The sequence below is a fragment of the Callorhinus ursinus genome, unplaced genomic scaffold (genome assembly GCF_003265705.2).
Source record: "Callorhinus ursinus isolate GAN/ISIS: 27379988/994484 unplaced genomic scaffold, GSC_fseal_2.0 scaffold63, whole genome shotgun sequence".
Lineage (NCBI taxonomy): Eukaryota > Metazoa > Chordata > Mammalia > Carnivora > Otariidae > Callorhinus > Callorhinus ursinus.
Window position 1 is genome coordinate 1556283 of NW_027397125.1, and position 72089 is coordinate 1628371.

At 37.3% G+C, this 72089-nt stretch overlaps 2 protein-coding genes and 1 pseudogene across 8 annotated transcripts; 1 reads left to right on the plus strand and 2 right to left on the minus strand.

The window, feature by feature from the left end:
• Positions 1-13779: 13779 nt before the first annotated feature.
• LOC112839065 (immunoglobulin-binding protein 1 pseudogene) lies at positions 13780-17021 on the minus strand (annotated as a pseudogene).
• A 3256-nt stretch (positions 17022-20277) lies between these two features.
• On the minus strand, positions 20278-35001 carry THNSL1 (threonine synthase like 1). 4 transcript variants are annotated; one of them, XM_073885619.1, is made up of 3 exons: positions 34978-35001; positions 28067-28239; positions 20278-26838 (listed from the first exon to the last, which is right to left on the minus strand). In XM_073885619.1, exon 3 carries the CDS (start codon positions 26788-26790, stop codon positions 24562-24564), a length of 2229 nt encoding a protein of 742 aa, XP_073741720.1. In that variant the 5' UTR covers positions 26791-26838; positions 28067-28239; positions 34978-35001; the 3' UTR covers positions 20278-24561. The 4 variants fall into 4 exon arrangements, with proteins under 4 accessions (XP_073741720.1, XP_025747666.1, XP_025747665.1 ...); XM_025891881.2 differs by lacking the exon at positions 34978-35001 and adding an exon at positions 34188-34293; XM_025891880.2 differs by lacking the exon at positions 34978-35001 and adding an exon at positions 33907-34125.
• ENKUR (enkurin, TRPC channel interacting protein) lies at positions 34372-58691 on the plus strand. 4 transcript variants are annotated; one of them, XM_073885622.1, is made up of 5 exons: positions 34373-34880; positions 42412-42557; positions 46303-46526; positions 50172-50318; positions 58412-58691. In XM_073885622.1, exons 2-5 carry the CDS (start codon positions 42449-42451, stop codon positions 58583-58585), a joined length of 654 nt encoding a protein of 217 aa, XP_073741723.1. In that variant the 5' UTR covers positions 34373-34880; positions 42412-42448; the 3' UTR covers positions 58586-58691. The 4 variants fall into 4 exon arrangements, with proteins under 4 accessions (XP_073741724.1, XP_073741723.1, XP_025747736.1 ...); XM_025891951.2 differs by having other exon boundaries at positions 34373-34872; XM_073885621.1 differs by lacking the exon at positions 34373-34880 and adding an exon at positions 40532-40720.
• Positions 58692-72089: the final 13398 nt, after the last annotated feature.

Here is a 72089-nt window from a genome sequence, read left to right on the forward strand (position 1 = left end):
CTACTCTGGAGTGTTTGCGTTTCAAATTTTATCTCAAACAGTTGAAATGTTTCTTCTCTGTTAATAAACCAGAAGCAAGAGGAGATGTATTTCAGGGGAGGGAAGAACTATGAGACATTTCAATCATTCATACTCCAGGCAAGACTTGCAACTACATTCAGTTTTATTACTTTTGTTTATGTAGACTTTGTATGATATTGTAGTGTGGAAGTTTGTAAATAAGCTTTAATTCAGTTTATAAATAAAATGTCTAGTTTCCGGGGCACCTGGGTGGTTCAGTCAGTTAAGGGTCTGCCTTCGGCTCAGGTCATGATCCCAGGGTCCTGGGATCGAGCCCATATCGGTCGCCCTGCTCGGTGGGGAGCCTGCTTCTCCCTCTGCCTGCTGCTTCCCTTGCTTGTTCTCTCTCTCTCTCTCTGACAAATAAAAAACTTTATTAAAAAAATGTCCAGTTCCCAAAGTCTGTACCTAAAAGGCACATATAGGAATGCAGATCTTCAGTAAAAAGTAAGTATGAAATTTGAGTTGAATTAGAAACGATTTAATTATATACCTTAATTCGCCACTTATCTTGATTTTAATCAAGCAGCCCTGTTTTATCATAAAATGCCCTTCTTCCTTTTTGAAACTTAAGTAAGATACATATATATATAGTTTGATCACTTGACTCAACTCCGCTTATAAGCTTTATTATGCAGTAAGTGTCTGTGTTGTCTTACATGCTGAAAAAAGAAGTAAAGGTTGGAGAGTTCCAAACCTGTACAGCCCCGCTAATCCTTAGCCCTGAGCACCAGGACACAAAGGTAGCCCCTCCCTCCACTGATAGGCCCTCCCCTCCCTCTGGTTTGCATGACATCAGTGCAGCTAATAAGCTCCTAGAACCACCGACAGATCTAATTTCAAAACCAGATGATTGTCACCTCTATCTTACAAAGTTATGAATTTAAGGTTTTAATCTCACATGATTTTTAAAATCCTGACTATAAATTTCATGTTGATTCTTCTACGGTTATAGATGTGGGTGACAGTATAGGTGAAGAGGGTATCGATTAAGGGTAGGTATAATTTTTTCAAAAAAGGAAAGATGATTTGTAAGGGGAAAAAAGTGAGTCAGAGAAAAATGGAGTTACCGATTTAGTTATACAGTCCAGTCAGGTCACCCAGTCCGTTCACGGGAACCGCACGAATGTAGAGTGTGAGGCTGGATCATGAAACAGTGCTCTTCACTAATTACCACCCAGGACTTTAAAAACACTGCTCAGGTGTTTGCTACCTAGGATCCAATGTTGAGACTTCTACTAAAACTCAGCCTCCATATAAAGAAGAAAAGAATTGGTGATTGGAATAACCCATGATGATGACTTGGACAGTTTCTCTATTACTCAAGGATACTGATTATATCGGTACAAATATTATACTCAAGGAAAATATTAAGCAGTTAAGAAGACGATGAGTAATTCAAAATACTTGAGTAAAGATGAGAAAGGAAAAAGGATAATAATGGTAACATATCTCTTCAACCTGGCATCATCAGGGAATGAGACATTCTACGCAAGTGGGTAAAGATTATTTACTAAAAATTTTAGGGCACATTTTGTACATAATGGAGAAAGTACAGATGCTTCCGTTGAAGATCACAAGAGTACCTGCTATCATTGATCCTGCTTAACTTAGTACCAGAGGTCCTTGCCAACATTACAAGAAAAGAAAGAGAAATAGAGACAAAGGATAAACAAGTCATCATTTACAGCCGATATGATCTCCTACCTGGAAAAATCAACAAAATAAGAAAGTTTAGCAAGGTTGCTGGATGCAAAATCAAATGACAATAAGCCATGCTATTTCTCTATGTCAGTCCTATCCAACTATATAACGAGTTATATCCCAGTTACCATTCACAATGACAATAAAAACCATAAAAATCTAGAGATTAATTTATCCAATAATATATAAGGTCCTTAAGGAGAAACTTGTTAAACTCCAGGACATAAAAGATGATCTGAATAAACAGAAACATATCCCATGTTGTATGGAAGGGCAACTTATTATTATAAAGATATTAATTCTTCCCCAAAGTAATCTATTTAATGGAATTCGAATTCTGATAGGACTTTTTTAAGGAACTCAGCAGACTCTGAAGTTTCTATGGAGGAACTAAGGCCCATGAAGAGCTAAACCTACACAGAGTCCCAGTGAAAATTGGGGGTATTTACCAGAGATTCTCCCCTTGCAGCCCTAAACTTTACTCCATGGGTTTGTTTTTTCCCGTCTTTGTTTCCCCACCCCATGAATCCAACAAAAGCTTTGCTCAGCTTTCCAGCCCCTCACTCTTTCTTCCAAAATTGGCAAAGCCAGGAAGGGGGACTATGGCACCTATGGTTTTGGCTCTGTTGGGGCTCCTTCTCTTTTGGATCTTGGTTCAGCAAATGTTCACCGTCATGGTAGCTCTCCGAACAAACGGATTTGTAACACTTAGTTCCGTTCTCAGAGAAAGGGTTGGTTTCAGAGATGAAATTCCTGTGCTCTTTTTGACACCTTTACCTCATTTCAAGAAATTTTCCATGTGTTTCTGTAGTGTAGTGGTTATCACGTTTGCCTCACCAGAAATTTTCCACAAACCCCAAGTATGTAACCCTGGGTTTTCCTGTGCATTCTGCGCATTCTGATCACCACCTGCTCCTTGTCTTACTGCCACAGGGTTCTCATGATGACACGGATTCTCTGATTGCCCTCTGCAAGATACCCATATTCTTTTCTATTTCCACAACTTAATTAGTCAAAAAACAATCTCTTGACATCTCACGTCACTCAAATCAACTTTTTCTCACCTTCTGTAATGTTTTATTTACCGACTTGTACCTAGATTTCCAAATTTTGCTCACTTACTACTTCCTAAGGTCACGAGGATTGTGTGTATTTTGTTTACCATAGTTCTCCCAGCACCTGCCAAGGCGCCTAGATGATCAATTGTGGTTGATCAATAACTCTTTGCTGAGAATATACTTGAGAACAAAACAACAGCTAAAGTATATTGAGAACGATTTTGTGCAAGGTACTCTTCTAAGTCATTTGCAGTTAATCCTCCCCACAACCTTATGAGGAAGGAGACTCGATTGTCCTCACTTTGTAGGTAGGACATAGACATTCAACAGCTTGCCTTGGTTTACTCACTAGTAAATGGCCGAGATAGGATTTCCATGTAGGTATCGTGACTCCAAAGCTGGCCTTCTCTTTTTTTCCCCTGCTTTACTGAGATATAATTGACACTTAACATTGTGTAAGTTTTAAGTGTACAACATAACGATGTGATTTAGTACATAAACACTGCAAAACGATCACCACAGTAAGTTCGGCTAACACATCCATCACCTCGGGAAGCCAGCCTTCTTGGCTGCCTTTCTCTATATACAGCCTCAGAAAGCACTGGATGCCTTCTCTCGCCTCCTCCCTCCCTACACCCATTTCCACTTCCTTCCTTTCTCAGATAACACTGGATATTTCCAAGTCAATATGTGTGTGCCTTTAAGATAAAACCTTGAAGTTTTACCCTTATCCAAGGCATGGGGCAGAGAGACCACAAGCAGTCCAGTGCCTGAGCATGGCTTTGCGAGAATCCCTTGCCTCTCCTAGGTCCCCAGCATGTCGTGCAACCCTGGCCTGCTCGCCCCCTCCCCACCACTGGCCCGTGATGAGTTACACATGCAGGGCGGAGAACAGCAGAACAGCCATCTCAGATCTTTGCTCCTGGATTTCATAGGGTTTTGCTGCTGATCTGGGCCATTGCCTGTGCAGGACTCTGCTTCTTATCAGCATCTCCTGCTTGCTACAAATCCCCTGACTGGGACCTGGGCTTGGTTTTCCTTCTGCTTGATTGTTCCTCCTCATGCAGACCTTAGCCTGTTGACCTGTTGCTTGTCTCTTCATACCACGGAATGCTCGGATTCAGAACTTGGCCTTGCTTTTTATCAGAAGACTAAGTGGCTTGTTGATGTTTGTGGACACTCTGGCCTTGAACCCATGTGTCACCTCCAAGCCAGGTGGAAAAGTTAGACTCCCAGTGGTGGTCATTTCTTATGCCCCTTGGGCTTCCCTACAACCTTGAGGCCAACATGTGTACCCTAGGTTTTTCTCATTCTCCCACTTATCAGTGAAAGGGGAGTATATTCCTTCAACTCTTTCCTTTCTTCCTCTCTTGCTAATATTCCTCAGCTTATCTCTACCCTGTGATCTCTGGTTTCATGAGAGAACCAGGTGCAGATGTGGGAAAACTTCCTAATAGTTCCCGAAGAACTTCTGCAGGGGAGCTGTGGTTAAACCATTTATGCTAACGGTATGATGCACTGTGCTCTGGGGGGTGGAGGGGGGGTTTGGGAGGTCCAGGGTCTGACCTTGAAGAAGACTCCAGAAACTGTATGTAAGGGACCACAGAGATAAAAGGCAGAAACAAACAAACAAACAAACAAACAAATTGTGACCAGAAATTATTCTGTGCGAAATAACATAAATTAAAATAAGATCAAATCGACTCCATTATGTATGCTTCCCTTTTGTACTGTGTGTGTGTGTGTCAGGGAAACCGCTGAGACCATCTGTTAAATGTTTATTTCCATTGTTTCTTCTGAGGTGCCAGAAAAGCCTATAATGGGAAGAAAGAGGAAAATAGCTTTTTAAGTTCATTGGAAAATGATCAAGAAAAGGAAAAGCCAGGAGCCAAATCTAGCCTCGAGGTCTGTCTTTCTTTTTATAACCAGAAAGTTCTAGAATAGGCAAGTCTACATTTTTGGGGAATTATTACCTAGATCTCTGCTTGTTTCCTCGTTGTTGATACTGCTCCTTTGTGGCAGAGGAAATGGGGTACTTAGGAGGGAGACATTTTGTCATTTGTCAATACTTCTCTGAAAGGACAGAGGAAATAGAGCAAAGACAGGAAACAAACCATTTTACTTTACTTGTTAGCTCTTCTGGAAACTAGTTGGAGAATAAGGATGCAGTCTTCAGCCAAAATAAGGTACAAGAGCTTGTCTGTACAATTTAATTATTCATGCTTTCCCTTCCTACAATTAGTCTGGATAATCAAATACTGAGTGACCCAGAAAGACGGAAAGACAATGAAGCATTTTCCAGTGGCCTCACATGCTCCTGAGGTTTAATCCTGCTTGCTGACATCCAAGAATAGCTTCATCATGGAAAAATTGAAGAAGAAAGTAATTAGCATCCCTGAACAAACCTTGAAAGTTTGTGTTTACATTGGATTAAATTCATAAGAGGAAAAATTGTTTTTCTCTGTTCTCTGAACTATAAAAATTTGGTTAGACAATACTTAAAGCACCAGCAGCTTCAGAGTCAGTTACCTTGAATCTTGTTGCCAAAAACCAATTTTATTTGGTTAAAAGGAAAGTGAGAGTATACTGGTTTGGCCCAAACCTCAAACTAGGTTGCAAATGACAAATTCTCATTTTTTCCATCTAAATAAAACAGTGCTGCTTAAGCATTGTGTATTTCTGAGATCAAAACTAACATATAGGACTTACTTTTAAGTACAGTAACCACTTAACAAAGACCTATGGGCAGTTCAGTAAATAAACCTCTTGGCTAGAATACAAGAGAGCAGAGTTTGTCAAAAAGTCAATCTGTTTAAGGAAAGTTATAGTGAGATTTCAGTATTTTATGGAACAAATTACTTTAGGTTCATCCTATAGAAGACTGATGAAGTAAAGGATCGTAGTGCTTTATATGAACTATCTCATTTCATCCTCACAGTCCAGTAAGGCAGGGTATTTTTATCCATATGTCCTAGAAGGTAGACTTAATAACTTTCCCAGCATCTTAAAGCTGGTGTTGGAGCCAGGACCTGCCTGCAGGTGACCTAGCTCCAAAACTGTCTCTACAGAGCAAAGGGGAAGTTTTCCATCTCTAATACATTACAGAGATTGCAAGATTCAAGAAAACATTTAAATTATGGAACTAGAGGGGCACCTGGGTGGCACAGTTGGTTAAGCATCTGACTCTTGGTTTCACCTCAAGTTATGATCTCGGGGTTGTGAGATTGAGCCCCACTTCGGACTCCATATTCAGCGCGGAGTTGGCTTGAGATTCACTCTCCTTCCCTTCTGCACCTCCCACTTGTGTTCTCTTTCTCTCTCTCAAATAAACAAATAAATCTTTTTAAAAATTATGGAACTAGGGCTTACCACCCACACAAGAAAATGAAGGTGATAGTTCTAATGTTTGACATAATGCTCTCGTCAAAAGCTCATAGATACTACTGGTCATGAATTTCTCTTTTTCATTCATTAATCAGAGAGATTAATTCTGGACTTGCTACACTGTACTTAAGCTTTCTGTAGATCATTATGGCTTTGCAAAGACGTAGCTTATAGTATCATTTTGATTGTTTGCCTAGGAGATATTACATTTCCCTGTGAAGAACAGGAAATAGCCAGATTGAATTGTAATAATTAATAAAAACTCCTTCCTTAGCATTTGCTAAGCACTGCTCCACAGCCTCTTGTAGTTTTTTTCTTCTAATCCTTTTGCTGTTCACAAAACAAGGACTGAAAAAATGACCAAGGCTTTAGTCAACACTAAATCAAACCAAAGACTGATTTAAACAAGTTCTGGAAATAACGTTTGAGTTATAAAATCGTGTTCATTGATAAGGATTCTCTTAGTGATATGTTTATACTTTTTATGCTCATATACTATAGTTTAGAAATATTTGAAGCTGTTTGATTACTGAATGAGACTCATATTATTTTCCTCACTACTACAACTTATATTTTAAACATCATTATGTTAATACCATATTCTCATCTTATTTTCCCACAAAGTGGCAAGGAATAGAAACCTGGCCCTCAAAAGAAAAGCTTCAGGGGCGCCTGGCTGGCTCAGTCAGAGGAGCAGCATGCAACTCTTGATTTTGGGGTCATGGGTTCAAGCCCACATTGGGTGTAGAGAATGCCAAAAAATAAACTTTAAAAAAAGAATAGAAAAGAAAAGCTCCAGGGCAGGTTGGGCCATGTAGTGAAAATACACCAGAGGAAACCAATAGGTCCTAGTCTCATCCTGCTCATTCCACCAGCTTCTGATATGGGCAGGTGGCTTATATCAGACCAAGTCACCTAAGAATATGAATTATCAATCTAGACAACATACAAATAAAACAGTCATTTAAAGACAATGGAGAGTGAATAAATGTAGGCGGAAACTCAAAGGGATTAAATTCATGAAATAAGGGAATTATACTAGATATAACCCATATTTATTCAACTTTTCCCTGAGAGCATCCTTCAGACTGTGAGGCATGAGTGGACACAGCTCAATCAAGAAGTAGCCATGTTATTAGCCTAAGAAGTCAGAGATGGAATTAGGAGCTACTAGAGTGGTTGGAAATTGAGAAGGCAAATTCCAGGAAAAACGGGAACCTGTGGTAGAGATAAGCACTCAAATCTGAGCATGAACTACCTTTAAGTACTTGGTTGACCTGGAATGGAGCATGTACAAGACATGACCAAGGGGATGCCTGAGGAAAAACAGCAGCTGGACACTGCAAAGAGCAGAGATTTTAGCAGTTGTCTACTGTATAGAAGACAAAGGGAATTAAAGACCAGAAAATTTAGAGGAGTTTGATAAACACTTAGAACATTTCACTTAAGACCCAGAAGGGCCAAACTTTCAAAGTGAAGTTCAAATCCCTGGTCTAAAGGATTTGCCTTGGAACTCAGAGAAAAACTAAAATAGACCTACACTAATAAAACCTAAAACCAAACTTCTACAAGTTCAAAATGACGGGTGAGCAATTTACCTGCCTGCTACAACAAAACCTGACATTCTTTAAAGGTGGATCATAGAATTCAGGATCTTTACAGTGATCTATCCACCATATCTGGTATATAATAAAAACTAGACATGAGAAAAAACAGGAAAATGTGACCCATAATTAAAAGAAATACCAGCCAATACAAACAGTTCCCACAGATGACTCAGATGTTGAAATTAGCAAAGACTTAAAAATAACTCTGATAAATATGTCTTAAAATTTATTGGAAAATATAACTATAATGCATAAGAAGATGGGGACTTTTAGGAGAAATATGGGAAGTATAAGAAAGGATCAACTGGAAATTCTAGAACCAAAAATTATAACAACTAAAATTAAAAATGTGGGGTACCTGGGTGGCTCAGCAAGTTAAATGTCTGCTTTCGGCTCAGGTCAGGATTCCAGGGTCCTGGGATCCAGCCCCGAGTTGGGCTCCCTGCTCAGGGGGAGCCTGCTTCTCCCTCTCCCTCTGGCCTTCCCCACTGCCCCTGCTACCCCAACTCATGCACTTCTCTCTCATGAATAAATAAAATCTGAGAAGGAAGGAAGGAAGGAAGGAAGGAAGGAAGGAAGGAAGGAAGGAAGGAAAGAAAGAAAGAAAGAAAGAAAGAAAGAAAGAAAAAGAAAGAAGAAAGAAAGAAGAAAGAAAGAAAGAAAGAAAGAGAGAAAGAGAGAAAGAGAGAGAGAAAGAAAGAGAAAGAAAGAAAGAAAGAAAGAAAGAAAGAAAGAAAGAAAGAAAGAAAGAAAGAAAGAAAGAAAGAAAAAGAAAGAAGAAAGAAAGAAAGCAGAAAGCAAGAAAGCAAGAAAGCAAGAAAGAAAGAAAGAAAGAAAGAAAGGAAGAAAGAAAGAAAGAAAAAGAAAGAGGAAGGAAAGGGTGGGGTTATGAGTGATTATTTTTCTCTTCTCAAATTTCTAAATTTTATATTGATAGCCTATTACTCCTTAATATTTCAGTATGTATTTCTGAAAAACAATGACACTCTCATACATAATAATAGCACAACCCTCAAAACCAGGAACTTAATACTGATATACCACTGCCATAGAATCCAAATATTTCTCTCAAATTTTGCTGAGTGTCCTAATAATGTCATTTATAGATCTATGATTAAGTCCAGATCATGCATTGCATTTTTATTTCTTTTGTACTCTTCAATCTTGAACAGATCATTCCTTAATTTTCATGACCTCTATGTTTTTTATACTTTGTATTCTGAACTAATTTTAGACTAACAAAATTTTCAGAGTATATGAATTTCTATATGCTTTTCATTCAGACTCTCCAAATCTTAACCATTTTAACACATTTTTCTTCTTTCTTTTTTCCAAAGCATTTCAGAAAAAAATGCAGCCATGATGCTTCCTTACTTCTAAAACTTCAGTGTGAATTTTCTATTAACAAGGACTTTTTCTTATATTACCACAGCACAATTATCAAACTCAGAAAATTAATGTTAATATAATACTCTTATCTAACCTACAGATATTTTTTCCACTAGTGTTCTTTTTATCAAAAGAAAAAAATAATGTCTGCTCCAGGATCCAATCTAGGATCACAGGCTGCATTTTGTTGTCACATCTGTTTAGTGTCCTTTAATCTGGGACAGTTCTACAGCCTTTTATATCTTTCACGATCTCAGAATTTTTGAACAATACAGGAAAATGATCTTGTAGACTTTCTTCAAAAAATGGGAAATATCAGCAAATAAATGAAAACAGTGAAAAGAACAAATTGGAAGACTTAGAACACTATAACTGATATAAGAAAATCATTGGATGAGCTCATAAAAATAATGGAGATGCAGAGGGAAATGTCAATAAACTTGAAGATAGATCAATCAAAATGATCAAATGTGAAGAACAGAGAAAAATACTGCAGAAAAGAACAGAAAAAGTAGTAATAGAGCTTCAGGAACCTGTCTGACATCATGAAACTGTGTGGAGTCCTAGACAGAGAAAAGGAAGATCAGGACAGAAAAAAATTTGAAGAAATAATGGCCAAATGCTTCCCTTACTTGGTGAAAGATGTAAGTTTACAGATTCAAGAAACCTGACAAACTCTAAACAGGATAAATCCAAAGAAAGCAGTGGGTAGACACACCATAATCTGCTAGAAATAAAAGATACAGAGAAAAGCCCTGAAAAGAGCTAGAGGAAAAAGATAGATTACATTGAGAGAAACAATGATCCAAATTACTACAGTTTCTCATCAAAACCATGGAAGTCATAAGACAGTGGAATAACTTCTTTTCTGAAGAATAGCATCAAATTTTTAAACGTTTATACCCCTTAACTCAAAATTACACTTCTAGGAATTTGGTATAAATAAATGATCAAAAAGCACCTAAAATGCTCATTTTAATTTTGCTTTAAACAGCAAAAACTATAAATACTTATCAGCTGAAAAGAGATTAAATGTATTATTGTACATCTGTATAAATTTCTTTTTTAAAAAAAGATTTATTTGAGAGAGAGAGAGAGAGGAGAGACAGAGCATGTCAGCAGGTGGAGGGGCAGAGGGAGAGGGAGAGAGAGAATCTCAAGCAGACTCCCCACTGAGCATGGGCCTGATGCAGGGCTTGGTCTCAAGACCCTGAGACCATGACTTGAGCAGAAATCAAGAATTGGATGCTTAACCGACTGAGCCACCCAGGTGCCCCTATATAAATTTCTATTCAGTCATTTAGAGGCTATTCATACACTTATTGCCATGAGACAATATCCACAGTCTTATCAAATTTGGAAAGCAAGCTATTTAAAAGGTATGCATGCCATATTTTCTGAACTTATGCACACAAATTCTCACCAAAGCAAGGAAGACAATATCACAGCTTTGTCTAAGGAAGAAAGACCAAATGTTTAAAATACCATTAGTTTCAAATATTATTATTTTCAACATTTTATCTTAGTGTTAACATTCCCAAATCATGACCAAGAAGCTATGTCTTCTTGATTGAAGTGAGCTCCTCTTAAAAAGAGGAACTTCAATTTAATTTTAAGAGGAACATTTAATATTACCATGGTAAACTGTTTAAAATGGTCCCCAATGAACTGTGCCTCTCTGAGTCTATACCCCTTTGCCATGTCACTTTGCTACTCTTCCTGTTGAAAGGTGGGGGTGTATTTCTCCTGAATCTAACTGGCCGTGTGACTTGCTTTGACCAATAGAATGTAGTGGAAGTGGTATTCTGCGATTATTGAGCCCATATCTTAAGTAGCCTGCTAGCTTCTGCTTCTGCTTTTGGAATGCAGCAACTATGTACAGGCTATTCTACTAAGAAGAGAAGTCACATGAGGAGCAAGCCCCAGAAGGTTGAGAGACTGTGGGAAGAGACAGGACACACAGAGGAGAATGGAGGTACCACAGCTCATAGCCAGCACCAAGGCCCAGACTTGGGAGTGAAGCTTATTGGGATCCTCCAAGTCTAGCAATGTTGTCCCAGTTAATACCACATGAAATAAGGATGAGCCATTTCTACTGCTGCCTGAGGTCCTAATCCACAGGGTCGGCAGTAAATGGTGGTTGTTGTAAACTATTTAGTATTTGCAGTAGCTTGTCATGCATAGGTAAGTGAAACATTACCATTCAATTAAAAATCTTGACACCAACTTAAATACTGCTTATAGCTAGAGAACAAGAAAATGTCCAGAACATAACATGGTGACCATTTTGAGTGGGCATGCAAGAGCAAAACAGTCGCTATTAAAAAGATCAAATTTGGGTATTCAAGCAAAACTTGATGAATTTGCTTTCCAAGAAGGCATCACAGTTTTTTAACTTTATGATTCTGGTATTTAGAATTGTTATGTAACATTAAATTCATTTCACCAAGGTATATTTGAAAATTCACAGTAAAAGTAAATAATTTAAAGCAATGTTCTGCTAAAATGACTATCAAAATTCATGGCAGTAAATTTTGAATTCATTGTAGAGACATCTGCTATGCAAACAAATTACCAAAGTGATCTCAATGATTCTCAGTATGCACATCCTTATTTAAATAAGTTATACTACCTTTCACAACTATTGAATCTTCCTCATTCCAAGTCCTAAGCGAGCAATGTAGGTCCAGGTCATTCCACATAGTTGACATTTGAGAAATAGATACTATTCAAAAGCTGTAAAAAACCCACAATTTACAAAACAACAAGTGTGCATTTGAAATCATAGTCATCTATTCTATTCCAGTATCAATAACTGACATTCACTTCAGAAATCAACCTAATGTAGTATTATAAGGATTCCTCTTGAATATGTTAAAATCATTCTAAAAATGAAACTGCTACTAAAGAAATCCCTCTTTTTCTAAGTTCTCTCAAAATTTAAGACAGTAAATAGTAACAGCACCCGTAAGAATAATGTCATGTATTCTTTCAAAAATCTCCTCATAGGCATTATTTTATTAGATGCCCATAACAGGTATGTATCAATTTTATAGATTAAGAAACAGGGCCCTGGATAGATGAGAAAGGTGCTTATTGTCACTGTCATAAGAGTATCTTTTAAATCATAAACCTAAGTTCCCTAAGAGTTAAATGTCTAATGCCTAACTCATGTATTATTGTCAGTGGAGATCACGACATTTGGTGCAGTCAGCACTGTAAGGCAGATAGGGAAATGGGGACACAACCCTGCTCCATGTCTATTTAAAGCATAAATTTCATGGGAATCTTTCAGCCAGCTAGCAAACTTCTGTCATGTTTCCTGACAACCAAAAAAGTAAAACAACAGCTCCTTTTAAAGGGAAACTATCACTTCCTGTGATACCATATATATATATATATATATAACTATATATATATATATATATATATAGTTATAATAAGAGTAGATGTTGAACAAAATGGCACCCAGAGAGAATCTGAAATATCCTATAATATCCTGTACCTTGGAAAATGGCTGCAAGTTAAAATGTTCCATTACATAAAAAGGCCGCCCAACAAGCTTAAAATGCAATAATTCAGTGTGGGGTATATTTTATTGTCAGTTATCAGAATGAAATATACCAAGAAGTCAATTAACTAAGAATTTATCCTTTAGACAATAATAGACTGTTACCCTTGGCAGGTACCAAGGAATTTAGACTTCTAAAGAGAGTTATAATTAAATTGAGAAAATGATGTTTATAAGAAAGAAATCTAGGATTTTAACAAGTTAACTCTAGAAATTATTATAAACAGCATATAAATACTAACGCTAAAAAGAGCAAGTATGGTGGTGGCTCAGGGAACAATGAAACAAAGTAAATCCTGAACTGCAGGATGAAAATGTTGACAAATAGATGGGTAGGATTTATGAAGTCATTTTTAGTAAACAAGATAAGGAGGAAAGAAGCGCAAGAAAGGTTTGGAAGTTAGGGGGAAAGTAGAAATGCATTTATTTGGAGGTAAAACTTGGAAAATCCCCAGATGCTCTCATTAGTGATTGAGGTATTTTCCCTTCTCTTCTTTGAAGAGGATTTGGAGACTATTTATTATAACTTGTGGTGGAAAATAAAAGTGCAAATTAAGTGTTCAGTGAGTTGGGTGTGCGAAATAATCAACGTCTCCTCCCCACTCATTCATCACCAAATCTGCACACCCTGCTGTATTCTTGATCTTTGTGAATAGTAAAACCATCCGTCTAGTTTATGAATCAGAATCTCTTTCCATGCCCTTCTCCTTGAATCTACCACCAAATCCTATAAAGCGACTTCCCAGTTCTTGAAACTGCTCACTCCTTCTAGCCCCTTAGTCCACGCTTTGGATTCCTAACTGGTCTCAAGCCAATGAGGCCATTCCCTCCCCTCTCCCTTGTTTCCCCAGTCCCCACCCCGCCCCCCCAGTCCCAGTGTTGCCAGCATGATCTTTCTAGAACAAAATGTTGATTATGGTATTCTACTTAAAATCCCTGTGACACCTCATAGCTTTCAAAAATTATAAACGCATAGATCCTGCCTGATTTTCTAGCTTCATTTTTTTTTTTTTTATTGTTTGACACTTTATTGAACTTTGCAAAGCGAGACTGAGCATCTTTGCCTTCGTTGTATGCAGCTGAAGCAGGAGCTCAGGGAGGGGAAGACGGCGCTGCTTTCCTTGGCAGGGAAGATGTGACCCCTGTAGTCCTGTCTTGTGGTGGGAGGACTAACCCATGTTCTGTCGGTTGCCATAGCCCCTAGGATGGGTGTCCTTCCAGTCATCCCACTCCCGAGCTCTGCGGAGTGTTTGCTCATCATCCTCAACCTCCTCCTTTTGTTCCTCATCTTCCTGTTGTTGAGCACTTCTTTTGAGCTCTGCTGGTGTCTTGGCTATGCCCTGATCTGGTAATGCTCCAAATTTCCGATGCTGATCATACCAGTCATTCACCGTCATAGATGCCAGACTTGGATAACCAGCTCCAAATACTTTGGCTTGGGCCACATTCCGAGTGAGAACAAAGGGTTTCATTGGAGGCCTGTCCTGACGAGGTGAATGAGAAGTTGATGCCTCTGTTGAGGAGTCTTTTTCTCTCAGGATCTTCATCTCCTGGTCAATGCTCTCAATCTCTTCCAAGCTGATACCAATCCACCTTCGAAGGTGAAGGAGGTAATATTCACGAACATGCTCATCATCTGCTTGACCACTTTCCACGGCAGATTTCAGTGCAGACAACCTATGCTCCAATTCCTTCTTCTGCTTGTATCTCTCTATTTTAGCTTGTCTTTGAGATGCCATATCAGCAAGGTTAGGATAGGCCATGGAGGAACTAGCTGTGTTAAAATCAGTTGAGTTGTTCTTGGTTTTGGGCAGCTCAAACTCTGCCACATGATAGTACCGGCACTGAATTAAGTAGTTTAAAAAGTGTTCTCGAGCCCACTGCAAATGATCTAGACGCTTGCTGGGGTTGACTTGTTTCATGGTGAGTGCTCCTTGAAATGCTGGCACCATCAGGTACTTCAGGTCGGTGGAAGCAATCTCTTCCAAATCTTCATTTCGGCTGAACAAGTCGAGCTGCAATAACATTTCGGCAGCCTTCTTAAGGAGGTCTAATCCCTTGACCACCTTTTCCTGGATCACTCGGGAACCGGTGGGTTCAGTCGCTACTTCCACTTCGTCTAGAAGCTGTTTGCTGGTTTCGAACAGCTCGGGGAGCCGCGGTAGCAGTAACTCGTCTTCGGCTGTTGCCATCTTGGGGGAGGGAGGAACCTCTAGCTTCATCTTTATAACCCCACATTGACACATTTTGTTCCAGGCAAACTGAACTCTACATACTGTACTCCATGCCATGTCGTTTCCCTCGGCCCACAATTTATCCATGTAACTGCCACTTGACTTCTAAAGTTTGACACATACATGTGATCATCTCCAGAAAACCTTCTTTAATCCCTCACTCTGATGTCTGTTTCTCTTCCTGGCTCTCTTCCAATAGCCTTAGGTCTAGAATATGATCATGGCGTGCAGCGGATTAGGGAAGAGTCAGCCAGGCAATTGTCCAGGGCACCAACCTTCAGGAAGACTTACCTTCATTAGGAACATTGCAAGAGAAAATTGTGTTTATCAATTCTGTATGTGGTTAAAAGGACTACTTTGAAATGCTTCTAGGGAAGCCTGAAAAGACTCAAGAATATGCTTGAATAGCAATAAATGGTTCCTAAATTACCTTTCAAAGAGGGTGCATTTGGTTAGTTCCCAAGTTTTTGTTTTGCTGGTTAGGGATTGCAGGCTTGGAGTCAGAGCTGAACTGTTTGGAACAATATAGGAGAGGGTATCCTAGGCCAATAGAGGTCCCTCTGCATCTTTCTCTGCACTGTGTTTGCAGCGTGGGGGTCTGTGCAAAACTGGTCTCTCTCCAAAAGAAAAATGGATTGGATACTTAAAGAACATCAGTCTGGGGGCGCCTGGGTGGCTCAGATGGTTAAGCATCTGCCTTCGGCTCAGGTCATGTGCATCGGGCTCCTGGCTCAGCAGGGAGCTTGCTTCCCCCTCTCCCTCTGCCTCTCCCCCTGCTCATGCTCTCTCTATGTCTTAAATTAATAAATAAAATCTTTTTTTCTAAATATTTTATTTATTTGAGAGAGAGAGAATGAGAGATAGAGAGCACAAGAGGGAAGAGGGTCAGAGGGAGAAGCAGACTCCCTGCCGAGCAGGGAGCCTGAAGCGGGACTCGATCCTGGGACTCCAGGATCATGACCTGAGCCGAAGGCAGTCGCTTAACCAACTGAGCCACCCAGGCGCCCCTAATAAATAAAATCTTAAAAAAAGAAAAAAAAGAACATTAGTCTGAAGGGAAAACAAAGATCTAATTAGCTTTCTCAGGAAACGCCATGTTTCCGTCTGGACCTGATCATAATATTTATGACTTGATCTTGTAATAAGTCAAATGACTTACTGAAGTTCTCCATAAGTTTCCCAAGTGCTGAGAGTATGACTTTTTTGTTTTGTAACAAGCCCAAAAAAGGAACATGTTCACCCAAACGTGTGACCTGGAAATATAATGAACTGACACCTAAAGATCAAAATTTAGCAGTGTGCCCGGATGGCACTATTGTCCAGAGAAGAATGACCTTGAGTCAAACAGATAAGAATACTATGCTCGCTAAAAGACCTTCTTTATCATGGGATAAGCACAGAAAATTGTGAGTGAAATATACCTTAAAACTGTCCTTTCTTTGATTTGGCCTCATGTTTACCAAGTATACTACTGACTGCTCATGGAGAAGTCCAAATCTATGATCCCTAGAAAAATATATCTACCATTATAAATCAATAAATTTACATTCTAGTTTATATATTATTCTCTTAAAAGTGGAGTAGAAGATATCTTTAAATGATCAATGGTGTGTAACGTGGACAAATCGTAATTTCTGGACCTCTCATTCTGGTGACCAGATCAACCTATCTGAGGTTTTGGGAAAATCAAATCAAATAACATATGTGTAAGCATTTTCAAAATTATACAGTTCCTACATGTATTTTTTCCTCTTTGACAAGAATGACCTGCATATTTCAAAGGATATTTTAGCTTTGATTACTTTTGTCCTAAAATTTTATTTCATTTTGGTACTACTTTTGACCAGTAGAAATTTTATGCTCTTGACCTGATTTAAACTAATATTTTCCTTCTTTCTGCTGCCAGTAAAATATTGTTCTATTCAACTTTTCTCAAGAGAAAGATGATCTGTATTTCTTCATAGTAGGCTACAACATTAAAAAAGAAAAAGGGGTACCTCTTGACCGATGACTCTTCTTCTTTGGAATATATACAGAATTCTGTGAAAAAATAAGCTATTAGGATCTTTTAGGATTAAGTTACATTGCTTTACTAGAGAAGAAATTACACAGATGTGGAATTTACAAGAAATGATGTATTTTCTGGTAATGACACGTATTGATTTGGCAGTTGTTTAAATATTATGTCAACCAATTATATTTAAAATCTCAAGCAGATTGGAGAGATAATCTGCTTGGAGGTTGGAGAGAAAAAAAGTACTATCGAGGGCGAGTAAAATTATTTTTTGAAAAGTGCTATTTGACTTGAGCCTTGTAAAATCAAAACGAATATGAATAATCTTCAATTTTGTCAAACCAGGATATTAAATCATTTAATTATGCCACTCAACCCAGTAGAAATGCTATTTTCTTGCACATATTTTATGTTCTATTAGAAAATTATGTTGCGTTAAAATGAACAGCTTCATAATCCCTTATACAAAACCCATAGGGTAAATGTGTTTTGGAATTAAAACTTCAGATTTTAGAAAACTAGTAGTATGTGTTTGCAGATATGCAGTGTGGTGGTAGTAAAAGACTCTGAAAAAAACGTGTGTATATATGTTTATTATGACTTTTACTGATCAATGTATAGCAAAATTACAAATAATAATAAAATATACAATACTCTTCTCTGTAATTCTATATAACCAACTGATTTTCACAGAATTCTTTAATTTTTGTCTAATTCCTACATTCATAGCCAATCTATGATTATGATTAATGAAGGCATGTAATTCAATCACAAGCATTGATATTTTCCTTAATTCTTATCTTTTGGGGCTTTATTAGGTTTCTTTTCTAGCTTATACACACATATACACACATACATACATACAAGTGCATACATATTAAAAGCATTGCAGGTCTTACGTGTCTAACTTCCACTGTAGCTGCACCCTATAAATTTTATGTTGTACTCTCATTATTGTCTAGTTTTTATTTCATTCTCAGATAGGTTGGATTAAATTGCTTCCTTACTTTTTTTTTTTTAAATGGTGTAGAGGCAACTTTATACCCATAAAACCTCTCCAAAGTCCTCAGCCTATACTCACCTATTCCAATATTTTTTGTAGTGTGTCCTGCAAAATATTTACAAGTTTTCTTTCAACTGACAAATAAATTTGGGAAGAAAGGGTTAAACAAAGTTAAAACAAGTTTCTCTAATGCAGGATTAATATGCTATTATGTGTACCAGGGAAAAACAGCATGTCTGACCTCACGTTGCTTCTATTTGCCTAGCTGCTGTGATCTATACCTTCGAAACTTCTGCTTAGCCCTGAATGTAGGCATGCTATCACTAAGGCTTGCAAAAACTGCTTTTTTACCCAAAATCTACCTCACCTATGGAGATAAAGAAGTATGTACAGAAATGACTGTGCTATGTTTAAGATTTACGGGAATGACATGACCAGATTCCTGTATGCAAAGATCAACTGACCAAGGACAGAGAAGTTACTCAACCTTCTTCGATGTCTACAGACATCAGTCACCTTTTGACTCCGACTCCCTCCTACACCCCCCTCTTCCTAACATAAAAGAAGCTCAAATCTCAGGCTCGAGGAGATGGTTCTTTGGGACAATAGTCTGCCATCTCCTCAGCTTTTCAGAACCGACTTTTAAAGCTAAGTATATGTATAACTTCGTTTTTAAAAACACAATTTAAAAATAATACAAGCTCCCACTGGTTGAAATAGGAAATGGGGCATCAGCTATGAAAAACAGTATAGCAGTTCCTCAAAAAAATCATATAAATGGAATTATATGATCTAGCAACTCCACTTCTGGAAATATATTCAAGAGAATTGAAAGTGTTGTTTTGAAAGATATTTGTACACCTCTGTTTACAGCAGTCATATCTACACTAGTCAAAACATGCAGGCAATGCAAGTGACCATCAGTGGATGAGTGGATTAAACAAAAGGTGGTACAACACAGATGGAAACTCAAGGACATTGTGCTAAGTGAAATACGCCAGTCACAAGACGACAAATACTGTATGATTCCACTTATATGAGATAACTAGTCAACCCCACAGGAAGGGAAAGTAGAATGGTGGTTGCCAGGGCCTGGCAGGCAGGGGAAATGAGTTTTTTAATGTGTATAGAGTTTCAGCTTTGCAAGCTGCAAAGAGTTCTGGAGACTGTACAACAAACGAATATACATTGTGAATAACAGTACTGAACTGTATACTTAAAAACGGCTAACATGGTAAATTTATGTTCTGTGCATTTTGCCATAATTATAAATAATTAAAAACAATATGAGATTCTGGGTCCCACTCCTGACTTAATGGGCCAGAACCCAAGGCTGAGCCTGGGGAATCAGTATTTTTAACAAGGGCCCACATTCATTCTGATGTGCATTATAGTTTGAAATCTGCTGCCCTAGGAATAAACCACCTACCTTCTGAATGTAGTAGACCAGCATTTTCATTCATTTCAGTCTAGCATTCCTGATCAAGGGTATATACTCCCAGCTGAGGAATTAATTCCCAAGTCACTAGAGAATAGTCCAACTTATATGGAAATTATTTATATAGCAATTTAATTCCAAAGAGGACTTCGTTATTTACTAATCCCTATGATCATTGTTCTCCAAAGAGTGGGGCAAATTATAAGTATTATCCATCTACAACTCAGAGAGAAACTGAAGCAAACGGAGATCAATTGTCCAGAAAAGACCAAATTTGAGGAAGATGTAATATCTTTTGATAAACATTACCTAATCACTACGTTGTGTTTACTACAAAAGAAATTCAAAGATGAATTCCCCTCTCCCAGAGTTCATAGATCAGTACTGACACCCCCATAACCTATGGAGATCAGAAACTTTCTCTTATCAGCTAATCTCACCCCACCACACCCCGCCCCACTTAGGAGTCCAAGGCCAGCTTATTTAGCTCTCTCTTCCCTCAGTTCCTAATTCTATGAACGCTATTTTTAAATATTATGCAGTTTACCAATATTTTAACAGAGACTGGCAGTAACTAAATTTGGTAAAAGAAATGTGAATCCAATTTTGAGACAGATGAAGGATAAACAGATGTACTTGACAATTTTTTTGGAACCCAAATCAAAATCAAACCTTACATTAACTTCAGGTCCTACCAGACGAGTCTCCATTTCATTTGACGAAAGAGCAGACAGATATCTTAGGTAACAGATGAATATTCACAACTCAAAGAACTAAAATAAAAACTTTAAATCTTACACAAGAAAAATTGTTTCCAAAATACTATTTATTCAATAAGAACATGAGATGAGTGCTGTACACAAAATATTTTGAAACATAGAAGTCCTCAAATTTTGAGGAAAATTACATAAGATCACATGAATTGCCAATCTGGGGTATATGCTATCAAGTATATCCAAAACAGTATTTTTTACATGGCTTCAAAGAAAACCTATTGTTACTCATATAATTAAATTAAATTTTAGTGTTACCACGAACGCAAAAAGCCTAGTTTACTCTGAAATAAAACTAAAATTTAACATGTGTTAATATTTGTGCCATAAAGAGTGTGAAGAACATACCTTTTTGTCAAAAAAAATTAACTTCTAACTGTTCAAAATGGCTCCTGGAGGCTTTTCTTTTTTCAGCATTTCTCATGAACTCTAGAATATCGATCTCAAAGTTTCTATTTTGAAAAACTGTAGTAACAAAACATTTGTTTAAAAAGCCTCGCAAGGATACCATCAAACTTACTATGAGATATTAAATTGACTAATTTCAGGACTCATTCATCAAAAATGAGAATTTACTCAAAACAATTCATTGAGGATTTAAGTAATTGCAGTTATAAACTCTCCTAATATTCATGAATGAAATTCAATCTGCCATTAGCAAGCCTGTGTTTCATAGGCCACTAAACTCTCAATAAAGTCTATAATGATAACCTAATTAGTGTCACATCTGCACATGTCACTTCAATGCAGTGACTCCAGACAATTATCACCACTTAGATGAAGTCGTTAAGAACTCAGAAAGAGTTAAAAGGGTTTGAAAACAAAAATATCTAAATTGACCAATGCACCCTTCTGTAGGAAGCAAACTTAACTTTTTGATGTAGAGCTCTCATGAAAATATTGCCCATTGATCAGTGTATTGCTAGACATTATGCTGATTTGGTTTCTTGTCTGTGACGGGTCCCTTTTGCTTGACACTGGCAACTTTTCTGGCTCTACTTTTTTGAATCAGAGGAGCTTACGCTAACTTTGATTTTAAAAGAGCCTATTTGTTTTTAAAGTCTGAAGAGATAAAACTAATGATTCTAATGGTTGGAGTGCACACACAGGGCCCACACAAATACCTATTTCATATGCAGATTTTATTCAAGTTCCTGGATTGTGACAAAAACTGTACTATTTATGTTTTTATGGGTTTGAAGTTCACATGAACATAGCCTTTTTAAGAAAATTAAGTAGTTTGAATTATGTAAGGTTTATAAGTTATTTAATGGATTGAAACAGTATTTGCCACAAGTGATTGGTTTTCAGAGTGAATTGTTATTACAATCCAACAAAAAACTCATACAAAACAATTTGCCTTCTACCATCTATTTTGAAGGAAACCTATTTTATGATTTCCATTAATGTGTAATTTTAAAATCTCATTTTTCCTCAAAAATCTTCAATTTGCTATATTTATGACATTATAAAATCATTTCTCAGTTAAAGCTAGAAATTATGACAGCCTGAAATTTCATAACAATTTTTCATTTCATAGACAAAACACAAGTTTTTATTTTAATGACGCCAAGATATGAAACCTATTTTTACATATTATTGGAAAGAAGCACAAATGTTTGAAACAAATGTTTGAAAGTCCATATTCACTAGTCTTCAACACAAATTTTACAAAACTGTACACCTACTGCATACAAGAACAGATAAACATGAGACAAGCTAGACGTCGACTAACTGGTAAAAGGATAGACTGTGGTATTCATACAATGGAATATTATATATATAGTAATAAAAAAATTAGTGAACTGTGGCTCCACTCATCTGCATGGATGGATTTTTAAAGTTCTTGAGCAAAATATAAAGTCATGGAAAAATACAGTGTGACTCCTCTTCCCTAAGATTCAAAAAGAGGCAAAACTAAGCAACGAAAAATTATAAAAACAAACAAGAATGATGAAAATTTAGGATAGTGGTTACCTCGGGGAGAGAAGTGCACGTAATCAAAGAGGAGACCGTGTGGCTATCAGAGGTGTGAGTAACGTTCTACTCTTCGAGCAAGGTGGTGAGTACATGGGTATTTGTTCTATTACTCCTCCTTAAACTGTACATATACTTTATGTATACGGAGAAAATGAGAGGCAAGAAAATGGTGACCGTATAGACAACTCTTTTTGAAGACCACTGATCTTGCATGTAAAGGAATAAAAGATGGGAAGAAATGTGAATGTTCTCAGAGATTTTGTTTTGCTCTTGCTAAGATATGAAGAGAGCATCTGAATGACAGAAAGGTTCCATCAGAGGGGAGAGGCTGAAGAAACAGCAGGGGTGACTGATGAGGCGAGGCCCACGGGAAGGTTTGCCTCTGACAGGAGGAGGAGCGGTCTCATTCAGGCAGAGGGCGGTAGGGAAAGCTAAGAATAACAGGCACAGATTTATACAGTTGATGATGGGAAACGGAAGTACATCAGATATGGGGGCTCGCTCCTCTTGAATGAGGCTCCAAGGGGAAGGGCAGAGCTGGCTTTGAGAAGAAATGAAGGCATCAAGTGACAGCTCGGGGCAGTCAGAGAAACAACTGACCACAGACAAATAAATGCAGGTGCTGTCCTCAGCATTTCACCTTACGTGTTTCCCTGGCCTCTGTCTAGAATATATTTCCCCTTCCTTTTCACCTAGAAAATCTTCCCATCCTTCAAGACTCACCTCACGTTCTCCGTCTTCTGTGATACCTGTTCTATTCCACGGCAATCCTTTCCTTTTAATCCTTACAGCGCTTAACTCTTATCACTCGTTTTTTACTTGCTCATAAACTACCTTGCAGTCACTCTTTTGTGTTGTACATGGCTTCATTCTTCTGGGTGGTCTCCCTAGCTACAGTTCTTGAGGACAGAAATCATGTCTTTTTTTTTTTTTTTTAAGCACCGTTGCTCCCCCTTTCAGAAGAATAGTGCATTCTCATACAGTGAACACTTAGCTGTTCGTTGTTCTATTTTTTAAATATGTCATCTACTTAAACAGATATTCTTAAAAGCAAAAGAAAAAAATATGTGAATAACTGAACTTTGAATCCTCCATTATTTTCTTGTCCCTGCTTCTGGTTTTCAATTTTTGGTTTTAGAACTTACTTGGTAGAAGCCAAGCCAGACATCCAATGTTAACACAACATTGGTTTGATTTTTAGTATTTTTTAAACAAATTGTTTCTACTCATTAAACTATTAAATTTTTTTCTTTACAACTTTTAATATGTTTCCTCATGGAGGTAGATCTTAGAAAATGAGGCAGAATATTATCAGCAAAGACAAATTATGTCAGGAATGCCATCTTGTGGTTGAGAGTAGTCCATTACACTACAGATCCTTTCAGTAACAATCTTTAATTCAGAAATAAAATATCCACTAAATTCACAAATGTAAGTCATGGTTAAAATTATTGTTACTACAAAGAAAGAAAAGCTAGATATGTGTGTTTTCAATTGTGTGTGACTTCAGTTGTCAAAAAAGACAATGTTCATCGGAGAGACAACAGATGAATTATATAGGAATGGACTCTAATACAGAAACACTGCTACCTATAACTATAAATATATTCTATTAAGACTATTGAAATACTCTGAATTTTGGAAAACTTTTCTCATGAAATAGATAATTTTACTTCTATATCCACTACTAACTAGTTATGTTATTACATCCTAGATTTAAATCATGGGTCTTGATTTTCAAAATACATCACCCTAACTATAACCATCCAAAGGGGAGTGAAGGACGGAGCACTTATCTAACTTGGATGGTGTAGGATACACAGAATTAGTTGTCGTCCAAAATGGGACTTGGAAGAGAGGTAAAAACCCGGGCCCTATCTTAACAGATGAACTTACTACTTCTTCCATACAAGTTAGACATTTCAATAATAAATTGTCTTTCTAGTCAATAGAAAGCTAGTAACTGTTACAGATATATTACTTAACAACTACGCTTACATATTCTAATTGCCAAGTTGAATACCAGACATTCTGATCCACTTAAAAGTGGGGATGAGGGCGTAGAAACTGATATATCCCTCACGAGTGCAAAGCACAGCACAACACAAAGGTCCATGCACTATGCTACCCTTTTGTCACTTCCAGATTATAAGGTTTTAAGGAGCATGTGCAGGTACAATGTTCAGTTATAGAGATCAGGTTATTTGAAATTCCAAAAGATAATAGATCTACATGTAGCTATATTTACCAAAAAAAGGAAAATGCTATTGTACTCCAAATCAATGTCTGGGATTTATTATGGCATGCTTATCACCAGGAAAAAAAAAAGTTTTACTCAAAAATTTTTTATACGAATTGATTTTGTATTAGTTTTTCCACATGATTCTTCATGACATTCACATCAGCTGCACAAACCTGGTACTCCATCTTCTCTTGCTGTTTCGTTCTCTCTAATAAGGCTTCGTGCGGTGGAGGCAATGCATTGTAGGAACTCAGCAAGTAAAGCTGACTTGAGGAGGTATGGTTGATTTCTTTAATCTTTAAAGCCTGCATGATAGCAGGTGCAAACTTCGAGTAATGAGCCGTAGATGAGACAATCACTGGGCAAGTTTTGTCTTGCATTCTGTCTGCAACCACTTTTGCAACAGCAGTGTGTGGATCCAGAATATACCCCGAAGTACTGTAGGTGGAATGAATAGCTGCCAGACACTCTCCCTCGGAGCACCAGTCGGCTACAAAATCCTGCTGGAGTTTCTCAACTAGCATCTTCTCTATCTGGAAGTGATGCTGCTCTTCTAGTTGATTAAACAATTTTGTCATTAATTTTCCGTTTTTATCAGCCATCAAGTGTAAATGTCGTTCCAGGTTTGAAGCTTTAAGAATATCGATTGCTGGTGAAAAGGTCTGTGCTAATTTTCTTTCCCTTAGGTCATAGTGTCCTGTTTTTATAAAATCAGTCAAAACATGGTTCTGATTAGAGGCACAAATAAATTTGCGAATAGGGATTCCCATCATTTTGGCATACACTGCTGCTAAAATGTTACCAAAGTTTCCTGTGGGAATACAGACATCCACTGGGCTTCCAAAAGAAATAAATCCTTGGCTAACAAGATCAAGATATGCAGAGGCATGATAAACTACTTGGGGAAGCAGTCGGCCCCAGTTTATGGAATTAGCTGAACTTAAGACTGTTCCATATTCCATAATAAGAAAGCCAGCAAAATCGGAATCTCTAAAAATGCCTTTTACAGCTGTCTGGCAAAAATCAAAATCTGACTTGACACCCACTGCCCATCCATTTTCTTTCTGACTGCCAATTATTTGTGCTTTTTGAAAATCACTTACTCCGTTCTCAGGAAAAAACGTGGCCACAGCTATTCTTTGCTTATCATTCTTATTAATACGGCTAAAACCATTTAAGACTGCACTCCCTGTGTCTCCTGAAGTAGCTACAAGTATCATATAATTGCAACTTGGTGGAATACAGTGTGCAAAAAGATGAGGCATAAGCTGTAAAGACAAATCTTTAAATGATCCTGTTGGTCCGTGAAACAACTCCAGGATGAACTGGTTGCCTGAGAGATGCCGGACAGGGGCAATTCTGGAGCAGGCAAAGTTTTCCCCATAAGCAGTCTCAATCATTTCTCCCAATCTGGCAGCAGGTACATCAGCTGGATGTATACACTTTTCCAGCAGGATTTGTGCCCTTTCTATGTAGGTTGCTCCTACGAGGCTTTTCCACTCCCTACAGTTTAATTTTGGAAACTCTTTCTCAGGAACGAAGAGTCCACCATCAGAAGCTAACCCCTCAATCACTGCTTCGCTAAAGAATTTTGTTGAAACCTTCCGTTCGTCTTTAGGCCAAATGTGTCTTGTTGAAACGAACGTTTCTGAGTCCACATCTTGGTACCGTTTGACTGCACTGAGCACTTTGTCAGCGACCTCCTCTGGGGAAGCCCCACTTTCACAGAAAACACGGGTATCATACCACTTCTTATAATACTGTCTTCTAAACTTAAGTAAGTCTTTCATAGATGTTCCAGCATCCTGACCTACGATCCTATCAATTTTCATTAATTTTAAGCGGCTGACTATATCTATTAGAGGTACATCCAGGTATACAATTATCCCATTTTTCTTCAGATGCCACATGCTAGCATCATGCATTGGATTGGACCCCGTAAGGGAAATCACACTTCCAGATGTAGAGAAGTTTAACACGGCTTTTCCTTCCTCTTCTAAAAATTGCTCATTACCAACATCCTGTAATTTTTCAGACACACTCATATTCCAGGTTTTTTCAAGGATATCATCGTCCACATCTATGACACAACAACCTAGTTTCTGACCTATTATTCTGCCTACTGTTGTTTTCCCAGCACCAGGCGGTCCCATCAGGATAATATTTTTGTCTCCAACAAGAGAGTGGGTTGAGTGCCACGACTTCCTGAATTCTGCAAGTGCAAGGGTTCTTGAAAGAAACAGCTGCACATGTTTATCCGTTCTAACATGTATACTGGGAAAACATTTCTGGGCTATTTGTTTCAGATGCGGACATCGGTTAAAGTGGAGCATTCTCTTTTCACTTTTCTGCCCAAGTCAACCTAAAAACTGGCTTTAGCCCTTTTCAAAACATAAAAACAAAAAAGACATTTGGTTACTAATTTCAACAAACTCAAAATCCCAAAGAGGACTGAAAATAACCATGTCCACGGTACCTAAACAGTTTAGAAATCTTTCAAATGTATGGGACATTTTTTAAAGTACTCAAACCCAAATTCTCATATATTACATATTATCCTTTAAATAATCTTTTCAGTCTCAAGCCCGAGTGATCACAACTTTAAAAATTTGTAACTATAGGCAATGCTTTATTCAGAAAATGCCATATCATAGATGCTTTAAAAAAAAGCCATACTAAATCAGATTAGTATTTCTTTTCCTGTAACGAAAACTGTTTCTTGGTTTATAACCCACATAAAAAAGGATTATTTGGAATGCTATTTACTTGCAATTCATAAAAGCTGAATATTCTTTAAATTTAATTTCTAACTTTAGTTACACTAACATGCTGATAGACTATCATGCTCCTCATAAATGTCTCAAAATTCACAACAGGGAAGTAGAATATTTGCTTACAAAATGCTTAAATAACTTTCCAAACTGTAGGACAAAAGTATGGCATTTTCTTTCTTATGCGCCTTTTATATGCATATCGTAAAGAATCATCCTCAGATATTTTTCATATTGAAGGCCTTTTAAAAAAAGCTAAAACGAAAGGTATAATATTATGCAAATAGTTAAGTTGGTAACAGCAAAGTCAAAGGCTACACATCTATAACCTTATCTGCATGAAACCGCCACTTTTGTTTCTGTCCTCTAAACATTATCAGTGGAGACACTTAACTCAAATTCCAAACTCTACAGTGATAGCAATAAAAACAAACAAACAAACAAAAAACTTCGGGATGTTTCCAATGATGAGAGGAAATAATTACTCTGGCATCCAAAGAACCTCTGCAATTCCCCATATTGCTCAAATCCCTGTCTTTGGGATGTAATGTACTCAACATTAAAACACAAATGTATGCCAGACAAGTCAAATTCTTAGTCATACGTAAAATGCAATTTAGTAACTGTTGCAGTGTTCATTCAAATTGACTAAAGGAACTCCACAGACATCTAGTAGGGCTTTTCACATTTTCTGCAACTAAGCCATATTAAATATCAGATGGTATGTTCAAATATGCTCTGAAAACTTTTAATCATTTACTACTTTGATTATCTGTACTACTATGTTCTGTAATTAAACATTTAAACCATTTTAAAACTAACACTGAATTTAACTTACAAGTTAAATTAGAACTGTCAAGAGAAGGAATACATTTCCTTATTTGGCCTTTCAGCTCGTATGTGCTGTCCTTAATTCCCACTGACTTGTAAACCATATGACACACAGGAACCAATCTCAGATGAAGAGTTTGTTGATGCTGAGGCAAAGTCAATCTTTGCAAAAAACAGAGTCTATAACAGAAAAATTTTCAAGTTAATCATCACTGAGTACAATGTTACAAAATCCCACACATGGACTGGTCTATTATTAAAATATCCACCTGAAAAATTTAAAGTCCAGAAAAAGAATGAATTGACCCTTTTCATGTTTCCCCAAATCTATTATTAAAAGTTTAAGATACTGTTTTTTTTTAACATCTGTGTCTTATAAAGGAAAAGAAATTTCATTAAACAGTACTGAAGGAATTTCTTCCACCAAGCAATATGAAAGACAGTAATATAACCAAATAAGAACAAATACAAAATCTCTCACAATGACACCTGAAATTTTAATTACTTAACTGGATGTTTAGTGATGAGAGAAAAATTTAAATCACTGGACTAAAGCTATGAAATGAGTGCTTGAATTACCCTTGTGGGTTGTTTTATCCATCTGAATCACTACATGATTTGTATGTAATAATACCTACTGTAAAAAGCGCAAATATAGTGTCTGCTACACACCAGTACCCCTTGTCTATTTAATTGAGTTTATAATAAATTCAAAACACGTATCATAGTGGCTGGCACATAAGAATATTCTCATATATGGTAATATTATTATCACTCAATGGCAATGGACTAAAAACATATAAATTGAATCAGAATATCTAGGCTCAAGGCTAGGTGTATTTTTTCATGGTTTGTTTATAAGCCTTCAGAGAAAATATGGGTACTTAGCCATGAATCAAGAATTGTTTTGCTATACACAGTCTAATTCTTTCCCTGCCATGAACCCAGGATCAGAGAAGTATACACTTGAACCATTATTGGTAATGTCTTTTATTAAACTGTATTCTAGTATAGTACTTTAACACCAGCTAGTTTTCTTGGAGGAAGGGGAACACTTTCTAAAACCATCTGCTTCACCTGCTATTCAGGAGTGTGTTCTTGTTTTGTTCCCAATGTGTAACTTCTGATGTCTGTATTAGCAGTAATTGTAGTATTACCTGAGTAGCTGGTTGGTTTTTCTGGACATTAAATCTTTTAACTGATCTTTTTCACTTTGTGTTGGTTGCTACAATGCTTACCATCAACTCCACTAAAAGTAGAAGACTGTAACACAAACATTATGCATTGTTTGCCTTATCTTTTATAACCTTAGTTTTCCTTTATTTTATATGAATTAAAAATAGAAAATTATGACAGCTTAATTTAATTTAGTATATTATTTGACAATAAAAAACTTCCTGAAAATAGCAGAAGGCAGTTTTAAAGGGCTATAATATGTAAGAAATATTACGATATTTAAAGAAATATTATTTTTAAATATAAATATATATTTATAAAATAAAGAAGATGAATTCTATTTTAAGTAACATACTAAATTTTGTTTTGTAGCATTTTATCCACAAATTAATTTTAGGGCTTCAACACCCATTGTAAACAAACCAAAATACAAGATGGAATAATATCTATAGTATGTAACTTTCATCTGAAAACTAAGTCTTTACTTAAGAGGTAATAAAGTCAATTCTCATTATTCATGGTATTATGTTCTATAAAGTCATCATTCTTGAGTATTGAATTAGTGAACAGTGAATAGTCCCATTGCTCCTAGGGGAAATACAGGGTTAGGTTTCTGCGAGCCTCGAGTCACATTTTTGCCAACTGATCAATACCTAGGCTTGTTTTGTGTTTCTGCTTAAAGTCATTTTATATATTTTTTATATCTTTAATATATAATTTATACATATATATATATGTAGTTGACTCATTACCGCTCTACAGCCAACAGCACTCTAACTTAAGCCTGAATGAAGCTTATCTAACACACATTTTATCTGTAAGGCACATTATAGCCTAATTACCTTAGGAACACTAGGCAGCACGTCAGCAACCTCGGGGCCATTTTAAACGGCAAAACCACCAACTAGAGGTACAAAAATGTGAAAAATGTGGCACTAACTAGAATGGGAGAAGGATATTTTTGTTTACAGTATTTGAGCTCAAACAGCAAGGCAGAGCATCATCTTGCCTGACCACAGCTTGGAGCACGTACATCAGGAGACTCAAATTTTTCACCACTGTGCGTGTGTCCATGAATGAATGCACAAGTTTGGCAAGTATTAATTTGGGCTTATAAATAAATTTTAGTGAGTAGAATTCACAAATATGGAACGTGTGAAAAGGGAGGATCAACTGCATATCATTTTCCTTTACGATTCAAAGCCATGTTGTTATGCTTTTTCAATTATTTTATATTTTAGTATGTATTTCAGTCTAGTGGTCATGAATAGGCAGTTTTTCTTCAGCCAAAGGACAAAACTTTTTCAAATTAAATGGAAGTCAAGGAGTCAAAAAACAAAAGCTGTACTTAAAGACCAAATCTCTTGGCCATAAAGTACTCAGGTTTTACTGTATTAATGTTCTAAAGTGTTTTCTGTAGAGCCAGGTTCTTCATGAAAACATTTTAGTCATACTCTCTAATTCCTCACAGGACGGAAGATCTACACAACTCCATTATCCATTAATACTTTTTAAATAGGTTTTCCTACTGATCACTTATAATGGGGTTTTTTGATCCACGAACTCCACTGGATACTTTTTAGACGTAATAGACACTTGTCCTTCAAACAGACAAATGAAAAGCCTGTCGCTCTCACAGCAAAAACTTTAAAAAACAAAAACAGAAATGTCCACATGTACAAAATAATTCAAGTACTCTTTGATTTCACAGCACAAAATTTAACAATTTTACTTTGGCAAGCTGATCAAAACTGAATAGTGAATTCAAGAAAAAAAAAGTAAAGAAATTACTTTTTAAATCACTTTTAAATAATTTCCTATGAATGCTAATAAACTTACATTTTTAAACCAGAAATTCATACTAATTTTCAGCAACCTATTTAGTGATGTTTTCCTAAGGACACCACTAGATGATTGCTAATCAACTAAAGTCATACCTGTTACCAATTTTTACTTCCAAAATGGTCTAGAAGAATTTTTTCAATTCCATTATAAAATTACCTAGTTTCTAATTCCTCTGGGAAATTACCCAAATCCTATTCAGTCAGGATGATTTAGCATTTGTCACCCATTTAAAGTATTTGTTTCATACTATTCCAAAATAAAACATAAGTCATAGCACTTTAAAAATTATTTCATGATGAGAACTGGCTGCGGTCCAGTGAACTTCTGAAAACATTTATGCCATGATTATGCTTGTCACCCTATATTAATGCAATCTAAATTTCTCAGAAGAATGACTAAATCTAGTCCATTATCTTATGAAGGCATCCTGACATATTTTTTAATTCTTAAAATGACTATTTTTACAGTAATAAATTGTTTTCCAATACATAATAAAAATGCAAATTCCTAGGACATAAACTAGCCAGGGGGAAGGTAAAGTTCTGCTGCTCTGGACTGTTAAGCAAAAATCCTCCCAACACGCCTTTAGGTCAGTCAGCAATTACTTCCCTGGAAAAAGCAAGACGGAAAGACCACACACTCCAGTGTCAAGTTGTAATCAGAGGGATCTTAAATCAAAAGTAGAATTTACAAGTTCATCACTCATCTTTGCCCCTATCTTAGCACCAAAGCTGAGTAAGCCTTTCCTGTTGCTACCCTTTTGCTGTTAGATACCCTAATGGTCTTGAATATTTAATTCAAAAGACTTTTTAAGTACCCTTTTTAATTCTATAATTTAAAAATATATTATTATAAAGAATATCTCTTATACAGGGTTATTTTTCTTCCTAGAAAATTGTCTTTTTTATAGTCCCACCTAACCTCATTTTATTCATCTAAGTAAATTAGAATTAATCTTTAGCAAAAAAACTCTTAACTTGTATGTACAAACCACTTATAGCAGGGGTCTGTGCAAAACTATAACCCACAGGCCAAATCTGTGCAAAATTACAACCACGCTTTCTGTAAATTAAGTTTCATGGGAACACAACTGTGCTTATTTATTTGTTCATCTGTTTTGTATTGTCTTTGGCTGCTCTTGAGCCACAACAGTAGAGTTGAGCAGTTTCGACCAAAACCATTTGGCCTGCAAAGGCCTAAAATATTTATTATCTAGCCGTTTGCAGAAAAAGTTCATGACCTCTGTCAGTATACTAATTTCCTGTGGGCATAGTGGAATAGACATTTCCTTGAACAGTACTAACATTTTGAGGTAATTATAAAAATTAGAAATATATTCTTTGTAAACATGCTTTCAAAAGGCAAGCAGAATTATAGACGAAGTATCTAAGGAAAAAAGTTCCTTTCTAAATGATTTAACAACTTCATCATGACTGTAAACTAAATACACTACAGTGAGGAGATCATAAATTGGTATTTTTAAGGCCACAATAAATATACTGATACCAGTGAAATTACTGTATTCAGTAACAGAAAGTCAAGACTAGCTAAGGTTGGTTGGGACTTACTAATTGGAGAAATCATGCTTTGCCCTTTGGCTCTTTTAGGAACTGTTTAATATGAAGCGTCCCAAAGTGTTTCTTCTTCATTAGAAAATGTATAAGCTTTGGCCAACGGCCACCCACTTGGTTAATGGCATTATCAGTATGAGTCCTTAGTTCAAATCTTGCCATGGATAAAGAGAATTTTTCTCTATACATGCTAAGCAAAAACAAACAAAATATCCCCCCAAACCCAAAACATAAAATAGTCTAAGGCGAAAGGAAACCGACAAACTGGTATACACATAAAAAATGTTTTGAAAAGTAGAAGATCTGATGTGAAGAACAGGAGCATCATCTCCAACATGCCACTCATCTGAAATAAAATGCTCCACTCCTGGGATAAAAATAAAAAATCTGATCAATTGGATAAGAAAAAACTAAATTTATTCTTATCTAATGAAATTCGCTAAGAGCCCCAAATGAGAAGGACCCACACATTCTGCAGAGCCTTTTAAGTCGGAACTAAAAGGTTAATGAAGCCATCATGCTGTTTTTCTCTCTCCACCGAGCACCCTGGCAGTGAGACGACCAAAACTGGTGTTGGTTCTTATCTTTGACCATCTCTATTCCCTGTGGGCAATGGCCTCTGTAAGCTTCGTTCAGACCAACTATCCTCTTTCCCAAATATTGCCAAAATGTCTTTTAGAGACTCGGGATCGCAAAGGCTTCTGTATGAAATTCTTCCAGCAGTCCTACGTGCATAAATAGGTTTAGGGAAGAGCAGACGGTTCAAAACGGAACAAAACCGCTCCCGAGAAGGCAATTTTCAAAAAGGGACACCATAAAAATGGGCAAAAATTCAAGGGCCCATTTAAAGAGCCTTCTCCTGGTTTAGGCTGCTTATCTAAAAAACATCAAGTCCACTTGTCTGTGGATAAAGACCTAAGAGGAGGGGCGCGACCAGGAGGTACACCAGGCTGAGAACAGAGAACGGGAGAACAGAGGTCGGTGGAGGGGAGGGCCGCGGCGCGACAGGTGGATGGGGCGGACGGCGGGGCGGACGGCGGGGCGTGCGTGGGCGCGCACGCCCACAGGTGGCGAGCAGGGCCGCGCGGCGAGCTCCGGGCAGCCTGGGGCAGAAGCAGCGGGGAGAACGAGCGCAGACATAGTTGAGATTACAACGGAGCAGCGGACAGGGGCAGGAACGAAGTGCGGAAAGGCATGCAAAGGGAAGAAGCACCGGCTTCTACAGTTTCCCTTTCTTTCTCCTCAAATCACTCACCAAGAAAATCACACTGGGAAGACGGGGGGGAAAGGAAAGAAAATGGGGAGGAGCGTCCAGGAGCCGCCAGTGCCGCCTCAGGACGGAGTGCCACACCTCAAGGGCTCAACCCGGCTCGCCCACGGCCCGGGCCCAAGGCCTTCGCTAGGCCTGGCCCGCCCCCAGCCCCGCGCAGCGGTCTCTGCGCCTGCGTCGGTGAAGGCCTGCGCGCCCGCCGCCACACCCACGCCCCGAGCAGCCGCACGCCGGGCACGTGACTCTCGGTCCCCCGCTCCACCTACCTGAATCCTCCCTGCTCCTCAGGCTCCTCCCTACCCGGCCCGCTCTCCACAGAGGCCCTGCTCAGCGCGGCCCCAGCGCCTCGCCCCGCCCTCGCCGGGATTGGCGCCTGCGCACAAGAGCCTTATTGTGTGACGCCTACAGACCGGCGGCGCTGCCGTACTGTTTCTAGTGGAGTGTATCTTTCTCTCCAAATACGCAGAGACAGAAACGTGCAGTATTTTTAAGGGGATGCCATTCAACTCATTATTCCCAAAGGCACATATAAACAGTGGTTTCCATACTGAACTCCAGCAGAAAAACTGCACGGGGAAGAGAGGAAACCTAGTTTACCGTGCTGCCGTCCACTTCCCCGTAGCCTAGCAACTGTTTCCAAGGCAACCACGCCGTCAACAACGCTAAGCAACCCCGAGATAATTAGAAGGCCTATTTTATTTTCTTCCCAAGAGAGGACTGCTAAGAAGAGGTCAAAGGGAAATTAGGTGAAAGAGAGAAACCTTAGTTCTGTGAGAAGACAAGAGTAGGAAAGGGGAAACCCCGTGAAGAAAGAGACGGATATTGGTACAGTGAGAAAAAAGTTGATTATTTTTAAGGAGTCATTTTGGTGGCCATGGATACAGCTTGCTTTTCTGAGAGCATTTATAACCTCATACCCATTGACTGGAAGGAGCCTCCCCAGCCTCCTAGGTATGTGGGTAAGCAAAGATTATCACTTGAAACAAGAATAAGGAATAATTATGCTACTTCAGGATTAACTGAGCATCCTATGACGTTAAAAAAGAAATAACATACATTTTTGTCTCAGTGAAGTACTCTTGGATGTCAGCTTATTAAGGAAGTAGCTGCAAAATCTAGGTATTTCGCATCTCACAATTCAGAGAGGGCCATCCGTGATGAGAGAGGACCATTTTATTATGTTAGCCGCGTGTTAATACAGTATGTAATTGTTTTGTAATTTATCTAATTGTTCATACATGACGGGGTATACAAAATGGCCTGAAATTTCTTGTTGCTGTTGAAAAGAGAAAATCGTTTATATTATCCTGTGTTAGGATACCTGGTATTTGGTTTCAGGAGTTCATTGTTTTATTTCTGACTACACTACCGCTCCCTCTCTAAAGGGATAGTAGTTATTTATTTCTGAGATTATTGTCAAATATAAATTCTTGTTTGTTTCTGAAGCTCAGTCTTTTTATTGGTAAAACAAAATAGATTAAGTTCTAAGGTCTTTTCCGGATCTGATAATTGGATAGAAGGAAGAGTAGATGGATGGAGGCCCAAAAATATGTAATTGAGTTAAAATTCTTACATAAGTGTTAGGACCCCTTAAATTCCCCACATTTTAAAACATTACCCCAAAGTAAATATCTCAGTTAATCTCCTGTGTAGTGGTTTAGAACTTATGCAAATCTATGGGGGGGAAAGTAGGTAACTAGTGCAGAAAATCTTATTCCTTCTAGTACTCAAAATATTTGCTGGTTTTTGTTTTTGTTTTTGTTTTTGTTTTACCCTTCTTCTTTTTCTGATGCAAGTCAAAAGCACATTGAAAGAGCACTAGGCCACAATGCAGGCTCTGAAAATAATTGGTTTGGGAATCATGAATAAATTTTCAAACTAAATGATTCAGATAATCTTTACTTTTCCTTTCAGATCTAATGGTCAGTTATTTTTACTAGTAATTACTTGGGGTGCACGACATAAACAAGTGGGCACATCCTTCCATCTTAAGCCTGAGTATCTGGTTTTAACGAGAGTAGTACCCGTATTATTTTCTATTAGCTTCTCAAAATCTAGTTGAGAATGGAAAGAGGAATGTAAAGTAAAATGTGATGGAGTTGCAGGGTTTATGAGGAGGATTCAAATTAACTATTGCTGAATGAATTTTTGGTCAAAAATTCCTGTACGTTGTACTAGATAAAGCTCCTCCTTTCTGTAACCACTGGTAGATTGTATTTTCTATAGAGTACTGAATTTGAATTGTTAAGACATTTTATGAGATAGGTGTTTTGTTCACTGGTAAATTAAAAAGATGCCCCTTTACTGCATCTAAGTAATTTTTTTCAAGAAATTTCATAGGAACAATCTTTATTCATTTGGCAAGCAATAACTGAGCCCCTATTATGTGTATAACGTTGCCCTTGGAGAATGTTCTTGGGAAATGTTGCAAGTGACAGCAAAAACTCCTTGGTTGACTCTGAAGGTGTAAGTAGGAAAAAGGAACTCGTGGTAAAGGGAATAGAAGGCATCCAAATGCAGTGCCGAAGAACTCTCTCTTTTAGAGTGAGACTATCTACAACAACCTCTACGGTCTGCAACAACCCTGAGAAGGTTTTAATTTGATAATTAAACTACCAGTAAATAAAACCACCAATATATCAACCACCAATATATAAAAACAGAACATGATAACACATTTAACACATTCCTCTCACCACACTAACATTTACTTGCCCTGACCCAATCCCCTTACTAATAGTAAGAATTGATCATAAGAAAGAAATGTATTAACCTACAAGACTTATTTGCATTACTGAGTTACAAACCCAGCTTCAAGAAAACTCACTGCAGTTTTTGCAAAATTAGCAAGATGACTGTCCAGCTTTCACAAAGAGGTGGATTCCTCAGCAACTGACTGCATTGTGATCTCCCACACCTCAGAGGTTACAGTCTCCTTGGGACACTGAAGTATAAACATTAACATGTTTATATATAGTATATAATATATATATAGTATGCAGTTTATACTGCAGACTAACAATAAAATCATATATTATTGGAAACCCTAATGAGAGATGCAGGTAACAAAATGAGAACTTAGAAAATGGATATATGTAATGAAAGTGGGGTGAAGGGCATCCTCTTGCAGTTGAACTTAATGAGCTGAGACCCAAGATATAACAGTGTTAAAGTCAATGAGAAGCCATGAATCCATTTTCAAAATTTCAGTGGCTCACGATGCATTGAGATGGTTTCCAAGATGCTCACCAAATTTGTCACCCTTCTATTGATGGTTCCAGTTACTTAATGTCTCTGATCATTCTGTCTTTCCCTTTTGTTTAAAGTAATATTCCAGGTATGTACCAAATAGCCCATGGTACCATTATCTCTTTCCTTGCAGTGCAGTACTTTTATTAATACACTCATTAGCGTTTTGACATTCATTTCCCCACCGTTGCCTCACATTGAAATTTCTACATGAATTATGACCAAGGTTGGTCTCTACCATACTATAATTAATGTAACTGTTTTTGATATAAACTCGTTATCTACGGAGATAGTTTTGAACTTTGAATCTTTCATATACTCTCTCAACGATCCCTCCCAGCTTTGTGTCATTTGCAAATCTAATAAGTATGTCTTTTCTATCTCCATCTGTCATTGAACAAGGCAAGTACTTTGCATTTTAGTAGGTTACTAGACACCTCTTTCCAGGCTGAGAGCAATAGTGGTTTTGAGGGTTCAGTCAGTCATCCATATGCATCCATTAATCAATTCATATTTCTCTACCTTATCAGTAAGGATAAGAGGCTTTGCTAACATAAAGATGTATATTATGTCTAAGGTATTTTCCTGATTTATGAGTCAAATAATCTTAAAAAAAATTGTGTTCATTTCAGTGACCTGAAACTCCAAATGGCTTGTTTAATCATTGCTTCTCTACAAGTTTTTAGATGCTCTCCAAAATTGACATCAGGCTCACTGTTGTGGAGTTTCTGGATGCATGCTTTTTAAAAAACTGGAATATTTAATGTGTAAGCACCGACTAGTTGGCTTTTTTTTTTTTTAAGGCTTTCTGGTTTTCACTGATGTTAATTAACTGTGACATGTAGTCAGAATTTCATTTTCAGAGCTCCTCATTCTTCTTGGACTATCTTTCATTTTATTCAATTTCCATACTGTTAAATCTATGTCTTCAGAGGCTTTGTAACATCTCTTTGTTTAAAGTGTAGTTATGGGGCGCCTGGGTGGCTCAGTTGGTTAAGTGACTGCCTTCAGCTCAGGTCATGATCCTGGAGTCCCCGGATCAAGTCCCGCATCGGGCTCCCTGCTCAGCGGGAAGTCTGCTTCTCCCTCTGACCCTCCCCTGTCTCATGTGCTCTCTCTCTCTCTCATTCTCTCTCTCTTTCAAATAAATAAATAAATAAATCTTTAAAAAAAATAAAGTCTAGTTATGTATCTAACTTTGCTAAGCAATCTTGACTATTATGAAATCTTAGATGACAGGGTCATTTTCTTCTGAGATTCTTATCTACTTTGCTGACAATTTGTAGCCAATAATTCAATTGGGTAAAGCAGTAGTCCTTTAAAATGAACTTATATTCAAAGAGTATAAAAAATATTCCAAAGTCTTTGTTTTTAGTATAATGAAATTTTATGTTAAAATTCCCATTGTTACCATATATGGTCTCAGAGATTTATGACCAGTGTTAGAAATTGTTTATTCAGATTTTTAATTTGGTTGTCCAGTCTCTGCAGACTTCCATAATAATAACTTTTCTTCATCTCTTGTAAAGAAAAGAAAGTAAACTTTACGTGTACTGATATGTAAAGAGATTATATTAAGTTTTAAAAATCAAGTTATATTTCATACATAAATAGAAATATAGGAAACTGAATTTATTTGAAAAATGGATTGAGGGAAAATAGATTGAGGGGATAGAGGAAAACTAGATTTTTATTCATTTTTTAAAATTGAGATATAGTTGGCATATACCATTGTATTAGTTTCATCATTTTTTTCTATTTTTGTAGTTTGGAAAAGTAAAAAATTATTCAAATAGAATAAAACGTATTGTTTTGTGTAACAAATGGCTAAATTTTCAGTTCATAAAATAATGTACTGAATCACAAGATTGAAAATTAAAAAGGTGAAAGTATACACACTTTTCTTACCATAAGAAAAGCTAAATTATTAATCAAGAGATAATATCTGCCAGTTCCAACTTGCATATGAAATTTAAGGCACAAGTTTGAATTGAACATTATTTTCTGAAGGTATCTAATAAACTCATTCAGTTTAGACCATAATTGATCCCTAGCCATTGAATTCAAGATTGAGGAAAGACCCCTAAAAGCAAGAAATAATTCAATGTTTCTCCAAACAAATTTATCCACATTAAGTAAGAAGAGAATACGAGTTGTTAAAAGTGGTATAGCTAAACTTCTGCTTCCAATCAAGTATGGAATTTACCCTCTCACCTTAAACAACTAAAACACTAGGGGGAAAAACTGTAAAACAGTAGTTTTCAGACAATGGACAATAAGCAGCACAGAGCAGTCATCCCTAAGAGAAGAGAAACAAGCCTCACAATTGCCCCAACATTCTTCCTAGAGAGTTTCCAGGCCAAAGTCCAGGAAAGAGGAATTGAAACAAGACCCAGCAGTCCCTTGAGTTAAAGGAGACAGAGTTCAGAGTCTGGGGAGGTCAAGGCTGTAGAATTCACAGCACAGAGACACAGAGTACCAGAGAGGAGAGGACTGGAGAGAGAGAAAAAGAGAGAGAAAGTGTGTGCTATAGAAATATGCAAGAAGATTTTTCTGAAGTCTTTGGTTAACAGTACATGTATATAATGAAACCACGGAGGCCAGAGAAATAACCAACAGAAGGTAGTAGAGCCAGATAAAGTTCGAATTCCCACCAGCCAGAGTGGAAACACCTAAGGCATAGGGCATTGAGTAGTGCACTCAAAAGCATATTGCCTCAGTAGTGGGGCCAAATTAGAACTAGACTCAAAGCTCTTCTGGACCCAGAAATATAATGCATAGCCAAAAGAAAAATCAGTCAATACAAACAGGCAAAGAAATGACATCAATGCGAGAATTGGTAGACAGGAGCATTAAAGCTATTTTAAATATGCTCCATGTATTCAAGAAGGTAGAGGAAAACATGAGAAAGATACAAAGAGAAATGGAAGGATAAAAAAAAAAGACCAAAATCTAACTTCTAGATATAAAGGGTACCACTTCTAAAATGAAAATGGTCTATTGGATGGTATTAACAGTAGCTAAAACACTGAAGAAAATACTGTTGAATTTGAAAACATAGTAATAGAACAATACAAAATGAAAGAAAAAAACTGAACAGGAAAACAGTGAATCAGTGAGTTGTAGACAACATCAGGGAGCCTAACATAATTAGAATTGCAGAAGGAGAGGAGAGAGATGGGTAAACAGAAAACATATTGAATGATGGCCAAAATTTTGACAAAATTAATGAAATTTTCAAATCCACAAATCCAAGAACCACAATGAGCCCCAAGCAGAAAGAAGAAAAAGAAGGAAAAGGAGGAGGAGGAGAAGAAGACCATATCAAGGGATATTACAATCAAATTTCTTAAATAATAAAGAGTAATAAAGAGAAAAATCTTAAAAGCAGCCAAAGAAAAAAGAAACATCACATACAGAAGAAGAAGAAAGATAGCAAATATCTCATCAGAAACAATAGAAGCCAGAAGTTACAAAGTCCTCAATGCACAAGAAAGAGAATAAGTTGGAAATTTGGATTTACACAATGAAATAAAAAACACTGGAAATGGTAAATATACAGTAAATATTAGAAATTATTTTTTTCTCTTTAAATTTATTTAAAATATAGTTAGCTTTTTACAGGGAAATAATCACAATGAATTATGGGTTCAATAACACATTGAAATAAAATATATTACAACACTGGGACAAAGGTGGGGAGAGAGGTAAATGCAAATATTCTTTTACATGGTTCTTATATTGTATGTGACATGGTATAATGTTACTTGAAGGTAGGCTTTGGTAAGTTAAACATGTATGTTGTAAACTTTAGAACATCCACAAAATAAAGTCAAACAAAAATAGAAAATAAGGCAAAATAAAAAGAGTAAGAATGAACAAAGGGGTATGTAGAAAACAAATCGCAATATGGAAAATTTAAACACAAATATGTTTTTAAAATTACATCAGATATTAATTGTCTAAACAAATAAAAGAGATTTTTTAGAAAGAATTAAATTTCTGTGCCCTCCATAAAAAAAACCCTTTAAAAATAAAATCACAAAATAAGTAAAAAGTCAAAGAATGGAAAAACACTGTGTTGCCACAGATCAAAGGAGTGCTGAAGTGGTTTTATTAATATGAGATAGAGTAGATTTTAGAGTACAGAGTTTTAAAAGGAATAAAGGGCATTACTTTATAATGATGAAGTGGTCAGTTCAAGAAGATATGATAATTTTAAATGCTATGAACCTACAAACAGAGCTTTAAAATATATGCAGCAACAATTGATAGAACTAAAAGAAGAAATGAACAAATCCACAATTGTAGTCAGACATTTCAACATCTTTCCATAATTAAAAGTACACTTGAAAACACTACCAGTTTGACCTGATTGATATTTACAGAACATTCCAGGCAGCAACAGCCAAGCACACTTCCTTTTTGAGTGTATATGGGACATTTACCAAGATAGACCATAATTTGTGCCATAATACAAGTGTCAGAAAGCTTAAGAGGATTGAAATTGTACAAAATATATTCCCTAACCATAGTAGAAATTAATTAGAAATCAGAAAGACATCTGGAATACCCTCAAATATTTGGAAACCAAACAAAACACATCTAAAGAAACTCCTTAGTCAAAGAAAATATCAGAAGAGAATTAAAAAATTATTTTGAGCTGAACAAAAAGGACCACATAGGCATATCAAGATTTGGGGGATGCAGCTATAGAACAGTGCTTAGAAGGGATTCTACAGTTTTAAATACTTCTATTAGGAACCTACTAAGTTTAAAGTCAAATACCTAAATGTGCACCTTAAGAAACTAAAACAAGAAGGGCAAATTAAACCAGAATAAGGAGAAATAACAAAGATAAGTGTGCAAATCATTGAAATGGAAAACATGTGAACATTAGAGAAACACAATGACAAGATCAATGAAATAAAATGCCGAGCTATACTGATCAGCAGAGAGAGGAGGACACAATTCACCAATATCAGGAATGGGAGACGTGACATCACTATCGATGTTACACATATTCATGTGTTAACAAGGAAATATAATCTCGACCCTGGCACCTCTCTCTGAGGGCAAAGCTTCCGTCAAGGGTGCTTGATAGACAGGGCTCAGATAACTACACTTTATGTCTGTCTCTGAATGAATATAGACTTACATATATTTAAAAAGTGTATCTTTTCTTAAACTTGAAATCACTTTTACTGGAAATACAGATACTACAATTTTTTTTAATTTTAGGTACATATCCATTTTTAAGACTTCTGTAAAAGATAACATGCAAAAATGTAAAACTGCAATGAAGACTATGGGACCACCAAAAGTTGAAGTACCTTCTCCAAAGGATTTCCTGAAGAAACACTCAAAGGAAAAAACTCTACCACCCAGTAGGTTTTATCACTCTTTTTAATGTTAAAAGTGCTAACATATCATTTAACTAGAATTATCTTACTGCCAATGAATATTAAATGTTCACCGATGATAAGTTTATCTCATATTTAACAGAATCTGAAATTCTAGGAGGAAGTAGAAGTAGAGAATGTAGTGGAAAAAGAAGGTGGAGAACACTAAGTTGTCCCCAAAATAGACTTTCCCTGTGATGGTGCAGGCTTCTGAAGTACATCTTGGACTATCCAATAAAGCCCTACCTCCTGCCTCACATGCCTCACCATCTTAGTCCCTAGCCAGATGATTTCAGTAACAAATAACAATTTTCTTGAGTTTGAAACCCCAGTGAGAAGATTGCCTGGCATCTAAACTGTGTCTGGTGTTTTCTGCAAGAGATGAGACTCACAACTGTTATACCAGTTGAAGCAACTATCAGGCATGGGCTTTAACTCTCCCAGATCTCTAAGACCATTAGGACAGTAAATGAGTCAGGTGTAATGGAGGAGCCTTCATAAATGAGTGGTAGACAAAGCCAGCTTCTTGGGCATGTGTGCAGTCACACAGGGCCGTGTGCTTAGAAGCTTGGTTTAATGCTCTGCTTTTGCCCTCTTGAAATTCTTAATTTTTGGTCAAGGAGCTCCACATTATCATCTTGTACTAGGCCTTGCAAATTATGTAATTAATCATGGTCATGGTCATAGAATATATAGATATTAGGAAGATTAGGAAGAAGGCTGTCTGGAAAATGGACAGGTATGTATGCATGGAAGCAGCTTCTTCCCATCTTGGGTGTGTCTTTCCTGATGTTTTAGGACAATAGAGAGGAGAGGGAGATTAGTCTCTCTCTTTTACTAAGTTAGCCTTTTTATGTTGCCTGGCATCAAGGAAATAATGCAACATCTCAAGCCCAGCTAGGGTGTTCCTTTTGACAAAAGTGAAACTACTTCTCCTTATGGCAATATTTTATATCCCACAATCCTCTCTCATAACCCATAATGCCATGACAAACGATGAGGATATTATCAGGAAAGATGGAAAAAGCACATCTAAAAATACGATATTCTTGCATAAATTCACGTCTTTCAAAAGTCTCTTTTGTATCTTTCTCAAGGAGAGTTTTGGTATTTTGTGACCCACAACCACTTGAGAACACTGGAAAATCTTAAAATGGAATTAGTTTATTTCAATGATATTACTTAGGTTTCCACGTATCCTCTCTAGAGTTAAATACATTACATAACAACTACCAAACTATATAAATCCTAAATATCAAGTAAGGAAAAAGGGAAGTCTATCTCTCCCCTTATATAACAGGACAAAACAAACACAAAATTATATGGCCTTACGAATAATCAAGAAGGTCGGTTGTTGCAAGAGTTCAATCCAACGAGTTAAAGGTAATATAGACCAAGGCTGCTTCGAGTCTCTTTTTGAATATTCTGTCATTTCGAACACAATAGTTTTGAAGACAGAAATTTGCTAGCACACTGAACAATACTTAATAGATACATGAATATTTCTCTAAGTTCAATTGATAGAACATCTGCATGACAACAAGGCTGTGTTGACATTGCCATTTTGATATAACTTTAAGAAAGCCATTTGGTTTTCAGATTTATTATCACAACTATCAAATACCTTGTGAAAAGACATCCTCATCCCATTTTCCAAGCCTCTGCCCGTTGTCAACCCCTACACCTGGGATGAGAGAAAAGATGATGTTTAAATAGATGTAACAAAGTAAAGACGGGACTGGCTCTAGGCACCATCCAGTGAATAACCAAAACCAACCAAGGGTTGTAATTTACTCTACTTACTCGCCTAAGAATGAATTATCAGTCTTTCTAAACTGTTTCCTCATTTTCTAAGAATTCAGCTTTACCTCTTATATACGTTTCTAAAGCTACAGATTTCCTTATAGTCCATTTGCATGCACTTTCAATTCATAATTAAATTGGGCTTCTTAATATTTTCAATGTGAACATCTAGAGAATAGATAACTCTAGTTTTTTAGGCAAACAGATTTTGCAAACCTCATTTGGTTGAGTGTATCTGGTAGAAGGAAGCTATTTGGGTTGTAACAACGAGCCCTTATTCTCTGCTCCAGGCTTTATAGGAACTCCAAATTCAATTTCTAATAATGCTCACAACATCTCATTAATACATTAAATCGGAAGATACTATTTTGGTAGACCAGAAACAGTAAACAATTTCACATGTAGTTCAAGCAAATATATACATTATATTCTACATATTAAATTTTATCTTTTCTTTTCCCCCTATAATGTAAACTCCATGAGAACAGGGACTTTGTCTCTTGTTCATTGCTGTATCTGCAGTTCCTAGAGCATTAACTGGGGATATAGTATTTCTCAACAAAAACATATTGCATGAATTAACGAATAAGTAAATATCCAAAAACTCCTTTATAATATTTCTGGGTGTGTAGAATTAATATCAATAGCGTTGACTTGCTAGTGCTGCCATAACAAAGTATCACAGACTGGCTGAGTAGCTTAAACAGAAATGTGTTTAGTACTGGTGTTAGGGCTTCAACATATGGATATTGGGAGGGACACAATTCAGCCCATAACAAGAGGTTAATCCAGTCCTCAGACATTTAATAACAGGTATCATTTTTCCTGCTAATAAAAGATACATAGGGGCTCCTGGGTGGCTCAGTTGGTTAAGCATCTGCCTTTGGCTCAGGTCCTGGGATCCAGCCCCGCATCAGGCTCCCTGCTCAGCGGGAAGCCTGCTTCTCCCTCTCCCACTCCCCCTGCTTGTGTTCTCTCTCTCGCTGTCTCTCTCTCTGTCAAATAAATAAAATAAAATCTTTAAAAAAAGTTACATAAACTCATAAAAAGTTCAAACAGTGTAGAAATGAATAAAGGCAAAGTACCTAGGATTGTGTGGAGTTAAGATTTGGGTAAGGTTTTGTTAAGATGCCTGTTGCCTTCAGTTCTTGGAAATAAATTGTAATTATTTTACATTTTAGCATTCTGACAAACTATTTTGATGTGGCTCTATCAAAATAGATGAGTCCGAATGGTCAACTTGAAGAGGCTGTGTAAAAATGGCCAGTCTCATCTGCTGCTAATGAAGAGAATGTGGTAGAGAGAAATAAATAAGATCAATTCTTGATAGTAGTAATTTTAGGAAGTGAGATGCAATCAGGGAGGAGTGAACTGGAAACTTCAACTGTGTTGGTAATTTGTATTCCTTAAGCTGCATGTTGGGGACAAAGCTATTACATGATCTTCATACCTTATAATAAGAGTTCTAGTGAAAAAATTCCATAATTCTTGGACTTTCACCAAGTTTGACTTATTGGTGACTTTACAGTAACTTTCCTCTGAAGAAACAATTACCAGTAATATTGCTAGTACTCAGAAAAGAGTAAAGTTTCTTTGAATTTTTTTCAGTGAAAAAGCTAAACATTTATTATTGATACCATTATAAGAAAATATTTTCACAATAGCTAGTAAAAATATAGTAGTTAGCTAACATATGATTGGGGTGCTTATCTTCTTCCCTTAGACTTGTATACTCTTCTTCAACAAATTAATTGATTATTTTGTGCTTAGTTTTTGGCATTTATGATTACTGATTTTCCCCTAAATATCTGAATATATTATTAATAAAACTCTAATATACTAGTGGTAAAATATCTAGATATTATAAGTAGTACCGGATAGCAATGTTTATAATTTAATATTAACAAGAAAATGTTATATTTAACAGAAAAAAGGTTTGATCGGAATGAGCCCAAAAAGCCTCCTGTGCCACTGAGGACTGATCATCCAGTCATGGGACTACAGAGTGAAAAAAATTTTATAAATACAAATGCAGCCGATGTCATTATGGGAGTGGCTAAAAAGCCTAAGCCAATTTATGTTGACAAAAGAACTGGAGACAAGCATGATCTTGAAACTTCAGGACTAGTTCCAAAATACATCAATAAAAAGGTAGCCTTGTGATGTATTAATGAGACCTAAAATGCAAATAATTTAAGTATTCACAATGATTATCCATATTATTATTAATAGTGCTCTCACAGGGCAAATTATTCCTCTGCAATCTGTGTTTGGTCCAAATCTAATGTGATGAAGTTATGGAGAATTTGGAATGAATAACACCATGTAGTCCAGTAGAGGAAAGTTCTAATTGTTTCCCCTAATTTCAATTATTAATATATTTAACAATTATAGCAAACATTCTCCAAAAGATGTTAATTTTTAGGGTGGTGGACATTTCATGAACAGCATAGGCATGACTAAAAGTCATTACTAAGAAATAACCTTTCAGGAAGTCCTAAGATTTGGTCATTAGGTTGCAGTATCTCGGTAAGAAAATGAGGAAAAATGAAGAGGAAGATAATTTTAGAGCCATCCATCCTATCAATGTAGTATAAATAATTCACATTACAATTTCAACTTGAATGTGTTTGGAATAAAGCAGACCTTGAAAGTACTGTACAATAAGCTAGTCCTTTTGGGACCTTCATCTCTATCTGAAAAGGTGCTTATCAGATAGGCATACAATTTCATTGTTGAAAATTATAGGAGTTTCAGTTTGTTTAAATATAGAAGATCTTTAAAATTTAAAAAGCTTACAAAAATACCTTATACAAAACCTATTTTGCTTTGTATAGTTACAGAGTATAAAACTGCTGGGAACACACATAGTAAAATATGAATGCAAAATCCTAAAGAATAATAATCCATAATAATAAACTGTGGCAAAAAAGAAAGGAAAGACAGAAGGAAGAAAGGAAGGAAGAGGAAAAACAGAAATTGCAATAGTGATGTATGAGGGGTTTGCATCAAGGTAGTCCAGTGATCTACCATGATGAATCCAGTGCCTGTTCAAAATCAAAACGGGAACCTCAAGGCTGTTGTCAGAGTACACCACTTACTCTCTGTGGAAACTCTTGTCACTCAATAAGCTAAGACACTTTTGGGAGACCTTAGCAAGTATCTAGGGGTTGGCAGCACATGGTGATAAAGTTATTTCAGGCTTCTGTGAATACTTCCTCTTGTGCCCTGAAGGCTGCTCATAGCCCTTGTCCCATAGGGGATGAAAAACAGAAATTTCACTTTAAAACAACTTCCAATCCATTATTTGTCCACTCTGATGTAAAAACCCTTCTCCTTTGCCCACACTGTGCCCCTCTTTCTGGCTGCCTTCTGCCCAAGCAGTCCACTTCAGTACATTTTCTACCCTGAACAGAAAATTGAGAGTATTCATCATGGAGACAGAAAAATATTCAGTTAGTCTTCCTGTGCTTGTTTACCAAGCATGCAAACGCTCTGCACCCGCTACACTCTTGGTGTTGCTGGCCGGGCATTCAGGGTTCGTGAAGGACTTTCTCAACTTACTCTCCACTGATCAGAGTTAAGTCTTTAAAACCCAGAGCACCTGAGTGGCTCAGTCAGTTGGGCAACTGCCTTCGGCTCTGGTCATAATCTCAGGGTTCTGGGATTGAGTTCACGTACTGCTCCCTGATCAGCCAGGAGTTTGCTTCTTCCTCTGTCCTTCCCCTGCTCATTCTCTTTCTCTCTCTCAAATAAATAAATTAAATCTTTAAAAATGTATAAGGCCTATGTGAAGGAAATTATAAAGTTTAAAAAAAGGTAAAACCTATTAATGGTAAGTGAGAGATCAAGTCTTTAAAGGGCAATGCCATTTTTATAAAAGTGAGTGAACCTCATGTTTTAGTTTCAAATAAAATATTGTATGCCCATTTGTGCCATGGGAAACCATCTGTGAAAACAAACTGAAGCACTGGTGATTGCCTGAGGTCCACGGCAATGGGCATGAGACATCGTTTCAAATTCTGACTCCACCACTTAACTCTGTGATCTTTCACACATTAGATTTATCACAGGGTTGTAGTAAGGATTAAATGATATAAAATCTATCAAGGACTTGACACGATATCTGGCACTCCATAAAAGTTCAATAGAGAGTGGGTAGTATTAATTATTAACATTAAGAGTATGCATTAGCCCTCAGTGATCCAGCATGTGGGAATATTTCAGATCACTGAAGCTTTTACCCATGTGCGAGATAGTTCTTTTTCCTAAAATGTATTATGTTATTCCCTTTATTAAACAGAATATGCCAAATATAATTTAATCTCTTTGCAATGACTCAGAATCATCATTATGAGCATCAGTAACTACTTAGCTGTAATGAGGTTTTGCCCTCAGTGTTTCCTGAGGTGAATTGGACTGTTTACCACTGCACTAACTTACCAGAATTCTGTGCTCTTAGAATTTATCTGTAGAGTGTTTTGCAACTTGCTGGAACACATTTATAGCTAGGATTTCAAACTGACCCTTTTTTTCAGCCAGGATAGGTTAAGTTATGCTTTGGTAACAAATAACCCCCGATTTCAGTAGCTAAAAGCAACTAAGTTTTATTGTTTGCTTATTGCTCCATGTCCATTAAGTGTTGGAAGCTCTGCTTCTTGTCCTCATTCCAAGACACAGGCAACCCCAAATATTTCCCATCATTATACTAAACCGAAAAAGAACATGACAAGTCATCCATTAATTCTTGAGGCTTCTACCCAAAAGGGACAGAGGTTACTTCCACTCTCTTTGGGCAAGTCAGGTCACATGATCACATCTTACTTCAAGGGGATCAGGAAAGTGTCCCATCAATTGCCTACAAGGAGAAGAACCAGAATGTTTATGAATAATTGTAATGACTATAATACCTATTAACAGCTGCTTCCTCAGAGAGTTTTTCACTGACCTCCTTATTTATCTAAAATCGATCTTATTTCTTTCTTCCCCCTTACTATTCTTTGTTTCAGTTTGGAGCACTGATACGTATATTACTTTATACTCTATTTTTGGTGAGTTGCTCTCACCAAAGAATGCACATTCCATAAGGACAGAAACTTGCCTTTCTTATTCACTAGTATACCTGGCATCAAGTAAATTCTCAAATAATTTTTTGAAAAATAAACAGGGAGTAGTTCTGTTTCTGTACACAGTGGTATCAAGCATAGTTACTAGTCTGAAAAAAATCACAGCGGATTGCTTCACTGTCTATCCTTGTAAGCAGCCCAGGAGCCTTCAAAATGGATTTGGCATTCCAAAAACAACCTTAGGGTCCCAAGTCAGTTGTTACTTAAAGCAGATGTGCATTGTGTATTTGTTTTTACAATACTTTAGAAGCATATATCTTGTTTTATATAATAAGAACTTGCAAAAGGGACCTCAAGATATTCAAGATATTTAAAGATAAAAGCTGAAGCACCTAAAAGAAATAAAGAAAAAACAACTCTTAGAGGTAAAACAAGAACTGAGTCATCAGCCAGGAACAGGTGCTGGAAACATTCAGAAGAGAAAAAACAAGCAGCCACAATAACAATTTAGATGGTTTTAAAAGATGAGAATCAACTAGTTCCCAATGGGAAAAGAAGAAGAAAAAAAAAAAACACCTTGAATTTTATCAATTTACCATGTTTGGAGCAAAGGCTTTGCTCAAAAAAAATCTGTAACATTTCTTTTCCTCTCAGTCATTAGTTGATGTATACACATGTGTAAGATTGCATTCAGGATATTGATTTTTTTTTCTGAAAAAATCCTTTTAAGGATTATGGCATCACACCAGAATATATATGTAAGCGAAATGAGGAAGTAAAGAAAGCCCAAGAAGAATATGATAATTATATCCAGGAAAACCTTAGGAAAGCAGCTATGAAAAGGCTCTCTGATGAAGAAAGGGAGGCAGTTCTGCAGGTAAGCATTCTGTAATTTATATTCATATGTAGTACTTTTGAACATCTCTGAAAGAAAGGTCCATCATCAATGAATATTAAAGCCTGCACCTTGACTTTGAAATCAGAACACACTCTTTGGGTTATGGTGAGGACTACGAGCAGCACACTGACTCTTTGGGGAGAGCAAAAGTTGTAATTAGGAATTATTGAATCATATTTTGTTTCCAATTTTGTGAGATTCTGTTTTCTCCTGGCGTAGTTAGTGTAAGGAAGCCCACATTCTCCTTCAGCGAACATGCGTGAGTAAAGCCAAAAGGTGTTTTTATTTTCATTGTCATGTCCCTGAATTTTTCAAAAATAATATCCATAAAATAGATATTTTTCACTAGATGGAGCTCTAGAATAATTGAAACTGCTCCCAGACCAACTTTTTTTTTTCTTTTCTATAAGCCAAATGTCCAAATTTTAAAATAACCAGGTGTTAGGCTTTTTATGTATTTTCCATATTTTGAATAAACTAGGCATAAAGATATATGACCTTATGTGTTTAATGCAAGACTTTTATCTGAAGCATTTAAAATGTCTTTAGAGAGTATTTATGAAGCACCTAATTGTACTCTTCTATAGTTATGATATTCTTATAGGTAAAAATCGTACTTTATTCTTGTTATTTTGAAAGATTTCTACAAAGTCATTTCTAGCAACCTTTTAAAAACAGGAAAAAAAATTTTTTTCCACATTAACTTCTGTTGAAAATGGATTTGTATGCTGTTATAAATTCTTAACATTTTATTAATGTCATAATCATTAGTAAACATTTACTAAATTACTGTTTTGTATTAAGTATCATGCTAAGCCTCAAAGATATTAAGAAGGGCATAAGATAAAATTCTACTATAGATAATGTAATATAATGGAAGAGAGGTGATATGTATATATGTACATATGTAAATATATGTGTGTTGTGTGTATGTGGAGATCATAAGTTTTATCAGGTTCTAAGACAGAGTATCCACTGAAGGATGTAGCTGGGCCTTAAACTGCACAGTAAGAGGATCTTCTGGACAGCAGGAGTGACCTAAGGGCAAAGACTGTGTCTCTTTGTTGACACAGTCTCCTTTGTGCCTAACTCAGTGCCCAGTATAAACACAGAGGTTTAATATTGGTGTGCTGGAAAGAAGAAAGGAAGAAGGTAGGCAAGAAGGCTGGCAGACGTGGAGGTGGGACTTTGGATGTCATTTTCAGAGTACTGGTTTGTGGTCCATTCTCTCTTTTTCTCTTTCTCTTTCTCTTTCTCTTTCTCTCTTGCTTTCTCTTTCTCCTTCTCCCACCCCATCTCTCTCTAGTTGGATTCTACCATGTATAGAAAGTACAAGCTTTTGTGAAAGCCAGGTTTTTATATCTAACCAATGCTGAAAAATAGGAAAAAACACCGATGGATAGATCATCCAGACAGAAAATCAATAAGGAAACCTCAGCCTTAAACAACACATTAGACCAGATGGACTTAACAGATAGATACAGAACATTCCATCCAAAACCAGAATACACATTCTTCACAAGTGTATATGGAATATTCTCCAGGATAGATTGTATGTTAAGCCACAAAACACATCTCAATAAATTTAAAAAATTGAAATCATATCAAGCATCTTTTCCAACCATAATGGTATAAAACTAGAAATCAATTACAAGAAGAAAACTGGAAAAATCACAAACATATGGAGATTAAACAATATGCTAATGAACAACTAATGGCTCAATGAAGAAATCAAAGAAGAATTCAAAAAATACTTTGGGGGTGCCTGGGTGGCTCAGTCAGTTAAGTGTCTGACTCTTGATTTTAGCTTGGGTCATGATCTCAGGGTCGTGGGGTCAAGCCCTATGTCAGGCTCCCTGCTCAGTGCCAGTCTGCTTGAGATTCTCTCTTTCCCTATCCCTTGCCTCTCCCCCTGCTTGAATGTTCTCTCCCTAAATAAATAAATAAATAAATAAATAAATAAATAAAATCTTTAAAAAAAAAACTTTCAAATGAAAATAGAAATACAACCAAAATCTATGGGATGACAGTTTAAGAGGGAATTTTGTAACAATAAAAATCTCAAATAAACGATCTAACTTTATACCTAAGGGAACTAGAAAAAAAGAACAAAAGAAGCCCAAAGTTCTAGAAGGAAGGAAATAATAAAGATCAGAGAGCAAATAAATGAAATGGAAACTATAAAGACTAGAAAAGATCAATGAAAGTAAGAACTGGTTCTCTAAAAAGATAAACTAAATTGACCTTTAGCTAGACTCACTAAGAAAAAAAGAGAGAGGCGTTAAATAAATAAAATCAGAAATGAAAGAGAAAAAGTTACAACTGAACACAGGAATACAAATGATCATAAAAGAATACTGTGAACAGTTCTATGCCAACATTTTGGACAATCTAGAAGACATGGATAAATTCCTAGAAACATACAATCTTCCAAGACTGAATCATGAAGAAGTAGAGAATTGGCATAGACCAAGTACTAGTAGGTAGATTTAATCAGCAGTCAGAAAACGCCCAACAAATAAAAGTTCAGGGCCAGATGGCTTCACTCATGAATTCTACCAAATATTCAAAGATTTAACATCTATCCTCCTCAAACCCTTCCAAAAAATTGAACATGAAGGAATGCTTCCAAACTCATTTTACAAGGTCAGCATTACTCTGATACAAAACCCAGTCAAGGACACCACATACACTAACAAATCATAGGCCAAAAATATCCCTGTTGAACATACATACAAAGAACCTCAACAAAATATTAGCAGATCAATTTCATCAATACATTAAACATATCATTTACCATGATCAAGTGGGATTTATTCCAGGGATGAAAAAATGGTTCAAAATCCATAAATCAATCAACGTTGATATACCATAGTAATAAAATGAAGGATAAAAACCATATGATTATCTCAATAGATGCAGCAAAAGCATTTGACAAAATTCAAAATCAGTTTGATGATTAAATCAACATAATAAAGGCTGCCTATGACAAGTCCACAGCTAACATCATGCTGAACAGTGAAAAACTGAGAACTTTTCCTTTAAGATCAGGAACAAGACAAGGATGCTCACTCTCACCACTCCCATTCAACATAGTATTGGAAGTGCTAGACAGAGCAATTAGGCAGGAAAAAGAAATAAAAGCCATTCAAATTGGGAAAGAAGTAAAACTATTTGTGGATGACATGATTTTTTATATATAAAGACTCCACCAAATATCTCTTAGAACTAGTAAAAGAATTTAATAAAGTTGCATGTCACAAAATCAATACATAAAAATCTGTTGTGTTTTTATACACTAATAACAAACTATCAGAAACAGAAATTAAGAAAATAATTCCATTTATAATTGCAACAAAAAGAATAAAATACCTAGGAATAAATTTAACCAAGGAGGTGAAAGATCTGTGCACCGAAAACTTAGAAGACACTGATGAAAGAAATTGAAGAAGGCAAACTAAATTGAAAGATATCTCATGTTCACGGATTGAAAGAATTAATATTGTGAAAATGTCCATATTACTCAAAGCAATCTACAGATTCAATGCAATCCCTATCAAAATTTCAATGGCATTTTTCACAGAAATGTAACAAACAATCCTAAAACTTGTGTAGCACCACAAAAAATCCCAAGTAGCCAAATCAATCTTAAGAAAGAAGAACAAAGTTGAAGGCATCACCCTCCCTGATTTCAAACTATATTACTAAGATATGGTAATTAAAAAAAAACAGTATGGTAATGGCATAAAAACACATAGATCAAAGGAACAGAATAGAGGGCCCCAAAATAAACGCATGCATATATGGTCAATTAATTTATGACAAAAGAGGCGAGAATATACAATAAGAAAAGAACAGTCTTTTCAAAAAGGGTGTTGGGAAAACTGGACAACCACATGCAAAAGAATGAAACTGGACCATTATCTTACACCATATGCAAAATTCACTCAAGATCGATTAAAAACTTGAATGTAGAATGAAGCCATAAAACTCCTAGAAGAAAACATAGGTGGCAAACTCCTTGATATCAGGCTTGGCAATGTTTTTTTGGGATCTGACTCTTAAAGGCAAGGATGACAAAAGCAAAAATGGACAGCTGGGACTACACCAAACTAGAAAGCTTCTGCAAAGGGAAGGAAACCATCAACAAAATGAAAAGGCAACCTCCTGAAGGGGAGAAGATATTTGCAAATCATATATCTGATAAGAGGTTAATATCCAAAGTATATAAAGAACTCATACAATTTAACACCACCACCACAACAAAACACCCCCAAACAATCCAATTAAAAACTGGGCAGAGGATCTGAGTAGATATTTTCCCAAAGAAGAGATACAGATGGCCGACTGGCACATGAAAAGATGCTCAGCATCACTTATTGGGGAAATGCAAATTAAAAACTACAATGAAATACCACCTCACACCTGTCAGAATGGCTATTATCAAAAAGACAATAAAAAACAAGTGTTGGTGATGATGTATAGAAAAGGTAGCCCTTGCAGCCACTCTGGAAAACAGTATGGAGGTTCCTCAAAAATTAAAAATAGAACTACCATATGATCCAGTGATTCCACTTCTGGGTATTTATCCAAAGAGAATGAAGATATTAATTTGAAACTATATATGTCCCCCCACGTTCACTGCAGCATTATTTACAATAGCCAAGATATGGAAGCAACCTAAATGCCCATTGATGTACGAATGGATGAGGAAGATGTGGCATATCTGTGTGTGTGTGTGATGCTAAGTGAAATAAGTCACACAGAAAAAGACATACTATAGGATTTCACTTATATGTGGAATCTAAAAAACAAAACAAACAAAACAAAACTCATAAACACAGAGAACAGAGTGGTGGTTGCCAGAGGGGAATGAGGTTGAGGGTGGGTGAAGTGGGTGAAGGTAATCAAGAGATACAAACTTCCATTTATAAAAAAAAGTCTGAGGATATAATGTGCACCATGGTGACTATAGTCAGTAATATTGTATCACGTATTTGAAAGTGGTTAAAAGAGTGAATCTTAAAAGCCTTCATCACAAGAAAAAAATATTTTGTATCTTTGTACAGTGACATGGTAACTGGACTCATGCTGATTATTTCACAATGTATACAAATGTCAAAAATCATTATGTTGTACACCTGAAATGGATATAACGTTATATTATACTTAAACAAACAAACAAACAAAAAACAGGAAAAGAGAGGAAGAACTTCCCTCAGAAGGAAAAGGCTCTTCTGTCCTGGGTCTTTTTGGCTTAGTGGATAAGCAGCCCTCAGTTGCCTAATACGGTCACTGCGGATTTGACAGGACAATAGCAGACCCTTCCTTACATGCCTTATTAGCCAGGTAATATAGCTGCCATGGTAACAGAGCCACCAGCTCTGCTCCTGATAAGTCCTGAGTCATGTTTCCCTCCATGATTAGGAGTTGCACACAGCGCTATGACAATGTAGTTGTATGTGCCTGAGTAGGTCACATCCTGCTCATTCTTCATAAAAGAACAGTCTCATTATACTTAGAGGATTATCCACTCTAATCATTCCACACTTCTCCTTTGACATATGAGGATATAAAATGCAAATATATTAAGTTTTGTTCATTTATCTATTCATTCACTTGAACAGGCACTGTATCCAGCCCAGGGGGATACTATTGTGAGCAAGACAAATGCACTCTTTCCTGTCAGTACACTTAGAGTTTGGTTTACATTTGCCCTTGGTCACAAAATTATCAAGGAGCTAAACAGGGACTAAAACCCACATCGGCCAAGTCCTGGGCCAGGGCTTCCCCTGCGACATCGTTCACACGTGCGTAGAAAGTAACAAAAGGAAGCTCTGTCAGTCAGAGATCCAGCAGGAAATACAGGCACCACCAACCAGGATTCTGAAGCACATTTATGAAGAACTATTTACGGAAGGAAGGCAGGGCTACGGGAGCGAACAAAAAACTTGGTAGCACCCCAGGACTAAGGACAGTGGGAATCCATCACCACCCTAAGCTCGAAGGGCAAAGGCAAGAAATGGTGTTACCAGAGCCTGGTAAGATCTGGAGCCTGGAAGAGAGCTCACTGAGCAGTGTTGCCCTTACAGACACGTGAGCCAGAACTAGGGTCCAGGTAACGTCAAGGGAGAGGAAGAAGAAATGCCCCAACCTCTCCTCCCACCAGGGCCGAGCTCAGAGGCTGTAAGAAGCCTTAAGGGTGTGTGTGTGTGGGGGGGGGGCACGATGAGGAGGAGCATGGAACTGAAGGCACTTCCTATTTATTTTATGACTGCTTCTCCCTATCTGAAGCTTTTCCCAAACTAACAATAATAAAAAAAAATAAAGTAGAAGAGAGAGAGGTCAATTAAAAAAAAAAAAAAAGAAAATCACTATTCCTGCAATGAATAAAAGATTTTTTAGATGAAATAACAAAAATAAGTCTTAAAAACAGCAGAGAGGCTATTGTCAATAGAATATATTAGTTACATTTAGTTCCCACCCCTGCCTGTTGACTTGGATCCAAGGCTTTTTGTACACACTGGAAGATAAAGGCTACAGAGAAAAAGTGTAGCTGCTGTGACCACAAGTAATGTGGAAATATCACTCAAGTAGCTATGAAAAACCTTTGATATTTGAAAGTGTATAAATGCATAGATTTCCTCTCTGCAGTAGGCACCCCTGTGGAGCACTGTGGAAACATAGTTCTCATTTCATAATGAAAGGCTATGAAAAAAGAATTCTTCTGAGGACATCTTTTTGGAATACATCTCATACACCATGAAGAACTGTGCTAACCTATCCCCCTCTTTTTAAAATGTAACCTGGGTATTTTCCCTCTTTCTTTTCCTTTCCTTCTTTCATCTAGCCTCACTCAATAAGGGCTCAAAAATCTGTTGCCCTTTTCCCCAGCCAACCTGGTCTGTACAACGTGCTCTCTCCCTATCATCATTTTTACCTAAGCATGGGAATAAACCACTGAAATGTTATTACCCCCCACAAGCTTCTACAAAATTAAATTTGTACGATGAAGCCTTATTATGAAGATGTTATTATGTAAGAAACTTCTAATCTTCTCTTACACCTAAATATATAGCCGTGGATTTCAAGGACCATATTTTCAAGGCAATATTTTAAATTCTACTTTCAGTTTGACTTTTTGTTTTTGTGTAAATAAAGTGATTTGTGTACCCATAGTGAATAACAGAAAGTGTTAGTTTTGCAAAAATTTCATAGCTCAAATTTGATTAGAGGTTTCAGCCCATTTTGTCAATGAGACCCTCTGGTGCACTGTGATAAGAAATGGGGATTAGGCAGATGAAAATAACCTTTATTCCTCCTTAGAGATCCCTAATTTTGAATTTGTCAGCTTCTGAGAATATAAAACATTAACTACATTACTGAATTAGCATGCATTTACATTTCATGACATCTCAGTCATTTCTGGTATACATTAATGGGACGTATAGACCCCTTGACTATATGAAGAGTTCTTTCTAATATATTGAAAAAATATTAAAGGATCATCTCTTGTTACATTGAATTTTGGCATTTTGTACAATTCCATTTAGTCAAATATAAGCAAATGTGCCATGCAAGTCCAAATCAGATCTTTTGATGAATGGCGATAATGGTTCAAAACTAAAATTCTAAAGAAAAAAAAAGAAATTTTTTCTAAGAAAGAATTTCCTATTCAAAAATATGTCTTGCTTGCCGGGGGGGGCGGTGGGGAGGCATCGATTCTCACTTGTTTTTACCAAAGCATTTGCTATGAGCTTAGTTTCATAGTACTTGTAACTCTGCATATGCATATTTAATGGCAAAAACAAGTAACAGTAACATAATAGAGAAAATAAATACTCCCTCTGGGAACTGAGCACACAATCAAGGACAGGATTTGGCCTCTGCACAATATTTTCTGTTACTGTAGCCAAGTACTCGATAAATACATATCGTTTTGTAAAGTTATTTTCATCAGTTTCCTATACCTATTTATGTTTCTCTTCACCAGCACACTATATATATTTTTTAACCATTTACATTACTTTTGCAGTTACCTTAGTATTTAGAGTTCTCATTACCATTTGCAGGGGCTGAAGAAGAACTGGGAAGAGGTGCATAAGGAGTTTCAGTCCCTCTCGGTGTTCATCGACTCCATCCCAAAGAAGATCCGCAAGCAGAAGCTGGAAGAAGAGATGAAGCAACTGGAACATGACATCAGCATCATCGAAAAGCACAAAATTATTTATATTGCGAATAAGTAATCATGGATTTTTTAAAAATATAGTCATTTTAACATAGGGAAGAAAATGAAACTGCTTTTCAAAGAGGAGAACACTATGAAGAGAATTAAAATAGTTTTTACCAAAATGCGGAGGCAATGATTAAAGGGTAATCGAATTATTCTACTCATGTGAGAGAAAATTTTGTTTTTACCAGCATTAGGATTTCCACGTATAAGCAGAAGTTTGATGTGGCGTGTTCCAATCTGTAGGGTGATCCATTATTTTTATGTACTTCTTTCACAGAAATATTAATTTCTGGGCGCTGAAGAATAAAGTCAGCACTCAGAACTTCAGAATTTTTCTATACTGCATGATACAAAGAGCACAACATTAAAAACTGTGAAGAATTTTGAATTGGACATAGTGGCATATGCTTTCTCCCTACTCCAGTGCTTTCTAAACATTGCTTAAGATTCCCACACATTCAACAGCATGCAATCTCTGATAACCTCTGTCATTTGCAACTCTTCCCAACTGCAAATACCGTCAGTGTCCATAATGCTAGCTATGCCAAAGAGCTTATATTGGGAGGAAGTAAAATGAAGAAGGTAACATAAAGTCAAGAAGACAACTTAGAAAAGGCATCACTGAGCATAATCAAAGAGAACAGCCTTCTTCTGGGTATACCAACTTTTAAAAACTTTCCTACTCAAAGTGCTTCATTCCATAATTCACTATAGGTTTTTCACTAAAATGGGATGTTCCTTTTTCTTTTTTTGTTCCTATGTATCTATTTGGTGAATTCTAAAGTTTCCATTTGTATGATTAATTTATTAAGCAATAAGTTCATGCGAGTAGAGCTGTCTTCAACTCAAAATAAGTGTATAAGGAGAGTCTAAAAGGAAAAGATTCTTGTATGAAATTTTAAATTAGAGAAATTCAGTAGAACATGAAATACAAAATATCAGAGCAATAACAATGTCTGCTGCTTACACTGATTTTTATCTTATGGACGAAAGAAAAAAATGACATATTTTTTAGCTTTTTCACAAACAGAATTTGAGAGCATTGTAGAAAATCTTACTTTAATTAAATAAAAATGGTTATATACAAATATTTTTGAAAACTCACTTTAAACTTTTTTCACATCTTTTTATGAACATCATTTCTGTATTTATTACCTTAGAGCAGATATAAAACAAAAGCTAGTGATTATTCAGAATGGTTGCTTGCTATTTAGAATAGGCGAATAGTTATAACAATAAACCCAAAATGTATAATAATAACATAATAGAAACTCATATCTTGCTCACGTAACAATACTGTGCTGCAAAGACATGAGCAGGAACTCTTTTGCACACAGTTGCTCAAGGACCCAGACTTACGGAGTGGTAGGCTCTGTTCTCTCCAGAGTTCAAGCCTAGAAAAGATGCACATCATTTCTCTTTGCATTTTCTAAGTCAGAACACTAGTTGCACATACTGCCTCTAAACACAAACACCACCAAATCTTATTTGTCTGGTAAACAAATTTCTCATTGACGTTATTGTCCTATGTGAATAAGGGTGGGGGGTGGTACTCTGTTCCATGCAGTCACTCAGAGACTCTGATGGTACAGCTGCCCTTCGCCACGCTGAAGGATAAGATGTTTAGGTTAGTATTTTATTTGTGAGATGATTCTTATACATAACTAATTTAAAAACAATTCAAAGTCAGTAGTGATGCAAAAATATTCTAATTATTTCAGCATCATGGTTGTTAGGTTTGGGGGCCATGAATGAGAGTTGCCTTACGTGATATCTTTGTGGTTTTAACAGATGGTTTTTCTCTTCCTGTATGTCTACTAAAGAATAGACTTTTCTCCACGGCCCACGATGTTATTCTAGATTGACTTTATTGCCTTTCTCATTCACAGGCCTCTTAGGGAAACCTTCCCATCCATTATTCCTGAAACATTATCCTACACTCCTACCATTGGATTCTAACCTTAAAAATCTCCAGTGCTAGCTTCCCACATCCACATTCAAACACACACACACACACACACACACACCTGGGTCATTCTACCAGGCAGAGGAGGGAGAGACACCTGACTCAATGATTGATCAGTGACTGATCAGATTCTCTTGCTCGAGAATGTGAATTAAGAGACACAGAGACCACAGTCATTTGGGAGCAGGCACTTGAGCCTAAAAGGTCAAACTTCATTCCTGCAGCTAGTTTGACTTGGTTTTTATTCCTATTCAAAAGAGCTCTGAGTAGAATAAAAATCCGATGTGGTCTGGTCCTTTGCCTGTGACCTCTTTGGCTTGGTTCCTTGAAATGCTGCCCCCTCCCCACGGTGATGGGTGTTCCTATAATAGTGAGATATAGATGCCCCTCCCCCCAGTCTTTGCACATTGTTTCCTCTGCCCTTTTCTTTCTTCTCCTGCATATCTGCCTGGAGAAAATCTGCTCTTCAAGAGTTGGATCACATTACCTTTCCGTGACACCCCTTTTTGATTCCTCAGACTCAGTCCTCCTCTTCCAGCATTGCTCATGTTGTATTGTGTTTATGTGATTATCTGCTATTTCCCACAAAACTGCACACTTGTGGGGGAGAAGGGCCGTATTTTTTCATCTGCATTCCTTAGAATCTACATCATAGAAGGTGCTCAGAAAACCTTTGTTGAATAAATTAATGAATGATGTCCAAACATATATTTTGATGACCCCTTGGCATTATTATCACAACATAAATCAGACATAGAGGATAGGGATTTGGGCCAGTAAACAAGGCAGTTGACACCGCAGCAGCTAGCTGCATGAGCAAGTCGGGAGAAGGCAACCTCTTGTAGTGCTTATGAGCTCAAGCTCTGGAGTCAGGTGGATGCAGGTTCACATCCCAGCCCAGCACTTACTAACTGTGCTTCAGAATCTTTTTTAAGATATGTTTTCCCAGTCTATAAAATGGGTTGATAACCTACAACCGTGCTTTATAGAGTAGTGATGGGAACGGAATGAAACAACATGTGTACAACAGCATAGTCCCTGGCATGTAGAAAGACAATACATTCCTTACTAAGGTTTATTATTAAGAATCCAATTCTGGGGCACCTGGGTGGCTTGGTCGGCTAAGTGTCCAACTCTTGGTTTCAGCTCAAGTCATGATCTCAGGGTGATGGGATTGAGCCCTGCGTGAGGCTCCATGCTGGGCATGGAGCCTGCTCAAGATTCTCTCTCTCCCTCTGCAACCAACCCCCATCCCCAGTCAAGCTCATGCTCTCTCTCTTTCTCTCTCTTTCAAAAAAAAAAGAACCCTTCAGTTCTGTAGTACTTTTGTCCATTTGGTTCTGGGTCCATTAGCATACTATCAATAGAACTTCCCAAGCTTATAAAATCCAGTTGCAGGAGAGGACCTGATTGAACAGTTTTGAAGTCCTAGCCTGAAATTACCCTAGTCTGGCTTAATCTCCTTAGTGGCACATGCAGATGATAACTGTATTTGGAAACTGCTATCTTTAATAACTGGCAAAAATTTGGCAATACTTCCTGAATTACTCAGCACAGATATCCCCCCCACACACACACACACAAAAGATAAGCTTAAATCAGTAATGCTGCCAAGTGTCACTAAGGAAAAAGGTTTGCAAGGTTGTCTCCAACAAAGCCTCCTGGGTGATATTTATTAGTGAATGAATGTGGCCCAGGGCCTGACCTCAAGTCTGAGGGCCCATAGGTTCATTGTTCTCAGGACCTCAGAGACCGATGCACATGAATTAAAAGGCACATGAATCTGAGTTGCCTCCTGAACATCAATTATTTTTATTATGATAAAATACATAACAAAACTTACTATCTTAACCATTTTTAAATGTACACTTCAGTGGGATTAAATACATTCAGTGTGTGGTGCACGCATCACCACCATCTTTCTCTGTAAGCCTTTTCATCTTATAAAATAAACTCTGTACCTTCTAAACAGTAACTACCCGTTCTCCCCCATCCCCCAGCCCCTGGCAACTGCCATTCTAATTTCTCTCTCTATGACAGTTAAAAATAGACTAAAGAATTAATAGAAGTTGGGAGAGATGGGGAAAAGAAGGATTGTGGAACTAAAAAATTCCAAGCAGAATATAATGTATAAAGGATATGGGGCAGGGAACTCTCAACCCATAGGAGGGAGGCAGCCATTGGGGCTGTAGTATACAGCGAAGGGAGAAGGATTCAAGCTGAAGATGAAGAGGGAAGCAACAGGCATTAACCTATTCTAAACAGAGACGGAGCATAATACAATATATTTTTTATTGTTATGTTAATCACCATACATTACATCATTAGTTTTTGATGTAGTGTTCCATGATTCATTGTTTGTGCATAAAACCCAGTGCTCCATGCAGAATGTGCCTTCTTTAATACCCATCACCAGCCACCCCATCCCTCCCACCCCCCCACCACTCCAGCAACCCTCAGTTTGTTTCCTGAGATTAAGAATTCCTCATATCAGTGAGGTCATATGGTACATGTCTTTCTCTGATTGACTTATTTCACTCAGCATAACACCCTCCAGTTCCATCCACGTTGCTGCAAATGGCAAGATCTTATTCCATTTGATGGCTGCATAATATTCAGCTGTGTATCTATACCACATCTTCTTTATCCATTCATCTGTCGATGGACATCTTGGCTCTTTCCACAGTTTGGCTATTGTGGATATTGCTGCTATAAACATTGGGGTGCACGTACCCCTTCGGATCCCTACACTTGTATCTTTGTGGTAAATACCCAGTAGTGCAATTGCTTGATTGTATGGTAACCCTATTTTCAACTGTTTGAAGAACCTCCATCCTGTTTTCCAGAGTGGTTGCACCAGCTTGCATTCCCACCAACAGTGTAAGAGGGTTCCCCTTTCTCCGCATCCCCGCCAACATCTGTGATTTCCTGACTTGTTCATTTTAGCCATTGTGACTGGTGTGAGGTGTTATCTCATTGAGGTTTTGATTTGGATTTCTCTGATGCCAAGCGATGTTGAGCACTTTTTCATGTGTCTGTTGGCCATTTAGATGTCTTCTTTGGAAAAATGTCCGTTCAGGTCATCTGCCCATTTCTTGATTGGATTATTTGTTCTTTGGGTGTTGAGTTTGATAAGTTCTTTATAGATGTTGGATACTAGCCCTTTATCTGATATGTCATTTGCAAATATTTTCTCCCATTCTGTCAGTTGTCTTTTGGTTTTGTGGACTGTTTCTTTTGCTGTGCAAAAGATTTTTATCTTGATGAAATCCCAATAGTTCACTTTTGCCCTTGCTTCCCTTGCCTTTGGCGATGTTTCTAGGAAGAGGTTGCTGCGGCTGAGGTCGAGGAGGTTGCTGCCTGTGTTCTCCTTTAGGATTTTGATGGACTCCTGTCTCACGTTTAGGTCTTTCAACCATTTGGAGTCTATTTTTGTGTGTGGTATAAGGAAATGGTCCAGTTTCATTCTTCTGCATGTGGCTGTCCAATTTTCCCAACACCATTTGTTGAAGAGACTGTCTTTTTTCCATTGGACATTCTTTCCTGCTTTGTCAAAGATGAGTTGATCATATTGTTGAGGGTCCATTTCTGGGCTCTCGATTCTGTTCCATTGATCTATATGTCTCTTTTTGTGCCAGTACCATACTGTCTTGATGATGACAGCTTTGTAATAGAGCTGGAAGTCCAGAATTGTGATGCTGCCAGCTTTGCTTTTCTTTTTCAACATTCCTCTGGCTATACGGGGTCTCTTCTGGTTCCATACAAATTTTAGGATTATTGGTTCCATTTCTTTGAAAAAAGTGGTTGGTATTTTGATGGGAATTGCATTGAATGTGTAGACTGCTCTAGGTAGCATTGACATCTTCACAATGTTTGTTCTTCCAATCCATGAGCATGGAACGTTTTTCCATTTCTTTGTGTCTTCTTCAATTTCTTTCATGAGTATTTTATAGTTTTCTGAGTACAGATCCTTTGCCTCTTTGGTTACATTTATTCCTAGGTATCTTATGGTTTTGGGTGCCATTGTAAATGGGATCGACTCCTTGATTTGTCTCTCTTCTGTCTTGTTGATGTATAAGAATGCCACTGATTTCTGTGCATTGATTTTATATCCTACCACTTTACTGAATTCCTGTATGAGTTCTAGAAGTTTTGGGGTGGAGTCTTTTGGGTTTTCCACATAAAGTATCATATCATCTGCAAAGAGTGAGAGTTTGACTTCCTCTTTGCCGATTTGGATGCCTTTGATTTCTTTTTGTTGCCTGATTGCTGTGGCTAGGACTTCTAATACTATGTTGAATAGCAGTGGTGGTAGTGGACATCCCTGCCGCATTCCTGACCTTAAGGGGAAAGCTCTCAGCTTTTTCCCATTGAGAATGATATTCGCTGTAGGTTTTTCATAGATGGCTTTTATGATATTGAGGTATGTACCCTCTATCCCTATACTCTGAAGAGTTTTGATCAAGAAAGGATGCTGTACTTGGTCAAATGCTTTTTCTGCATCTATTGAGAGGATCATATGATTCTTGTTCTTTCTTTTGTTAATGTATTGTATCACGTTGATTGATTTGCGGATGTTGAACCAACCTTGCAGCCCAGGGATAAATCCCACTTGGTCATGGTGAATAATCCTTTTAATGTACTGTTGGGTCCTATTGGCTAGTATTTTGGTGAGAATTTTTGTATCCATGTTCATCAAGGATATTGGTCTGTAATTCTCCTTTCTGATGGGGTCTTTGTCTGGTTTTGGGATCAAGGTAATGGTGGTCTTATAAAACGAGTTTGGAAGTTTTCCTTCCATTTCTATTTTTTGGAACAGTTTCAGGAGAATAGGTATTAATTCTTCTTTAAATGTTTGGCAGAATTCCCCTGGGAAGCCATCTGGCCCTGGTCTTTTGTTTGTTGGGAGATTTCTGATGACTGTTTCAATTTCTTTAGTGGTTATAGGTCTGTTCAGGTTTTCTATTTCTTCCTGGTTCAATTTTGGTAGTTGATACATCTCTAGGAATGCATCCATTTCTTCCAGGTTATCTAATTTGCTGGCATAGAGTTGCTCATAATATGTTCTTATAATTGTTTGTCTTTGGTGTTGGTTGTGATCTCTCCTCTTTCATTCATGATTTTGTTGATTTGGGTCATTTCTCTTTTCTTTTTGATAAGTCTGGCCAGGGGTTTATCAATCTTGTTAATTCTTTCAAAGAACCAGCTCCTAGTTTCGTTGATCTGTTCTGCTGTTCTTTTGGTTCCTATTTCATTGATTTCTGCTCTGATCTTTATGATTTCTCTTCTCCTGCTGAGTTTAGGCTTTATTTGCTGTTTTATCTCTAGCTCCTTTAGGTGTAGGATTAGGTTGTGTATTTGAGACCTTTCTTGTTTCTTGAGAAAGGCTTGTATTGCTATATACTTTCCTCTTAGGACTGCCTTTGCTGCATCCCAAAGATTTGGAGCAGTTGTGTTTTCATTTTCATTGGTTTCCATGAATTTTTTAAATTCTTCTTTAATTTCCTGGTTGACCCATTCATTCTTTAGTAGGATGCTCCTCAGCCTCCATGTATTTGAGTTCTTTCCAACTTTCCTCTTGTGGTTGAGTTCTAGTTTCAAAGCATTGTGGTCTGAAAATATGCAGGGAATAATCCCAATCTTTTGGTACCGGTTGAGACCTGATTTGTGACCTAGGATGTGATCTATTCTGGAGAATGTTCCATGGGCACTAGAGAAGAATGTGTATTCCGTTGCTTTGGGATGGAATGTTCTGAATATGTCTGTGAAGTCCATTTGGTCCAGTGTGTCATTTAAAGTCTTTATTTCCCTGTTGATCTTTTGCTTAGATGATCTGTCCATTTCAGTCAGGGGGGTGTTAAAGTCCCCCACTATTATTGTATTGTTATCAATGTTTTTCTTTGCTTTTGTTATTAATTGCCTTATATAATTGGCTGCTCCCATGTTAGGGGCATAGATATTTACAATTGTTAGATCTTCTTGGTGGATAGACCCTTTAAGTAGGATATAGTGTCCTTCCTCATCTCTTATTACAGTCTTTGTTTTAAAATCTAATTTGTCTGATATAAGGATTGCCACCCAGCTTTCTTTTGGTGTCCATTAGCATGGTAAATGGTTTTCCACCCCTTCACTTTCAATGTGGAGGTGTCTTTGGGTCTAAAATGAGTCTCTTGCAGACAGCATATCGATGGGTCTTGTTTTTTAATCCAATCTGATAGCCTGTGTCTTTTGATTGGGGCATTTAGCCCATTTACATTCAGGGTAACTATTGAAAGATATGAACTTAGTGCCATTGTATTGCCTGTAAGGTGTCTGTTACTGTATATTGTCTGTGTTCCTTTCTGGTCTATGCTGCTTTTAGGCTCTGTCTTTGCTTAGAGGACCCCTTTCAATATTTCTTGTAGGGCTGGTTTCCTGTTTGCAAATTCCTTTAGTTTTTGTTTGTCCTGGAAGCTTTTTATCTCTCCTTCAATTTTCAATGATAGCCTAGCTGGATATACTATTCTTGGCTGCGTATTTTTCTTGTTTAGTGCTCTGAAGATATCATGCCAGTCCTTTCTGGCCTGCCAGGTCTCTGTGGATAGGTCTGTTGCCAATCTAATGTTTCTACCTTTACTGGTTACATATCTCTTCTCCCGAGGTGCTTTCAAGATTTTCTCTTTGTCTCTGAGACTCATAAGTTTTACTATTAGATGTCAGGGTGTTGACCTATTTTTATTGATTTTGAGAGGGGTTCTCTGTGCCTCCTGGATTTTGAGGCCTGTTTCCTTCCCCACATTAAGGAAGTTCTCTGCTATAATTTGTTCCAATATACCTTCTGCCCCTCTCTCTCTTTCGTCTTCTTCTGGGATCCCAATTATTCTAATGTTGTTTCATCTTATGGTATTGCTTATCTCTCGAATTCTGCCCTCATGATCCAGTAGTTGTTTATCTCTCTTTTTCTCAGCTTTTTTATTTTCCATCATTTGGTCTTCTATATCACTGATTCTCTCTTCTGCCTCATTTATCCTAGCAGTTAGTGCCCCCATTTTTGACTGCACCTCATTAATAGCCTTTTTGATTTCGATTTGGTTAGATTTTAGTTCTTTTATTTCTCCAGGAAGGGTGTCTCTAATAACTTCCATGCTTTTTTCAAGCCCAGCTAGTATCTTTAAAATCATGATTCTGAACTCTAGGTCTGACATCGTACTAATGTCCGTATTGAGTAGGGCCCTGGCAAACGGTACTACCTCTTGTTCTTTTTGCTGAGGTGATTTCTTTCGTCTTGTCATTTTGCCAGAGGAGAATAGATGAATGAGAGAACAAAATGCTAACAGGTTAACACGTCCCCAGAAAATATACTCTGAACAAATCAGAAGAGACCTGAAACCAGGGGAAAAGAAAGGGAAAGAAAGAAAAAAGAAAGAGAAAAAAAAAAGAAAAAGAAAAAGATAAAAACAGAACAAAAGAAAAAAACAGAATATGATCAAATATGATCAGGCTAGTGCATAGATCAGTGCCACACACTAGATTTTGGGTATATTTTGGTCTGTCAGAAGATAGTGCCTCCTAAAATTATAAAGAAAGAAAGACTTATATATGTACAAAATAAGGGTTGATACAGTGAAGGGATGGAAGATGACTGTAAAGATGAAAATTATAAAAGATTTTATAAAAGGAATGATAAGTTGTTTGAAAAAAGAAAGAAGAAGATTTAAAAAAAAAGGGAGAGAATGTGATCAGGCAGGAGACTAGAACAAAGCCATACACTAGAGATTTAGGGTATATTTTGATCTGTTAGAAGAAACTGTATCTCAAAATTTTAAAGAGTGAACAACTTATATATATATGCCAAAAATAAGGGTAATACTATGAAGGGATAGAATATGACTCTAAAAATGAAAAATAAAAATGTTTTTTTTAAAGGGATTGATAAGATGTTGGTTGAAAAAGGGAAAAAGAAAAATTCAAAAAAAAAACAGTTAAAAAAATTAACTTTAAAAAACTAATGAATCATGGTAAAAAAGCCATGAATTCTATGTGCAGTATTCCCCTAGCGCTGGAGTTCTCCCGTTCTCCTTGATCGGTAAACTTGGTCTTGGCTGGCTGTTCCTGCTGATCTTCTGGGGGAGGGCCCTGTTGCCGTGGTTCCCAAACGTCTTTGCTGGAGGCGGAATTGCCCCGCCCTTGTTGGTCCGGGCTAAGCAATCTGCTCGGGTTTGCTCTCAGGAGCTTTTGTTCCCTGCAAGCTCTCGGTACAGCTTTGGAGGATGAGAGTGAAAATGGCAGCCTCCCAATCTCCACCCGGAGGAGCTGAGAACTCAGGGCCCCGCTCCACAGTGTGCCCCCAGAGAAGAGCAGTCAGTCACTCCCGTGTCCCCGGTCTCCAGCCGCACTCCGTGCTCACCCGGCCTGTGACCGAGCATTTCTATATCTGGAACCCGACCCCGTGTGGAGTCTCCAAACCCAGCAGATCCCTGCAGTGCGCTCCCGCACTGCTCCTCCTGGGGAGGGGAGTCTCCCCAGCTCTGCTGCTTGTTGGGTCCCTGCTGGAGGAGCAGTGGCCTGACTGTCACCGATCACAGTTTATGGCAACCCCGAGCTGAGAGCCTCGGCTCCGTCTCTGCAGCCGGCTTCCCCGCTCCGATACCTGGGAGCTCTGCCGCACTCAGGCATCCCCGGTCCTTCTGTGACCCCGAGGGTCCTGAGACCACACTGTCCCGCGAGGGTTCCACCCCCCGCTTAGCCACTGGAGCGACATCCCTCAGTGGAGCGGACTTCTAAAGTTCCAATTTTGTGCTCCGCGGCTCTAGCACTTGCCAGAAGCGGCCGACGGAGGCCCCCTCCCCCGCCGTCTCTCCTCCCGAATATCGCCTCGGATTCACTTCTCCGCACGTCCTACCTTCCAGAAAGTGGTCGCTTCTCTGTTCAGAGAGTTGTTGCTACTCTCTTCTTTGATCTCCTGTTGAGCTCGTAGGTGTTCAGAATGGTTTGATCCCCATTTAGCTGAATTCCTGAGACCAGACGAAATCCAGATCTCCTACTCCTCCACCAGGAAGCCAAGGAAATTCAAAAAAGAAGGACCCTTTTCCTAAGGGAGATGCTGGACAATGGGAATGAAATTCTCAACACCTCAGCTGGGCTTTCCTCACCTTGCTCTGAGCAGGATACGGGTCAACTCCTACCTTGGTTCCCCAGCTCCTGTTTTATATTTGCAGTTCAAACTCTTATGCTGAAATCCTCTTCTCTCTCTAGATATGTTAATGTCATTGGCCAATGTCACAAGATTAGCATGTGACTTAACTTGTCTATTAGTACAGCCCACATTAACAGTTGGACCACCAAAGCCAAGGATACTTTTCAACAGCTGAAGGAAATTTTTCAGTAGGTAAGAAGGCCAGTACTGGTTAATAGCACAATTAATTCTTAACAGGGCAATCTAACTTCTCTCATTTCCAAGTTCTTAGTAACCCACAGAAGGTGATTTGTTCATAAACACTGGTTCTTCCAAGTAAAAGACAAGCATAGATAAGGGACAAAAAGAGCAAGGTAATTTTTCTGGTGGGTTTGTTCCTTCCTGGCTGAGACCTGCTATGGTGAAAAAAATTTGGTTCTGACGGTTAAGTTATGTGACCTTTGGGAAATCAGTCAGTGTCCTTCAACCTGTATAATTTAAAAATTATATATATATATATAATTTATATCACAATTCTCGTTGTAATGTATTTGGTGAGAAATAACTGAAATTAGTAACAGACCTAGTTGATGCTAATTATCCCTGGAAACTGAACATACCGTTTCACAAGATCGGTGTAAAAAATCCATGCATATATTAATTGTTAAATGATACATGCAGATATGGCCTTTAGAATCAGACTTTTTATTCTACAGGATGCTGCCGATATAAGGAAATATAAGCCTATTTCCTTTCAAAATGTACTGCATAAGTATTGGTTTTCCAGGGGAGCCATAACTAACTACAAACTGGGTTGTTTACAACGATGGGAGTTTATTCTCTCACAGTTCTGGAGGCTGGAAGTGTGAAATCCAGGTGTGGGCAGGGTTGGTTCCTTCTGGAGGCCTGGAGGGGGAATGTGTCCCATGCTTCTGTCTTAGTTTTTGGTGGTTGCCAGCAATCCTTGAAGCATCACTCCAACCTCTGCCTCAGTGGTGCTCCCCTCCCCATGTCTCTGTTCCTTTGTCCAACTTTCTCTTTTATGAAAATGGAGTTATAATAATTGGATAAATGGAGCTAGAACAATTGGATATCCATATGTGAAAGAAAGAAAAAAAAAGAGCCTCAATTCAAACCTGCTAATAAAAAAAAAAAAAATTTTTTTTTTTTTTAAATATTCTATATTTATTTGACAGAGAGACACAGTGAGAGAGGGAACACAAGTGGGGGGAGCGGGAGAGGGAGACGTAGGCTTCCCGCAAGCAGGGAGCCCGATGCGGGGCTCGATCCCAGGACCCCGGGATCATGACCTGAGCCGAAGGCAGACGCTTAACGACTGAGCCACCCAGGCGCCCCTTTTTTTTTTTTTTTTTTTTTGGTTTCCAGAGTCTGGCTTTATTTTGCAGTACAGAAATCATGTGGAGCCATTCGAGACAGACATCACTGAAATATAAGCCTATTTCCTTATATAGGCAGCATCCTGTAGAATAAAAAGTCTGATTCTAAAGGCCATATCTGCATGTATCATTTAACAATTAATATATGCATGGATTTTTTACACCGATCTTGTGAAACGGTATGTTCAGTTTCCAGGGATAATTAGCATCAACTAGGTCTGTTGCTAATTTCAGTTATTTCTCACCAAATACATTACAACGAGAAAATGCTGCTGTCACGTTTGATGTCTTTCACCAATGAATGAATGAATCAATTGTTTATTGTAGATTCCTTTTTCCTTATTTATGTTTTGGCCATAGGCATTGTTCTAAGAGCATAGAGTCTGTGGCATGGTCAGAATGTTCTTCTATAATGGGAACCACTCTTTCTAGCTAAAAGGATATATTCCCTTTCTTTTTAAAATGTTCTCTTCTGTTCCTGTTCCCTTCCCTCCTTCTTTTTGTTCTCCACTTCGGTCCTTTCTTCCAGCACTGGTTTCCTAGAGAGACCATTTATTTAAAATCTTTAGAGTAAAGAACACCTTTAGAGTAGTTGAAAACCTCAAATGACTATTATAAAGTTTCCTTCTAAAAAGACCTAAAAACTAGTGAAGAGTTGTGCTCTACTTAACATTCTTTCCAATATGTCAAATGGCAGATTGAGCTGGTGAGTGTTGGTGCCTATCATTGGCTCTGGATCTTCTAGTGCTTTTCTGTGTCCTGATGAGTTTCGAGACCAAACTTCTGCATAAGCTAAGTTAAAAACAGTCATATACTTTGAGAGTGACAGGCCATTAGAACTGGAGGGAGGGTTGAACAAAACCTACTTCAGTTTCTTCACTTTACAGATGAGGAGACTAAGGTTGAGGGACACTGAGTGATTTCCCAAATGTCACATAACTTAACCATCAGAACCAAATTTTTTTCACCATAGCAGGTCTCAGCCAGGAAGGAACAAACC

Bases quoted from the DNA above. Each gene is read 5' to 3' on its own strand.
- THNSL1 (XM_073885619.1), bottom strand. From the start codon at position 26,790: ATGCTCCACTTTAACCGATGTCCGCATCTGAAACAAATAGCCCAGAAA.
- ENKUR (XM_025891951.2), top strand. From the start codon at position 34,796: ATGGATACAGCTTGCTTTTCTGAGAGCATTTATAACCTCATACCCATT. The intron at 42,558-46,302 runs GTAGGTTTTATC...TATATTTAACAG, and splicing joins GGAAAAAACTCTACCACCCA to AAAAAAGGTTTGATCGGAAT. The intron at 50,319-58,411 runs GTAAGCATTCTG...TACCATTTGCAG, and splicing joins AAAGGGAGGCAGTTCTGCAG to GGGCTGAAGAAGAACTGGGA.